Genomic DNA, 72,089 nt, shown 5'->3' with positions numbered 1-72,089 from the left:
TACCCAGTCCAAAGATCAGGGCTTGATCCATCACCGTTTTTTAGCTCACTGCACCATTCCAGCTCAGAACCTGGCTATATGCAAATTAGTCTGTTCCTGTCCCAGTGCATGATGGGAACAGGGCAAACCAAACTACCAAGCCAATTCTTATACTGGGAAGGAAACAAGCTACCGGGGACCGGTTTCTGGCATTTCAGCCGTCGTCGGCCCGGCTTGCTTGAATCCTGATGGTGCAATGAGCAAGGGACTCACATCTGAGTATACCCTTCCACGCTTATGGTGGACAAAATGATTCAGAAAAGGGGGTGGTGATGAACAGAGTGTCTGAATTAAGCAGACCACTCTTACCCAGTCCAAAGATCAGGGCTTGATCCATCACCGTTTTTTAGCTCACTGCACCATTCCAGCTCAGAACCTGGCTATATGCAAATTAGTCTGTTCCTGTCCCAGTGCATGATGGGAACAGGGCAAACCAAACTACCAAGCCAATTCTTATACTGGGAAGGAAACAAGCTACCGGGGACCGGTTTCTGGCATTTCAGCCGTCGTCGGCCCGGCTTGCTTGAATCCTGATGGTGCAATGAGCAAGGGACTCACATCTGAGTATACCCTTCCACGCTTATGGTGGACAAAATGATTCCGAAAAGGGGGTGGTGATGAACAGAGTGTCTGAATTAAGCAGACCACTCTTACCCAGTCCAAAGATCAGGGCTTGATCCATCACCGTTTTTTAGCTCACTGCACCGTCCCAGCTCAGAACCTGGCTATATGCAAATTAGTCTGTTCCTGTCCCAGTGCATGATGGGAACAGGGCAAACCAAACTACCAAGCCAATTCTTATACTGGGAAGGAAACAAGCTACCGGGGACCGGTTTCTGGCATTTCAGCCGTCGGCCCGGCTTGCTTGAATCCTGATGGTGCAATGAGCAAGGGACTCACATCTGAGTATACCCTTCCACGCTTATGGTGGACATATTGATTCAGAAAAGGGGGTGGTGATGAACAGAGTGTCTGAATTAAGCAGACCACTCTTACCCAGTCCAAAGATCAGGGCTTGATCCATCACCGTTTTTTAGCTCACTGCACCATCCCAGCTCAGAACCTGGCTATATGCAAATTAGTCTGTTCCTGTCTCAGTGCATGATGGGAACAGGGCAAACCAAACTACCAAGCCAATTCTTATACTGGGAAGGAAACAAGCTACCAGGGACCGGTTTCTGGCATTTCAGCCGTCGTCGGCCCGGCTTGCTTGAATCCTGATGGTGCAATGAGCAAGGGACTCACATCTGAGTATACCCTTCCACGCTTATGGTGGACAAAATGATTCAGAAAAGGGGGTGGTGATGAACAGAGTGTCTGAATTAAGCAGACCACTCTTACCCAGTCCAAAGATCAGGGCTTGATCCATCACCGTTTTTTAGCTCACTGCACCATCCCAGCTCAGAACCTGGCTATATGCAAATTAGTCTGTTCCTGTCCCAGTGCATGATGGGAACAGGGCAAACCAAACTACCAAGCCAATTCTTATACTGGGAAGGAAACAAGCTACCGGGGACCGGTTTCTGGCATTTCAGCCGTCGTCGGCCCGGCTTGCTTGAATCCTGATGGTGCAATGAGCAAGGGACTCACATCTGAGTATACCCTTCCACGCTTATGGTGGACAAAATGATTCAGAAAAGGGGGTGGTGATGAACAGAGTGTCTGAATTAAGCAGACCACTCTTACCCAGTCCAAAGATCAGGGCTTGATCCATCACCGTTTTTTAGCTCACTGCACCATCCCAGCTCAGAACCTGGCTATATGCAAATTAGTCTGTTCCTGTCCCAGTGCATGATGGGAACAGGGCAAACCAAACTACCAAGCCAATTCTTATACTGGGAAGGAAACAAGCTATCGGGGACCGGTTTCTGGCATTTCAGCCGTCGTCGGCCCGGCTTGCTTGAATCCTGATGGTGCAATGAGCAAGGGACTCACATCTGAGTATACCCTTCCACGCTTATGGTGGACAAAATGATTCAGAAAAGGGGGTGGTGATGAACAGAGTGTCTGAATTAAGCAGACCACTCTTACCCAGTCCAAAGATAAGGGCTTGATCCATCACCGTTTTTTAGCTCACTGCACCATCCCAGCTCAGAACCTGGCTATATGCAAATTAGTCTGTTCCTGTCCCAGTGCATGATGTGGCAGGGTATACTCAGACATGAGTCCCTTGCTCACTGCTCCATCAGGATTCAAGCAAGCTGGGCCGACGAGGCTGAAATGCCAGAAACCGGTCCCCGGTAGCTTGTCTCCTTTCTGGTGAAGAATTGGCTTGGTAGTTTGGTCTGCCCTGTTCCCATGATGCACTGGGCCAGGGACAGACTAATTTGCATATAGCCAGGTTCTGAGCTGGGATGGGGCAGTGAGCTAAATAACGGTGATGGATCAAGCCCTGATCTTTGGACTGGGTAAGAGTGGTCTGCTTAATTCAGACACTCTGTTCATCACCACCCCCTTTTCTGAATCGTTTTTGGCCACTATAGGTGTGGCAGGGTATACTCAGACATGAGTCCCTTGCTCACTGCTCCATCAGGATTCAAGCAAGCCGGGCCGACGAGGCTGAAATGCCAGAAACCGGTCCCCGGTAGCTTGTCTCCTTTCTGGTGAAGAATTGGCTTGGTAGTTTGGTCTGCCCTGTTCCTATGATGCACTGGGCCAGGGACAGACTAATTTGCATATAGCCAGGTTCTGAGCTGGGATGGGGCAGTGAGCTAAATAACGGTGATGGATCAAGCCCTGATCTTTGGACTGGGTAAGAGTGGTCTGCTTAATTCAGACACTCTGTTCATCACCACCCCCTTTTCTGAATCGTTTTTGGCCACTATAGGTGTGGCAGGGTATACTCAGACATGAGTCCCTTGCTCACTGCTCCATCAGGATTCAAGCAAGCCGGGACGACGAGGCTGAAATGCCAGAAACCGGTCCCCGGTAGCTTGTCTCCTTTCTGGTGAAGAATTGGCTTGGTAGTTTGGTCTGCCCTGTTCCCATGATGCACTGGGCCAGGGACAGACTAATTTGCATATAGCCAGGTTCTGAGCTGGGATGGGGCAGTGAGCTAAATAACGGTGATGGATCAAGCCCTGATCTTTGGACTGGGTAAGAGTGGTCTGCTTAATTCAGACACTCTGTTCATCACCACCCCCTTTTCTGAATCGTTTTTGGCCACTATAGGTGTGGCAGGGTATACTCAGACATGAGTCCCTTGCTCACTGCTCCATCAGGATTCAAGCAAGCCGGGCCGACGAGGCTGAAATGCCAGAAACCGGTCCCTGGTAGCTTGTCTCCTTTCTGGTGAAGAATTGGCTTGGTAGTTTGGTCTGCCCTGTTCCCATGATGCACTGGGCCAGGGACAGACTAATTTGCATATAGCCAGGTTCTGAGCTGGGATGGGGCAGTGAGCTAAATAACGGTGATGGATCAAGTCCTGATCTTTGGACTGGGTAAGAGTGGTCTGCTTAATTCAGACACTCTGTTCATCACCACCCCCTTTTCTGAATCGTTTTTGGCCACTATAGGTGTGGCAGGGTATACTCAGACATGAGTCCCTTGCTCACTGCTCCATCAGGATTCAAGCAAGCCGGGCCGACGAGGCTGAAATGCAAGAAACCGGTCCCCGGTAGCTTGTCTCCTTTCTGGTGAAGAATTGGCTTGGTAGTTTGGTCTGCCCTGTTCCCATGATGCACTGGGCCAGGGACAGACTAATTTGCATATAGCCAGGTTCTGAGCTGGGATGGGGCAGTGAGCTAAATAACGGTGATGGATCAAGCCCTGATCTTTGGACTGGGTAAGAGTGGTCTGCTTAATTCAGACACTCTGTTCATCACCACCCCCTTTTCTGAATCGTTTTTGGCCACTATAGGTGTGGCAGGGTATACTCAGACTTGAGTCCCTTGCTCACTGCTCCATCAGGATTCAAGCAAGCCGGGCCGACAAGGCTGAAATGCCAGAAACCGGTCCCCGGTAGCTTGTCTCCTTTCTGGTGAAGAATTGGCTTGGTAGTTTGGTCTGCCCTGTTCACATGATGCACTGGGCCAGGGACAGACTAATTTGCATATAGCCAGGTTCTGAGCTGGGATGGGGCAGTGAGCTAAATAACGGTGATGGATCAAGCCCTGATCTTTGGACTGGGTAAGAGTGGTCTGCTTAATTCAGACACTCTGTTCATCACCACCCCCTTTTCTGAATCGTTTTTGGTCACTATAGGTGTGGCAGGTATACTCAGACATGAGTCCCTTGCTCACTGCTCCATCAGGATTCAAGCAAGCCGGGCCGACGAGGCTGAAATGCCAGAAACCGGTCCCCGGTAGCTTGTCTCCTTTCTGGTGAAGAATTGGCTTGGTAGTTTGGTCTGCCCTGTTCCCATGATGCACTGGGCCAGGGACAGACTAATTTGCATGTAGCCAGGTTCTGAGCTGGGATGGGGCAGTGAGCTAAATAACGGTGATGGATCAAGCCCTGATCTTTGGACTGGGTAAGAGTGGTCTGCTTAATTCAGACACTCTGTTCATCACCACCCCCTTTTCTGAATCGTTTTTGGCCACTATAGGTGTGGCAGGGTATACTCAGACATGAGTCCCTTGCTCACTGCTCCATCAGGATTCAAGCAAGCTGGGCCGACGAGGCTGAAATGCCAGAAACCGGTCCCCGGTAGCTTGTCTCCTTTCTGGTGAAGAATTGGCTTGGTAGTTTGGTCTGCCCTGTTCCCATGATGCACTGGGCCAGGGACAGACTAATTTGCATATAGCCAGGTTCTGAGCTGGGATGGGGCAGTGAGCTAAATAACGGTGATGGATCAAGCCCTGATCTTTGGACTGGGTAAGAGTGGTCTGCTTAATTCAGACACTCTGTTCATCACCACCCCCTTTTCTGAATCGTTTTTGGCCACTATAGGTGTGGCAGGGTATACTCAGACATGAGTCCCTTGCTCACTGCTCCATCAGGATTCAAGCAAGCCGGGCCGACGAGGCTGAAATGCCAGAAACCGGTCCCCGGTAGCTTGTCTCCTTTCTGGTGAAGAATTGGCTTGGTAGTTTGGTCTGCCCTGTTCCCATGATGCACTGGGCCAGGGACAGACTAATTTGCATATAGCCAGGTTCTGAGCTGGGATGGGGCAGTGAGCTAAATAACGGTGATGGATCAAGTCCTGATCTTTGGACTGGGTAAGAGTGGTCTGCTTAATTCAGACACTCTGTTCATCACCACCCCCTTTTCTGAATCATTTTTGGCCACTATAGGTGTGGCAGGGTATACTCAGACATGAGGCCCTTGCTCACTGCTCCATCAGGATTCAAGCAAGCCGGGCCGACGAGGCTGAAATGCAAGAAACCGGTCCCCGGTAGCTTGTCTCCTTTCTGGTGAAGAATTGGCTTGGTAGTTTGGTCTGCCCTGTTTCCATGATGCACTGGGCCAGGGACAGACTAATTTGCATATAGCCAGGTTCTGAGCTGGGATGGGGCAGTGAGCTAAATAACGGTGATGGATCAAGCCCTGATCTTTGGACTGGGTAAGAGTGGTCTGCTTAATTCAGACACTCTGTTCATCACCACCCCCTTTTCTGAATCGTTTTTGGCCACTATAGGTGTGGCAGGGTATACTCAGACATGAGTCCCTTGTTCACTGCTCCATCAGGATTCAAGCAAGCTGGGCCGACGAGGCTGAAATGCCAGAAACCGGTCCCCGGTAGCTTGTCTCCTTTCTGGTGAAGAATTGGCTTGGTAGTTTGGTCTGCCCTGTGCCCATGAGGCACTGGGCCAGGGACAGACTAATTTGCATATAGACAGTTTCTGAGCTGGGATGGGGCAGTGAGCTAAATAACGGTGATGGATCAAGCCCTGACCTTTGGACTGGGTAAGAGTGGTCTGCTTAATTCAGACACTCTGTTCATCACCACCCCCTTTTCTGAATCGTTTTGGCCACTATAGGTGTGGCAGGGTATACTCAGACATGAGTCCCTTGCTCACTGCTCCATCAGGATTCAAGCAAGCCAGGCCGACGAGGCTGAAATGCCAGAAACCGGTCCCCGGTAGCTTGTCTCCTTTCTGGTGAAGAATTGGCTTGGTAGTTGTGTCTGCCCTGTTCCCATGATGCACTGGGCCAGGGACAGACTAATTTGCATATAGCCAGGTTCTGAGCTGGGATGGGGCAGTGAGCTAAATAACGGTGATGGATCAAGCCCTGATCTTTGGACTGGGTAAGAGTGGTCTGCTTAATTCAGACACTCTGTTCATCACCACCCCCTTTTCTGAATCGTTTTTGGCCACTATAGGTGTGGCAGGGTATACTCAGACATGAGTCCCTTGCTCACTGCTCCATCAGGATTCAAGCAAGCCGGGCCAACGAGGCTGAAATGCCAGAAACCGGTCCCCGGTAGCTTGTCTCCTTTCTGGTGAAGAATTGGCTTGGTAGTTTGGTCTGCCCTGTTCCCATGATGCACTGGGCCAGGGACAGACTAATTTGCATATAGCCAGGTTCTGAGCTGGGATGGGGCAGTGAGCTAAATAACGGTGATGGATCAAGCCCTGATCTTTGGACTGGGTAAGAGTGGTCTGCTTAATTCAGACACTCTGTTCATCACCACCCCCTTTTCTGAATCGTTTTTGGTCACTATAGGTGTGGCAGGTATACTCAGACATGAGTCCCTTGCTCACTGCTCCATCAGGATTCAAGCAATCCGGGCCGACGAGGCTGAAATGCCAGAAACCGGTCCCCGGTAGCTTGTCTCCTTTCTGGTGAAGAATTGGCTTTGTAGTTTGGTCTGCCCTGTGCCCATGAGGCACTGGGCCAGGGACAGACTAATTTGCATATAGACAGGTTCTGAGCTGGGATGGGGCAGTGAGCTAAATAACGGTGATGGATCAAGCCCTGACCTTTGGACTGGGTAAGAGTGGTATGCTTAATTCAGACACTCTGTTCATCACCACCCCCTTTTCTGAATCGTTTTGGCCACTATAGGTGTGGCAGGGTATACTCAGACATGAGTCCCTTGCTCACTGCTCCATCAGGATTCAAGCAAGCCAGGCCGACGAGGCTGAAATGCCAGAAACCGGTCCCCGGTAGCTTGTCTCCTTTCTGGTGAAGAATTGGCTTGGTAGTTTGGTCTGCCCTGTTCCCATGATGCACTGGGCCAGGGACAGACTAATTTGCATATAGCCAGGTTCTGAGCTGGGATGGGGCAGTGAGCTAAATAACGGTGATGGATCAAGCCCTGACCTTTGGACTGGGTAAGAGTGGTATGCTTAATTCAGACACTCTGTTCATCACCACCCCCTTTTCTGAATCGTTTTGGCCACTATAGGTGTGGCAGGGTATACTCAGACATGAGTCCCTTGCTCACTGCTCCATCAGGATTCAAGCAAGCCAGGCCGACGAGGCTGAAATGCCAGAAACCGGTCCCCGGTAGCTTGTCTCCTTTCTGGTGAAGAATTGGCTTGGTAGTTTGGTCTGCCCTGTTCCCATGATGCACTGGGCCAGGGACAGACTAATTTGCATATAGCCAGGTTCTGAGCTGGGATGGGGCAGTGAGCTAAATAACGGTGATGGATCAAGCCCTGATCTTTGGACTGGGTAAGAGTGGTCTGCTTAATTCAGACACTCTGTTCATCACCACCCCCTTTTCTGAATCGTTTTTGGCCACTATAGGTGTGGCAGGGTATACTCAGACATGAGTCCCTTGCTCACTGCTCCATCAGGATTCAAGCAAGCCGGGCCGACGAGGCTGAAATGCCAGAAACCGGTCCCCGGTAGCTTGTCTCCTTTCTGGTGAAGAATTGGCTTGGTAGTTTGGTCTGCCCTGTTCCCATGATGCACTGGGCCAGGGACAGACTAATTTGCATATAGCCAGGTTCTGAGCTGGGATGGGGCAGTGAGCTAAATAACGGTGATGGATCAAGTCCTGATCTTTGGACTGGATAAGAGTGGTCTGCTTAATTCAGACACTCTGTTCATCACCACCCCCTTTTCTGAATCATTTTTGGCCACTATAGGTGTGGCAGGGTATACTCAGACATGAGTCCCTTGCTCACTGCTCCATCAGGATTCAAGCAAGCCGGGCCGACGAGGCTGAAATGCAAGAAACCGGTCCCCGGTAGCTTGTCTCCTTTCTGGTGAAGAATTGGCTTGGTAGTTTGGTCTGCCCTGTTCCCATGATGCACTGGGCCAGGGACAGACTAATTTGCATATAGCCAGGTTCTGAGCTGGGATGGGGCAGTGAGCTAAATAACGGTGATGGATCAAGCCCTGATCTTTGGACTGGGTAAGAGTGGTCTGCTTAATTCAGACACTCTGTTCATCACCACCCCCTTTTCTGAATCGTTTTTGGCCACTATAGGTGTGGCAGGGTATACTCAGACATGAGTCCCTTGTTCACTGCTCCATCAGGATTCAAGCAAGCTGGGCCGACGAGGCTGAAATGCCAGAAACCGGTCCCCGGTAGCTTGTCTCCTTTCTGGTGAAGAATTGGCTTGGTAGTTTGGTCTGCCCTGTTCCCATGATGCACTGGGCCAGGGACAGACTAATTTGCATATAGCCAGGTTCTGAGCTGGGATGGGGCAGTGAGCTAAATAACGGTGATGGATCAAAACCTGATCTTTGGACTGGGTAAGAGTGGTCTGCTTAATTCAGACACTCTGTTCATCACCACCCCCTTTTCTGAATCGTTTTTGGCCACTATAGGTGTGGCAGGGTATACTCAGACATGAGTCCCTTGCTCACTGCTCCATCAGGATTCAAGCAAGCTGGGCCGACGAGGCTGAAATGCCAGAAACCGGTCCCTGGTAGCTTGTCTCCTTTCTGGTGAAGAATTGGCTTGGTAGTTTGGTCTGCCCTGTGCCCATGAGGCACTGGGCCAGGGACAGACTAATTTGCATATAGACAGGTTCTGAGCTGGGATGGGGCAGTGAGCTAAATAACGGTGATGGATCAAGCCCTGACCTTTGGACTGGGTAAGAGTGGTCTGCTTAATTCAGACACTCTGTTCATCACCACCCCCTTTTCTGAATCGTTTTGGCCACTATAGGTGTGGCAGGGTATACTCAGACATGAGTCCCTTGCTCACTGCTCCATCAGGATTCAAGCAAGCCGGGCCGACGAGGCTGAAATGCCAGAAACCGGTCCCCGGTAGCTTGTCTCCTTTCTGGTGAAGAATTGGCTTGGTAGTTTGGTCTGCCCTGTTCCCATGATGCACTGGGCCAGGGACAGACTAATTTGCATATAGCCAGGTTCTGAGCTGGGATGGGGCAGTGAGCTAAATAACGGTGATGGATCAAGCCCTGATCTTTGGACTGGGTAAGAGTGGTCTGCTTAATTCAGACACTGTTCATCACCACCCCCTTTTCTGAATCGTTTTTGGCCACTATAGGTGTGGCAGGGTATACTCAGACATGAGTCCCTTGCTCACTGCTCCATCAGGATTCAAGCAAGCCGGGCCAACGAGGCTGAAATGCCAGAAACCGGTCCCCGGTAGCTTGTCTCCTTTCTGGTGAAGAATTGGCTTGGTAGTTTGGTCTGCCCTGTTCCCATGATGCACTGGGCCAGGGACATACTAATTTGCATATAGCCAGGTTCTGAGCTGGGATGGGGCAGTGAGCTAAATAACGGTGATGGATCAAGCCCTGATCTTTGGACTGGGTAAGAGTGGTCTGCTTAATTCAGACACTCTGTTCATCACCACCCCCTTTTCTGAATCGTTTTTGGTCACTATAGGTGTGGCAGGTATACTCAGACATGAGTCCCTTGCTCACTGCTCCATCAGGATTCAAGCAAGCCGGGCCGACGAGGCTGAAATGCCAGAAACCGGTCCCCGGTAGCTTGTCTCCTTTCTGGTGAAGAATTGGCTTGGTAGTTTGGTCTGCCCTGTGCCCATGAGGCACTGGGCCAGGGACAGACTAATTTGCATATAGACAGGTTCTGAGCAGGGATGGGGCAGTGAGCTAAATAACGGTGATGGATCAAGCCCTGACCTTTGCCCTGGGTAAGAGTGGTCTGCTTAATTCAGACACTCTGTTCATCACCACCCCCTTTTCTGAATCGTTTTGGCCACTATAGGTGTGGCAGGGTATACTCAGACATGAGTCCCTTGCTCACTGCTCCATCAGGATTCAAGCAAGCCGGGCCGACGAGGCTGAAATGCCAGAAACCGGTCCCCGGTAGCTTGTCTCCTTTCTGGTGAAGAATTGGCTTGGTAGTTTGGTCTGCCCTGTTCCCATGATGCACTGGGCCAGGGACAGACTAATTTGCATATAGCCAGGTTCTGAGCTGGGATGGGGCAGTGAGCTAAATAACGGTGATGGATCAAGCCCTGATCTTTGGACTGGGTAAGAGTGGTCTGCTTAATTCAGACACTCTGTTCATCACCACCCCCTTTTCTGAATCGTTTTTGGCCACTATAGGTGTGGCAGGGTATACTCAGACATGAGTCCCTTGCTCACTGCTCCATCAGGATTCAAGCAAGCCGGGCCAACGAGGCTGAAATGCCAGAAACCGGTCCCCGGTAGCTTGTCTCCTTTCTGGTGAAGAATTGGCTTGGTAGTTTGGTCTGCCCTGTTCCCATGATGCACTGGGCCAGGGACAGACTAATTTGCATATAGCCAGGTTCTGAGCTGGGATGGGGCAGTAAGCTAAATAACGGTGATGGATCAAGCCCTGATCTTTGGACTGGGTAAGAGTGGTCTGCTTAATTCAGACACTCTGTTCATCACCACCCCCTTTTCTGAATCGTTTTTGGTCACTATAGGTGTGGCAGGTATACTCAGACATGAGTCCCTTGCTCACTGCTCCATCAGGATTCAAGCAAGCCGGGCCGACGAGGCTGAAATGCCAGAAACCGGTCCCCGGTAGCTTGTCTCCTTTCTGGTGAAGAATTGGCTTGGTAGTTTGGTCTGCCCTGTTCCCATGATGCACTGGGCCAGGGACAGACTAATTTGCATATAGCAGGTTCTGAGCTGGGATGGGGCAGTGAGCTAAATAACGGTGATGGATCAAGCCCTGATCTTTGGACTGGGTAAGAGTGGTCTGCTTAATTCAGACACTCTGTTCATCACCACCCCCTTTTCTGAATCATTTTTGGCCACTATAGGTGTGGCAGGGTATACTCAGACATGAGTCCCTTGCTCACTGCTCCATCAGGATTCAAGCAAGCCGGGCCGACGAGGCTGAAATGCCAGAAACCGGTCCCCGGTAGCTTGTCTCCTTTCTGGTGAAGAATTGGCTTGGTAGTTTGGTCTGCCCTGTTCCCATGATGCACTGGGCCAGGGACAGACTAATTTGCATATAGCCAGGTTCTGAGCTGGGATGGGGCAGTGAGCTAAATAACGGTGATGGATCAAGCCCTGATCTTTGGACTGGGTAAGAGTGGTCTGCTTAATTCAGACACTCTGTTCATCACCACCCCCTTTTCTGAATCGTTTTTGGCCACTATAGGTGTGGCAGGGTATACTCAGACATGAGTCCCTTGCTCACTGCTCCATCAGGATTCAAGCAAGCTGGGCCGACGAGGCTGAAATGCTAGAAACTGGTCCCCGGTAGCTTGTCTCCTTTCTGGTGAAGAATTGGCTTGGTAGTTTGGTCTGCCCTGTTCCCATGAGGCACTGGGCCAGGGACAGACTAATTTGCATATAGACAGGTTCTGAGCTGGGATGGGGCAGTGAGCTAAATAACGGTGATGGATCAAGCCCTGACCTTTGGACTGGGTAAGAGTGGTCTGCTTAATTCAGACACTCTGTTCATCACCACCCCCTTTTCTGAATCGTTTTGGCCACTATAGGTGTGGCAGGGTATACTCAGACATGAGTCCCTTGCTCACTGCTCCATCAGGATTCAAGCAAGCCGGGCCGACGAGGCTGAAATGCCAGAAACCGGTCCCCGGTAGCTTGTCTCCTTTCTGGTGAAGAATTGGCTTGGTAGTTTGGTCTGCCCTGTTCCCATGATGCACTGGGCCAGGGACAGACTAATTTGCATATAGCCAGGTTCTGAGCTGGGATGGGGCAGTGAGCTAAATAACGGTGATGGATCAAGCCCTGATCTTTGGACTGGGTAAGAGTGGTCTGCTTAATTCAGACACTCTGTTCATCACCACCCCCTTTTCTGAATCGTTTTTGGCCACTATAGGTGTGGCAGGGTATACTCAGACATGAGTCCCTTGCTCACTGCTCCATCAGGATTCAAGCAAGCCGGGCCGACGAGGCTGAAATGCCAGAAACCGGTCCCCGGTAGCTTGTCTCCTTTCTGGTGAAGAATTGGCTTGGTAGTTTGGTCTGCCCTGTTCCCATGATGCACTGGGCCAGGGACAGACTAATTTGCATATAGCCAGGTTCTGAGCTGGGATGGGGCAGTGAGCTAAATAACGGTGATGGATCAAGCCCTGATCTTTGGACTGGGTAAGAGTGGTCTGCTTAATTCAGACACTCTGTTCATCACCACCCCCTTTTCTGAATCGTTTTTGGCCACTATAGGTGTGGCAGGGTATACTCAGACATGAGTCCCTTGTTCACTGCTCCATCAGGATTCAAGCAAGCCGGGCCGACAAGGCTGAAATGCCAGAAACCGGTCCCCGGTAGCTTGTCTCCTTTCTGGTGAAGAATTGGCTTGGTAGTTTGGTCTGCCCTGTTCCCATGATGTACTGGGCCAGGGACAGACTAATTTGCATATAGACAGGTTCTGAGCTGGGATGGGGCAGTGAGCTAAATAACGGTGATGGATCAAGCCCTGATCTTTGGACTGGGTAAGAGTGGTCTGCTTAATTCAGACACTCTGTTCATCACCACCCCCTTTTCTGAATCGTTTTTGGCACTATAGGTGTGGCAGGGTATACTCAGACATGAGTCCCTTGCTCACTGCTCCATCAGGATTCAAGCAAGCCGGGCCGACGAGGCGGAAATGCCAGAAACCGGTCCCCGGTAGCTTGTCGCCTTTCTGGTGAAGAATTGGCTTGGTAGTTTGGTCTGCCCTGTTCCCATGATGCACTGGGCCAGGGACAGACTAATTTGCATATAGCCAGGTTCTGAGCTGGGATGGGGCAGTGAGCTAAATAACGGTGATGGATCAAGCCCTGATCTTTGGACTGGGTAAGAGTGGTCTGCTTAATTCAGACACTCTGTTCATCACCACCCCCTTTTCTGAATCGTCCTGAATTTCTGTGACTGTAACTTCAGTTGCTAGAAGTTGACTCCATCTTGAAGCTATACTCAGACTTTCATCTTGGATGTATGAGAGTAGCTTCTGATGGAAATAACTTATAGTTAATACACCCGTTGACGAGTATAAACAGATGAGGATTTCAGGTGGTTCTTGATCTATAACTGGCTTACAGCCATATAGTAGATAATCTGTGACCTGTAAGTACTTGAAGAAAAAGTGCTGTGGGAGCCTGTACTCTCCCTGCTGTGAGGTGAAGGTTCGAAAACCCTTGAGAGTCATACAAGTGTCCTAGATTAAATACCCCATTTTTCGCCATGCCTTTCCCACCTTATCATGAAAAATATCTGGGAATATTGGATTGTCCCATAAGAGGGTGCATGTATGTAAAGCAGAAAACTAGTATCTGAAACGGATCTCCTGCCAAATCCGAGCTATGCCTCTAACTACCTTGAATCAGCCTCTCTTAATATAACTAGGATCTTTCAGTTTGTGTAGTATGTATCCGGTATCGAGACCTAACGCTAAATGATATCCTAGCATCGTTGTGCCAGCCTTAATCCCTGTCGGAAGTGTCAGTATTCAGCTAGCAAATACAGCCCAGTAATATAACTTAAGATCTGGTAAGTTAAACCCCCCTGTCTGTAGAGCTTGAGAAACTTAAAAGTACACCTTGCTCTCCTGTATCCCCAGATAAAGCTGCCTATGACACCCTCCAGACGTCTAAAGAAGGAGTCAGGGACACCAAGAGGTATGGCACGAAATAGGTAGAGGAACTTGGGCAAGATCCATTGATCTCAATAAATCCCCTTGCCAGGCCAAGTTTTACCTCCACCTCGAAATTCAAACAAAGTAGTTAAAAACCTATACAAGGACTATAAATGTGTGACTATAAGTAAGTGCTAAGGTGGTGCCCCTCTGTAAAGACTGTTTGCTTTCTTGTTGGAAAAAACCTTCAGTAATACCAGTTTTCTTATAAATAAAAACAAACCAATGCAAGTTTAACAATAATCAAAATTAGCAGTAGGGCAAAATGAACGCCTCACTTCCAATACGGACTGTTTATCTTGAGTCAGCTCTACGGACCACATAATAATGACTATTAAATGTGTGTCATCCATTATTTCTGCCTTCTTGCTGCCCTTAGTCTCTTCCCATGTGGCAAATCGACCTTTGGTCCCCTCGCTCCCTCTCTGGGTATTAGTTCTAGATTGCTATGTCCCCCTTTTCCATTTTGCTGAGGTTAGTCAGCTTAGCAACCTGTGTTCCTTTAAGAAAGTGGACGGACGCCCCTGCCTGATCTTGGTATTCGACTGCTCCTCAGGGTTTGGACCCGATCATGAGGTTATCAGTTCTTGTTACCTCAGTGCTGAGATCTGTACCGCACCCACCTTCATACAACACCGCATCACTGCCACAAACATGTCTAACATGGCTACAAACAACCGACAGCCCAGTCCAACTACAAACAGAAAAGCCCTTCACCAACCAAATGCACATCATAGAGTAGAAAAATGTGGAGCAGGAGTCAACTCATTTCACCTTTACATTAAAGACACTAAAATGACTAGCCTAGTCATTTCACAAAGCATACACATCAAAACAGTCCTATGCAGTCAAGTCATGGAAATCCCAGAAGCATATGAAAATGTTAGCTGGGCGAAAAAGCGCTTCAGTACCATGACCACATTGTAGAAGGCGCTATACAAATGCTTATAACATAGCATAGGTCACAGGCTAACCATGCACTGTAGTATCATGGAAAATGACAGGGACACTGCGACACAGTACGACTACATGGACACAGCCCAAGTGACCCAAGCACTTGAGTAGATGTCTGTTGAGTCACAGCCCCTGGAAAAGAGGCACTTAAACAAGAACAGCAGCAGCAATGTGTCACGGATTTACTAACATTCGTATGACAGTCATGCTCCACTAATAATATGTTCCCCTTTGAATTTCCCACCTTAGTTTCCACCTATGTACATTACATTCGCCTTCTGCAGGCCCGCCGCTACTCCCTCTTACAATCTTCCCCTTTCTCAGTTGAACTGTCCCCCTCAGAGAACCACCATCACTGACAACATTGTGAGGAAAACTGGTGCACCTGCTGATGGTCAAAGCTGTGAGGTCGCAAACGGAATGGGCATGAAACCGAAGCTTCTTAATCAGCCTCTTGACCCTACCAGAGAGCCTCAGTGGACAGCATGGAAAGCTCAACTTCCACTGAGGAGTCACTGACCCCACATCTCTCGCTCTGACACCAAAGACCAAACCCACACCCTGAATTCTCCTAAGTTCCTATAAGCCATTCACTTTGGGTATAAATGTTGCCATTCCCTTGCTACAGATATAATATTGGGAACGTTTGGATAATAACGTTATATGTGTGTGCAGTCAGCTTACATTACACCACTCTACTCTGCATCACTGAACTCTATGTCACTGCACTCCGCGCCTCTGTAATCTACTCCGCACCACTGCACTTCATGCCACTGCACTCAACACTACTCCCACTCTACGTCACTATACTCTATACATCTACACTCTACCCTGCACCACTTCACTCTACCGTGCATCACTGCACTCCACTACAATCTACGCCACTTTACTCCACCTTGGGTCACTCCACTCTACGCCATTGCATTCTAAGCCACTGCAATTTACAATGTGCCACTCAGGATCCAGCCATGACAATTCCCCAAAGCGCATCTACTCTGTATTAAAAGGTGCCCAGAGCGTGACCCCTCTGCATAAACCATAGCAAGCCCCCAGTGGACCATACCTAACCCGACCAGAGCGACAGCTACTCAGGATTGGGCCTGGTTAGCAAACGCAATAAATGGACAAAGTAGCAACCGCTGACACAGTAGTAATCATTTACAAACAAGCAAGGACATTCTATGCCTCTGCTCTTTGAATGTAAATGTTTTGGGACCCAAAACAGCAGGCCCATAGCTGCTACTCTACTTCAATCGTTTGACCGTATTTTCTTACAGGAGACTTGGATGGACCAGCCACTTTATCTACTGGACTTCATGGCTTACTATCTCGCTGCCTGCAAAGGAGCCAGATTCGGACACCTCAAAGGAGGTCCCGCAATATATTCAACAATAGCAAACATTAACAACATCAAAAGCTGGACATTAAGTCTTCTATGACAAATGCGATACACGCCTTACAGCGACAGTCAAATGATATCTGCATCCACGAGACAAGGCAAGGGAGTCGACTTACTGGTAGGTGAGGTAATAAAAAGTGAAGCAAACATCTAAATTCATAATCACAGGGGATTTTAATTTGCACCTGCTGGGAGCAATAGAGGATGACGACGTTTTGGCAAATCAATTGCTTCAATGGCATAGGTCGCCTCAGGCAGACAACAAATGGAGAAGGCAGAATAAATCAGCTAAGAAACTACTGGGGGATCTTAAACATCTGAGCTTCCGGGTCTTGAATGGCCGGTTCCCCAATGATTGCCTCCCAGCAGCAACATTTTACACAGCAACAGCCAGCACAAGTATAGGCTTCACCTTTGTAAGACTCCCTTTATTCTGCAAAATCTCTGCTTATCATCTAGGAGAGAGGGATAATAGTGATCACCTTCCACAAGAAAATATGCTTACAGCACAGGCCTTAATCCCTGCTCGTCCAGTAGAAGCTTCTCACTCAAATTATGCAGTGAATAGTGAAAGATGCAAATATCCGCCCTTAGAAAATCTGCAGGCATCAGCATAGACCTCACTACAAGAACTACAAATGCTCAGTTTAAATCCTAAAGTTGGTTGGGAAAACTTCACACAGGCATTAGGAAAAGCTCATGCATCCTCAGTGAAGCCTAGGCCTAAGATACAGGAAGGATCTCGACAGGGAAGATGTACTGATGCACAGTATGTGCAAATCAGGTTCTTAAAAAAAAAGCTCTGTTTTCATGCATTGGAAGTCAACTTGCAGAGGGAGCTGAGACAACTTAAACCGGGCTGAAAAAACTAAACTGGTCTTTAAAAAAACAATGAGAAAAAGACGTTCAGGGCCAATCTTATCTACAATGTGAAGAGCAACAGCCAGTGCAGGGGTTGCAGAAGAGGAACCAACTCATGAATCACACAGCAAATACGTAAGATCTCTGGGGCAGATTTATGATGACTGGCGCATCCCCAGGGATGCGGCAGTCATCCTGCGCCGCTGCTCCGCCACCCATGGTGCGCCGCATTTACAATGCGGCGCACCACGGGGCAAAAACGGCACAGATGCGTGACGCATCTGTGCCGTAAAGGTGGCGCATTGCTGGAGCTGCGTCGCAAGCGCGACGCAGCTCCAGCAAGGCTCGGGGGTGCCCCATCTCCACAATGCTGCGTCAAGACCTACGCCTGCTTCAAGCAGGCGCAGGGTTTTGGCGCAGCATTGGCCTGAAAGTGACTGAGTGAAATCTTATAGATTTCACTCAGCCACTTTTAGGAGGCGTTCCTGCGCAGGAACGCCCCCCCCCCCCCTGCGCAGTAACGCCTCCTATGGCGCAGGGCTTTACAACGTGACGTATCTCCTAGATGCGTCACGTTGTAAATGGGGCGCATTGTTTGCGCCGCCGTTGCGTCAAATAAAGTGACGCACCGGCGGCGCAAGGCCGTCATAAATCTGCCCATATGTTTGCAATCTCGGCACAGCGAATCACGAGGCAGATTTTCAAAGTAAGATGGGAAGGGGCACCAAGCCCTAATCGCATACTCCCTGCCTTATTCAAACTAGATCCGTCTAATTGGGCAGAAAGCCTGGTGCCGATCTTCTTGGAAATTATAAGGGAGAAGGCAATACCGGCCTCAGAGAAGGAGTTTGATCATATCATCGATTCATAAACACGGCAATAAGAACAACAACAAAAACTACAGATTGGTAGCCCTTATTGATAATGATGCCAAATATTTTGCCAGGCTCATCTCAGAGGAGTTAACCTCTTTGGCCAGCAAAAATACCAGACATGTTTCTGCAAGCATACCGGCACTATTATCAATATTCTAAACCTTTCCATACTAATTAATGCTAAGAAGGGGGATAAGCTACCCCTGTATCTCTGTTTTATTGATTATAGATCTGCTTTTGATTGTATAGACGTGGGTAAATTGTGGTGCAAAATGATTAACTTGAAGATTCAATTAACCCTCTGGAAACAGCTGATTTTGCGACATATAGATACTTGGGTACAAGTAAAGCTGGGGTCAGGAACCCATCTTTCTAGGCGCACCCCAACTACTAAAAGGCTAAAACAGGAGTGCATCTTACCCCCAGATTCATCAAAGTCCTGTTTTGCGAGTCCTTAATAGCGATTTTTAAGGAATCGCTATTAAAGACTCGCAAAACGGGATACATGTAGAAATCGCAATATTTTTTGCGATTTCTACTGCTTCCTTATTTGCGATTCGCTAATTGCTAATCGCAAATAAGGAATGGCTCTCCCATTCATTACTATGGGCCAAAAGGATTAGCAATTAGCGAATCGCAAATAAGGAAGCGATTTCAAGGGTGCCAGGGTGTCCAAAGGACACCCTGTAGCACCCCTGAAATGGTAATGTACACTGGTGTCGCGCACACTCATGTCCAAAGGACATGTGTGTGTGTAACATACAACTTAGAAAAATGCACTAAAGTGTATTTTTCTAAGTTTTTGCTATTTACCACGTAGTTAGACTTCGCGGTAAATAGCGGCCCCAGATTGCGAATTCGCAATTTTAAAATGGTTCATGAATTGCATTTAAGGAATCTCAAATTGAAATTCTTTAAATGCAATTATTCGCAATTTAGAGATTTCTAGAATTGCGATTTTTGCATTTGGGATTATGAATCCCAAATGCAAAAATAGCGCTCGCAAAGGGCCAGATTCTCAGAATCTGGCTCTTTGCGAGCCGATTTTGGCTTGATGAATCTGGCTGTTAGTTCCTACCCTGTTTAACCTCTTCATGGCGGACCTAACATCAAGGTTAGACAGGTGTAATTCTCATGCCCCGAAACTGGGAGGCCTGTCCCTTTCGAACTTACTATATGCCAATGATTTGGTTCTCATAAGTCGTACCTCTGCTGGCCTTCAGCATCTACTAAATGAACTCAATCCTATTCAGATGAAAACTGCTCGAGCTTCAACTTAGACAAGACTAAGACCATGGTCCTGAGCCAAAAAAAGGCAAAAGGGACACCTCGTTGGGATTTGGGCAAGCAACTGTTGAGACAGTGAAAGAGTCTAAGTATTTAGGTGTGACAAAAGATAGCAAAGGCTCATTTTCAACTCAGAAAGAAGTCCTGAGGCGGAGAGGTAGGGACATTTACACTTGCAGGCAGATGGTCAAGGCATGCTTTGCCAAAGAGCTAAACTCCTGCCTTGTGAGATATTTGAACATAGTGAGAAAAAACCCACAAATTGACAAAAACACATCCTGAGAGCATGTGGGACGACCAAGAAGAGTCGGGGAAACAGCATCTTGTTTATGCTTTGCCATAGAGTATCTATAGTTAAACTGACACCTTGTGGGATATTTTAATATAGTCAAAAGGGGACTAAACAATAGAAACACATCCATCCTGAGGACAAGCCGGAAGACCAGGAGGGGAAAAGAGCTCAGGGGCATATTATCAAGGACCGGTGATAAAATTATCGCTGTTTTATCGTCAGGAAACTGCTGATAAAACGGCGATAATGGGCTTGATAATACGCCCTTGTTAATTCCCATAGAAGCCTATGTTAACACAAGAACATGGGCTTCTATGGGAATTAACAAGGGCGTATTATCAAGCCCTTTATCACTGTTTTATCGGCAGTTTCCTGCCGATAAAACAGCGATAATTTTAACACCGGTCCTTGATAATATGCCCCTCAGTGTTCAACTGAACAGCGTGGCAGCTGGGACCATGGCCTAATGGTGCTTCTAACCCGAAGGTGGGGAGGGAGTGGGGGGGGGATGAAGACCTTTACATGAACTCACTGAGAACTGAGATCAGGCACGACTTTCTATTTGCAAGCATAATGTGTTTGAATCCTGCCTTCTTGTCAACATAGGGTTGGGATAGGTCCGGGTCTTGCTGAATTTTAATTATTATTTTACCCACCAGCTGCTTTTATACTGATCTTATTGATCCCTGAACTGCATTCTTGGTCTGAAAGCACACACTTTTGCTCTCTTGCACAAATGAAACAGTTTTTTAGGACTTACTGTTTTTTTAAAATAATTTGATCTTCTGTTGCAATGGTTTTTAATTAATCACGCAAATAAATAAATGTACTTACTTACTTTGCCAATTTCAGCTAATGATGCTGTGTTGCACTTTATATACTGCACACTCTACCCAAAATAGGGTTCAGTCTACCGTACAATCAGATTAGAATCAGAGTAGTAATAACTCACAGTACGTGGGCTGGGCAGGATATAAAACATTACGTAAAAGACCAAATAATAATTGGCTTCCATTTTTCCAATACCAGATTTCTAAATTTACCTCCAACAGAGTGCTCCAACTACTGATTGATCGGGGTGTGGACCTCCAATGGATCCAAAATGGAATTGATGACAACATTTTGAAAACAAATATTGAACACTAAGTACATCTAGATTTTCCATTCCTAACTCCAAATATGTGGACCTACGTGGTACATATATCTTCAACGTCCAGAGATGTGGAGCTAGGAATTGTACACCTATACTTTCCTATGTACACTTACCTTTCGATATTTTGTCCCTCGATATTCTGTCCTTGACTTTCCTATACCACAATATTCTGGGACAATATTCAGTAGACCAATCGTCCAGATTATCACGCAATGTGGGTCCAGTAGTGCAGTGACATTCGATGGCTGCTATTCATCCAAACACTTCAAAAGAGAAAGGTAGCGACAGAGAAGCTGGTTAAGAATAAATTAAAATGCATTAGGTTTGGCCCCACATGCACTTCTACCATTTCCATGCTTTTAAGCTTCCCATTGGTTTTCTGCATTTCTCCGTAGTGACATTAAGGTGACATCTTAGCACCTTATTAAACACTTACATAAATTATTTTCATGTTTTAAAACCCAGCAATCACTGGGCACCCTTTTCATCCTCTATTCGGTGTGGGACGTGTTCTGAGTCATGAGAGGCACTGGACGTTCATTTCCACATTCACTTAGTTTGTGAGGACAACGAGAGTCTTATTTATGACAGCCCTGCATCACTTTTGCACTATGTAAATTGGTACATGTGTGATGAAGGGCTCTCACTTTGTTTTATGAAGCCACACAAAGCCACAGAGCATGGCTTTGAGTGGCCTCATAAATCATAAGTAAGGCGGCGCAGCGATTTGCGCTGCATCGCCTTCCTCTGAGCCTGGGAGGCATTCCATGGGCATTACGGTGGGTTTTCCCACATAACACCCATGGAATTTGATGCTGGTGCTGATTTACAAAGTGATGCAAACCTGGGGAAGCACCAAATCTGTACACTTCTGAGGTGATGCGTAATGTAGAAAAATATGTTTATTTCTCTTCGTAGTTTCCTCTTTCCATGAGTGTTGCATTCTGCAGCACACACAAAGGAAGACGCCGATTAGGATTGTTTTAGTGCCGGAAGGTGCCCTCTCCTGCACAAAAAAGTCCTGCATGCAAGGGATGCGCTTTGCACCTTCGTGCCAGTGCAGGGAGAAAGGACATGAATGCTCCGTATTGCTTAACTACGGTGCATTCCCGTCCTGTCCCTTTGGCGTAGGGCAGCGCAGCTAGGTGCCTTGCTGCTCTGCCCTTCGTCAAAATCCCATTAATAAGCCTCAGAGTATATAAAGCTGACGAGGGACCCTAACAGGACGGGCTCCGCTGGCTCAGCACAACACTGAGCGTCTGTTTTCATGTGTTATATATGTCTGAATTAGTGCCTGATGTTTAGATAGTATAGCTCGGAAACTGTGAGCAAAGTTTGTCTCTTTCTGTTTCTGAGCTGTGTTATTTCAATAAATATGAAACTAAACGAATGCACTTTACACAGTGCAAGAACACACAAACAGACGTTCGGCTCTGCACCAGCGCAGCCCTTCATGATATTTATTTATACAGAGTTTTATATAGGGTGAACTTGTCCCGAATCAGGTATCAGAGCACGTTACATAGCACCAGTTGCATTACGTGAGAACACATTCATTTTTGTTAGGCACAGGGAGATTAGGTTTTTTGCCCAGAATCACAGGATGTTCAGCATCATTGCCGAGACTCGAACCCGGTTCCTTATATTCGAAGTCGCCCACCCTAGCCGTTAGGCCACTTCCTCTCCCCAATACGGCCCCAGATGTGAGTACAGGGACCATCAATAGTATGTGCGGACATGAAATCCATAAGGATGGTATGTTTTTTGCAAAGAATAGTTATTTACAGTGTAATCTGTATTCTCACTAATGGAACTGTGTATCTGCTCAATTGTTAGTTTTCTGCTAGGACTTTGTTAGACTTTAGAACCTTCATCAACCTGTGAAAATCCTAAAGTCAAGGAGGGCACACAATTTGTGTGGACCTCTAACAACCATTGAATTCGCTTTTTAGTAAAAGGTCATGAGCATAAACATATTTGTCCTTGCAGGAGAGTTTCTATGTATTTGTGTGCCTGTCTGTGTTTATTCTAACGTTGATATCACCAATTTGAACCTTTGGTCACGTTGAGCCACAGACTCATGCTATTCTGGCTGAGATTGTGAGACAGACTAATCTATTGTGTTCCGCATGTATACTTCTGGGATGTGTGCCAGTTTTCATTTTACTGTTTGTATTAAGAGTTTTTTCTGAAAACCAGATCAGAATTTGGACAAGATTAGGCATATAGCCCATGTTCCGCAGAAAGTTCTATGTTATCTCTGACGCAGGAGACCTGATATAAAACTGTATAAAAAGGTCCTTCCAGTTTTAACAGTTGTAGGCAGACACAGCATAAGACCAATCCTCCAAGATGAAGTTCTTTCTGCTGGTGGTTCTGGCACTGGGGCATCAGGCAGGTAAGCCAATGAAAATAGCGTCAATGTGTGAAACACATCCGTGTGGAATTTAGGCCTTTAGATCTTTATACAGAACCTTATTCTCTGAGTTTGAAGTGTATTTTATAAGAGGACTCACTTTCTTCTTGAACATGAGGCTCTAGGTATCCTATACGTTCGATAAATATATGCCGGCCATAGAGCGAGAGTAAGCCGGTAAAGGACAGACCTGTAGCTTCACTTAGAAAGGGAAACTATTGGAGTAACAAGTAACAGAAGCATCTTCATGTGGTAGACACTAGATCCGACTATAATAATCACTAGTTCATGTTATCAAATACAATCAGTAGGTGCGTAAATTCTCGTGGTTCAGGAATCACAGACCAAAGGAGATAGTTCAGGTACTCATGAGACAACATAAACTAAGCAGGAGCTGCATACGGTGTAGCTAGACAAGTTCAGCTCTGGAGCTCTCTCATACCATTGATCCATCTCCTGGTGCTGCCTATTTTCATCCATTTCTTTTAGGAAATTTAATGATAGAGTGCAAGTTGTCGTTCAAAGAATGATATCATGCCAGGGGGCATTTGGTGATGGTCAAACTATCCATTCTCCAGAGCACTTCGGCTCACATGTCATTTTTTATCTACTGCAGAGTTTGTTTAGATAAGGCGTTAGCCAAGACCTTTTGATATTGCTAAAAGTATGCGTTGAATATACTTATGGAGCTTTCAGCTAGCGCTCTTTATCAATTGGTATAGTATTATGCCATCCCTGTTTTTGTTCGCCCACTACGCCCTCCAGCATGGAGCAATGGGTCTGCCCACCTTAGCCGTTGGCTAACTTCACTGTGAGTGATGGCATTATTCCATTTCACAAGGAGCACATCTGCACACAAAGTAGTTCCATTAAATGCCCTTTTTGTGACCTAAATATATTTTTGCCTTTAGCCATTTTTTTCAAGATTTGAGAAGGGCCCAGCAGTTTCCCCAACAGTAAACCTGTGCAAAACCTGCCACAAAACAAAACAAGCACTCACAAAGTCAAAAAGCTGACGGCCAAGAACAGACCAATTGACTTTACTAATGCTTGTTTACATTGGAGGAGGGAACTCCTAATGATACCCGAGAATTCTAGAGTTGCCCCTTGTTTAATAACTGTTTCGGTTTCAGTTGATAGGTGGTTGAAAGCCCTGGGGGGACAAGTTGGCTGTGCACAAAAAGAATCAAAGTATTGTATTTTCCCTGGTGATGAGGTTGAAGAAGCAGCTCCCATTTGCCAAGCCCAAACTTCATGATGCAGGGGATTCGTGTTCCATAGTTCTCCCCAAAAGCCTTCTTTCGTCGCAAACACACCGCAACACCGCAACTATATGGTCATGCCTGCAGTGAACTCCAAAAGAAGGAACAAATTAAGGGAAGCATGCATTTTCCCAACACATAAAACAACCATTTATAAATCCAGTATTTCTTTTCTTTGCAATCGGGTGCAATGGTTAAATTTCTGGGTGTTTTTTTTTTCATTTCAAGCACAAAAAAATAAAAAGACAAAAAGGAAATGTACCATCACCCGAACGAGGCTGCATTATAATTGTAACAAAAATGTTGATTTAAAAAAAAAAATACATCCATGAATGGAGCGGTTTTACAAGAGATGTTTTCTAAACAAGAAGCTTTTCAATTGTGCCACACATTTTTTGTTTTTCTATGTGAAGGAGAGAAAAATAAATTGCCACCCAACGGTTTACTCAAAAGCAATTAGCTACAATTTTGCCTTGATTCTTAAACAGTTTACAACCTAAACTGCAGAAAGGACTGCAAGCAGAACATACAGCAGCCATTTGAAGTTAATATAAAAATGTGAAATAAAAAGGCACATTTTGAACCAGCTTTGCAGCCGAAGAGAAAGCAACTATATGTTTTTAGCAATGTGTAACAGATTTGCTAACACTTTGTGAATTCCCTCAAAGTGAAGGGAGCGAATGGGATTATTAGGCATCAATCTAGGGGGTCAGCTGAATTTTTATGGAGAGAAAGGTTTATTCTTTTTGAGAATAAATGTAAGGGTATAATCAGCAGAGCTCTGAAAAACGTACTTTTAACGGGCACTATAAACAAATTTGGACAATGACAGTCTACCTATTACTTAAATATATACTATGAAAGCACTTGTTTTATCTTAAACAATAAATCAATTTGTGGCACCCTATTTTATACCGTATATAATACAATGTTAAAATAATGGCTTACATATTCACAGTGCTTTTTGTTACAGGATGGGACCTCGCAGCACTATAAATGCACTAGTCGCTATTCCCCACTGCACCAATCAGAATACGGATCTTTAGCTCTTTGATCCCACATAAAGACATCTGCAACGTTCACATTAGCCAACTGCAGTTTCATAATATAAAATAATACATTTACCACTGTTTAGTTTAACTTGCCTTTAAGGTTTGTGTTTTTATATGCAGTTAACTGAAAGTGAAAAAACAATAAGACACAGAATATTTGGGTATTTTTAGGTAAGCCTTTGACCCCACCACCACAGTATGGATTACAGGGGCATATTACCTAGCAATAGCGATATTTATCGCTAAGCAGTGTTAGCGGGAATAATTTTATCGCCGCGCTGCGACGATTTTTATCGCTGAGATACCTTGCTATCATCAAGGTTTATCTCAGACACGATAAAAATCATTCGAAATGTGTGAATATCACTGGAAATACAGCGATATTCACACATTATCGTGACAATGCTCTTAGCCATGTTATCCACCTCCCATTGGATAACATGGCTAAGAACTGCTCTTGGCAGGTGTTAGCTTTTGGAGATATTCACGCTTAGCGCAAATATTTCCAAAACTACGCCTTTGTAGGTAATAGGAGATAGCGATGTTAGCGACTGTTTACAGTCGCTAACATCTTGGCACGCCCACTTTGCATGTCATTAGCGATAATTATCGCTGACATGCAAAGTGGGCCCCTAAATGCCCGCTATCGCCTACAAGCTGTCGCTAACTGGTGTTAGCGACAGCTTGGTAATAGGGCGATAAAATTATCGCCGCATTAGCGGGAAAAAGTCACGCTAAAGCGGCGATAATGGCCCTTGGTAATATGCCCCACAGTTCTCTACTTTTTAAGCACTTCAACCCTGCATGTAAATTAATAATTTACAATTCTGTTTTTCAAAATCAACCACTCTCATTAAGGAAATGCATCATCAAAGAAAGTGAATTTTTTCAGTGTTTTTACAAACGTAAGCCCAGCAACATTTTTAACCTCAGTAACAATGCCCTGTAATTTGATGTTGTAATACCACATTCTGGAAATACTAGTACCATAGGAGCAGTTTGACCGGACAGCTTCAGGTTTATGCTTCTGATTGGGAGGGCAATGCAACAATATGTATTTTTCTACTTAGCTCTTTGATGAGAAAACTAAAAATATTGCCTCTCTTTGTCTGAACTTTGCTGTCTGCTGCTCATGTACTAACTCAAACAAATCCCCAGGCTGAATGTATTTCAATTGGACACTACAAATACATAGGTAGCTGTGCTGAGCCAGCACAGCTGTTCATGATACAACCTCTTATGCGATAATGCCACATCGAGCATCATCAGTACTGTTTGGTCTTTAGTGAGCTTGGCATTACTGCACAATTCAGGATCTGTTTCTAATCCTGAGCGGAAACGTTAATAGGTAACAGTGATAGTTACTGACTCTATGTGTAATTTGATTCCATAGCTATGGAACCAGTTGTCTTACCCGTCATTTCTGCTTGCAGCCGCCTACCCGACAAAGGTTGAAGATATCAATGATGTGGTCAACGGCTACAACTGCGCGAAGGGCAGCGTGCCCTGGCAGGTCTACTTCATGTGCAATGGAGGTCGCTGGTGTGGAGGTTCTTTGATCAATCAGTACTGGATCGTATCAGCCGCCCATTGCTATCAGCCGTGAGTGTTTCTCTTCTCCTGTACAATATATCAGTTGTCGAAATATGCCGACTTGAACCATTGAATGATGGCCATTGCCCAATGATCTCACCCATGTTTGATGTCCTTGGGTTCAGAGGTGAAAGGTGGGAGGTGGGAGGTGGGTCCTCTGCGTTCTTACGGTGAGGAAGGAAGTGATCCATCCGAGCACATGCCCTTGGATGCCAATGTGGGAGAGTCTTTTTATCAGTGTGTGGTGGGATATAGTTCAGAAGGCTGCTGAGAGGTCAAGGAGGATCAACGCTTCTGTTTGTCGATCTGCGATGCAAAAGAGATATTTTGTTGTGCCCTGGGGAGGATCATACTTCCATTTGCCTTTTGAGCAGCACACTGCTTGCTTGGATTTTAGTGCTTGTTTCATGCAAGTAAAGAGAGCTAGGATGGAAGAGCAAAAAGGTGGATAAATAAAAGGGTAAGAGGATGGATGCAAGAGCAAAAGGGTCAAGGGTATAGGGTGAATGAATGGACAGATGAGAAATGGAAAGATGGGGAATATGAAAGGACGGGTGTGTGAATGCCTGGATAGATAGATTAGTGGACATATGGATGGATGGATGGATGGATGGATTATTCAAGTGTGATGGTAGCTTTCTTAAGGAGAGTAGGGTTTGCTTGCCTGATGCTCAGCGTTTGAGAAGAGGTATTGTTCAAGTGAGGTGTATTTACATTTTCTGGCTACCTCCTTGTTGCTATCCATTTCTTAATCTGTGGAATCGCCCCAGTGTAAGTAAGTTTGTATTTCCAAAAGCATGCAGAGGAAATTCAGTCGGTAATGGGATATGATCTGAGTAAGATGTCTCATGTAAGTTTTAAATACTGCCATGGCCTTCGGACTGTCGTGGTGAACCCTGTGTTTGATGTGTTTTAGAGCCGATGATGATTCCATTTAATTTGTTGAATGTAGTCTGAATGGAACAGATACAATTATTGTCCCATTACCAAGCCAACTTTTCTAGAAACTCGGATGATTACAGAGGATCGTGTGGTCTATTGCCCTGTGGACCACAGAAAGGTGAAATAAAATCAAAATAGCCATTTTGCAAACATTGAAGGAGAAGAGCAGCTCTTTGCTGAAGTCAGCAGTCGGGGTTTCTGATTGCAAGTCGTGTAATGGTCTATTAATTTTACCAATACTCGTGCATGGCAGGTGACCTGGCTCTATGGTATTTTGCTGTGAAAGCTCAGATCCTAGATGGGTATTTGGTGCGCCTTTGCAAAGGGTGAGCAGTCGATTTGTTCAGCATAGTGCTCATTAGAACTTTCTTTGGTTCATTGGGACTATTCCTGGTGGAATGGGACATGGATGACCCTTATAATACATACTTCAAGATGTAAACGTATGGTCGTCTATGACCTGTCGTTAGAAAGAGCGCAACAGTGTTAATGTTTAAGTGTGGTCGGCAGTCTTGCAAATTGTTTATGTTGAACATTTTCTAGTGTTCTCTCTGTCACTCCTTCTGGCCCTCATTTAAAATTGGTCAATAATTTTTCAGTAACACCACGGGGTGGTAATACCATTTTTCTGAATTTAAAGCTACAAAGCTAGCACCGATTTTGCCCTTGTGTATGGGCGTGACTTTCCTATGCTGTGATGGGGCATCAACACATTTGAAATGCGGTAATATAAGTTCACTTGATGTTGCAGAAGTTTATTAAATGTGCAGTCTGCAGTTTCTGCACAATTGCATGACTGCACATCACCAATACGTTTAAACGAGCTGTCCATCAATCAATCCATCCTTTGTCTTCCACTCTGTCTCTATCTCTTTTTTAGTTAACTCATTCTCCATTCATGTTTTTCCCTGCAAGGGCCAACACCTTGGTAGCCTACCTTGGTGAGTATGACACGACTTACACCGAAAGCACGGAGCAGGCCATCCAAGTCTCTAAAGTCATCAAGCATCCGAACTACAACTCCCAGAATCAAGATAACGACATCATGCTGGTCAAGCTGTCCAAACCGGCACAGTACAACCACTACGTCTCTCCAATTGCTCTGCCAACCAGTTGTGCAGCAGCTGGTACCTGGTGCCTCACATCTGGATGGGGCAATACAGTGCCTGATTCAGGTAAAATGGCGCGAATCCACTATTTCTACTTGTACAATCAGGTGCATAGTATACACGTTTGTCTGTGTCACTGTCCAGTTTGCAATCAACAAATTCCAAAATGATGCTTGAATTAAACGGCAATGCCCTTCAGTGCAGTTGACTGTATGTCTAAAAGCTAACTGTAGAACTAGAAGTTCAGAAGATGCGAGGAAGTTGCTGTAAGTTGCCTTTTGCTTTGCATTCTCGATTTTTGGTCGTTTTGTTTTGCAGTTATAAATGTAAAATTGTGCGTGACACCTGACATAGGACAATTCGAGGTACCTGAGGTGATGTAAACAGTCTAGCTGTGGAAGAACAGAAATGCAACCAGTTCAAGCAGTGGTCTTTTTATTGCTGCGCCCCCTCATGTAAACAAAAATCGCTGTGGTGCCCCAAAATGACAAAAATATTTTTGATGCAACTAATCTATCTAATTTGTATTTCTAAATATATTTAGGAAGTCAAACATTGCAGTTCTCTTCAGTCATCTCTTTTAAAAACAAGCATTGGCATAGCCAATAGGTCTCGCCTTTGGGTCCTTATAAGTGTTTAGCCATGCAACACTTGATGTTGTTGCACCAAGGATATTGTGCTGCATAACTAAATACTTATGAGGTCCCAAAAGCGAGACCTGTCGGCTGTGCCAATGCTTATTAAATGTGCTATGCACCTTAATACATGTATCTATCAAATGTGCAGTTTACACGTTTCATTCAGCTGCAGGTGCTTCACGTGGAATTTGTGTGTTAAATGTGAAAACAATCTTTGTTTTATGTCTTCAAAAAGAATGCTGAAAATGAAACTATGTTCTCTGCAGGGGCTGTCTCCAAATGGTACTGATTACATAGGAAAATATGACAATTCTGAAATGTGGCTTTTAGGGATAGTGTCACAGTTTCTGAGCAGGATACTTTTATAGCAGATGAGGAGATGTATTCTCAGGGAAAATACAGAGAGAAGACAGACACAGTGAGCTCTGCTCCAATAGTGAGCCTGCAGGGCTCTGGCCTCTGGAAGACTTTTGTCTTGTCAGTTTAAGGATAGTCAGTCGAGGGAGATCACCATTAGACAACTAGTCAACTTTGTAATAACAAACGATGGTTGTTGCATAGGGTCGCCCCGGGCTCAAAATGCATAAGGTGAGGTGAAGTTTAGGCGCTGATGACATAGGCGCTCGGCAGCAGGCGAAGCATGGTAAGTCAGTGCCATCTGTGGTGCAATCCAGCAGACCCCCAAAGTCAAAGAAAACAATGAACTTCTGGAAAGGAAAGTTGTGTCTCATTCCAGGCAGCATAGATTGATGATGCCACCAAGATGCAATGCATCTTCATAATCAGTTTGAAGACATAGGGGCAATCAATGCCTTATGTTATATTTGTTAAAAAGGGGGCGAAGGTAGAGCCTCCTTGCCTTGAAGGAGTTAGTGCAGAGGAGCATGAAATGTAAAACAGCTTCATCAGAGCCTTGTTTGCAGTTACACGCAGCCGAGGCTGAAGATGGTTGGACCTGCTGTTGGCGTAACTCACTGTTGGCAGTGTGCCTATTCTGAACCTTATGTACAATGATCTTTGTATCTCTGGAAATAAGTGGTCCAAGTACAGCTCAAACCAGGCAGAGGTTTTAGTTTCCGGGAAGTGTCTCCTGAACTTGTCTCTTTGCTGTGTCTTCTCAAAGCCCAATATTTTCTGACTACAGATCGTCCAGATTCCTGCACAACCTGCAGCAGCTGGAATACTTGCAATAACATTCGGCCAGGGTGGTCTGCATGAGCCACTGCCTTGCCAAGGGCTTTTAAATGAATAGCAAGCTTGGGTTTAGTCCATGTTCGGATTCAATGCAAGGTCAGTTTAAGTGCTAGATGGCCTTCGACATTGTGCATGCCCAACTTCAGCCTTAACACAGCCATAGCACTGCACGTAGAGGGCGGGTTCAATTGATCTTCATCTGCATTGGTTACAGAACCGTAAAACAGCACTTGCACATTGACTAGTGATTGTTTCACTTTTTACTAGCTGTTTGGCCAGAACAACTTCTTGTCTAGTCTAATCACCAGCTAATCACAATATTCAACATGATCTAGGGTCCTGCTGTAGATTTTCAATTTTTTTTTTAATTTCACCTTGAATTTAATATAATTAATTAATTTTGGGGAGTGTTAATCACCAGATTTTTGAACATGCGATAATTTTCGAAGTCTCTCAGTAGCTTCTGTATAGATGTTCGGTGCAAGCCAATAATACAGCATCATTGCCAAAAAAAATATTAAACAAAATCTCACCAAAACAGCAACAATAAGGGGAACTGGAGATACGAATTTTTCCAGTTTTCAAATTAAATAGTACAAAAAAGCATTGAGAGACAACCGTGGTCATCTGGCTGCGCTTGACCAGGATCATGGCACAATTTAGAGTTGACAGCTATGGAAACTAGGTTTTACCCGGTCAGAGGTTTTGTCTTCTATCTTAACCACTGAAATGGAACTAAAAAATCCTCAGCTGGGCAATGCAGTAGGCTGTGGCTGAGAGGGGCTCCACAAAGCTGAATAGCCATCAAATGAGGTCCTAGTGAAGCCATTGGCTTTCGGAGGGAAAGCTCAGAGTGTGAAAAATAATAAATTCATGCCTAAGGTGGTCCATATACTTATTGGACCTTTGCCCAGTGAAGATTTCTACGTTCGGACGTAGTACATTTTTGGGAGCTTGGATTCTTACATCAGGACTGGATACCCTGTCTACAAAGTCCAGCCAAACCAGATATGCAGATGAGGAAAAGCTCAGAGCAGGAGAAACCTAAATCTTATATCAAGCAGCAACTCACCTTTATCGGATTGACTTGGTAGGTTTGTCCCTGACCTCTGGAGGTCTTTGGAGCCAAGATGTTTCTAAGTCCCAGGAGTTTTAGGAGGAGTACAGCTAGACACAGTCAAAGATGCCAGGACATCAGGAACAACACTTGGGGGTCAAGTCTCACTCCAGCACAAGCCCCCAGCAGGTTCCAGAGCAGTTCCAGTTGGAATTGGCCAGCTGGGCCCCTCAGTAAATGGGACTTCTTGCAGCTTTTTGTAGTCATGAAGGTTAACCGGTAGTCAGCCAACTGACCCCTAGAGTCCACTTTTTGGCCTCAGAACAAAAACGAGATCAGGTCCAGTTCTTCAGGGTTCTTCTCAGGTCTCCAACATTAGTTTGAGTCCTCTCCTGATCTTCCATAGATCCAATAATGTTCTCAGGAGGGCACTTCGGATACCAGATTTATGCCTGTTGAAACGGGTGATTTCCTGTTCCACCCTATCCAATGGGGTTAAAGATCCCTGGGACTGGTGCCCGCCTGACTGGGGAGCACAGAAGAAGCCTGCCCATGTGTCAGCTAACATTGCCCTGTGACATGGTAGGTCTCTGAAATTAAATAGGTTCCTGAAGACAGCCTAGATGGTCATCCTGCCAGTGAAACAGAAACACCTTGCCACACCCAAGACCTTTTTCTGCCCAGGTTTTGCACCACTTCAAGGGGGCTATCTAACACCAGTTGAAGCTCATGCAAATGGTCCTCTGGAGGATTTAGGCAGAGAAAAGGTTACTGTCTAAAAGTACCTTTTCCTTAATAGTTATCACAAATTTGATTTTACCTTTATATTGAATTTTGAACGATTATTAATTATATATTAATAATATTATTATTGAATTATTATTGAATTATATTTTTAGCTGTTTCCTAATGACAATTAGTATTATTAACTGTACTCTTCTAGCTCAGGATTTTGCTTGGAACAGCCAGCTTTGCTACAGCGAAAACAGATTTTATAGCCTTTTCACTGTAAGGACATGTGTGACAGTAATTTTCTACATGTCCCACTTTTAAATACCATGCACCGCTCCTTAGGGCTTATAAGGCCTATATAGGTGTGACATATTCATACTAAAAGGGAAAGTTTAGATAATCCAAAAAGGTTCATGTGGGCAGGTCAAAGATGCAATTTAAAACTGCATAGCTAGGCAACAATGGTAGGTTTGCAGTCATGCTTGCACTGACACAGTAGTGGGTGGCAAGGTATGTGCTGAAGCCACTAGTGACATTTTGCGCACAGGCCCTGGGAACACTTGGTACCATATATTAGGGACTTAAATATGTCTGTTAGGAGAATTGCAACATGCTTTAGGAGACAGAACACTTAAAATGAGGCCTGGGTTAGTTGAGTTCAAGAGCACAGACTAAACAAAAACAGCACAATCCTTTCACAAAAAATGGGGGCAATCATGCAAAAAAAGAGGCATTTTCCTACAATCATCCACAGAGGTGAATGTTGATGTTTTAAGTTTAGAGGGGAGTGTGTAATTAATTACACACTATTTATAGCACTCAGTGTCCTTTGTTTCCTTAAAATAGGAAACAAAGGAGCTTTGATAAATGTCCAGTCAATGCGTCAACATGCTAGCCTTTTCTCTCTCAACACTGCTAATTTAGATGAGCTTTAGTATCATAGTAGACAACTCATAAGTTCTTGCCAGATTGGTTTCATTCAGGTGTCTTTCTCTAAAGTACAGGTAAAAAGATACAGAGAACTTATCCAAGAAGGTTTTTATCATGTCATTTAAAACACCATGTATCAATAATATTGCAAGTACGGCTAGCATTGGCAAAGTCATTACTAGCGTCTCTGGAGGGGGGACAAATGGGGCCCCATTTATGGACAGACTGATGAATAGGTCAAATACAGGGCTTTCACTTTGAAGAATGTGTGACTTCAAGGGGTCCCCACATGGTGTACCTCCATGGTGCCTTTCAATCAATAGGGTCCTACATTAGGAAAATTAATTGCAAGTATTTCTGAATTCCTCTTGTAATCACAAGATGTGTATATGAGTGAAAGATATCTGGAATTAATGGGGCATAGAGATGCACTAAAAAGGAATTGCTGGTCCTGACAAATTCCACAGACCCCACAGGGACCAATAGACAGAACCATGTCAACCAGACTATGCAGAATTAATTGTTCTCCAGGAATCGACCTTTCATTTTCAATCGCCTTCTGGGTATTCACCTTAGTAGAGAAATTCTTGAGACACCAAGGGAATTTTTATTTTATATGCCATCTGCGAGGTAGGAAGCCCATTTGTCATTATAATGATCCTTGATGAGTGAGGAGGTCCGAGGATGGATCATTGTTCCTCTCCTTACGACATTTTGATTTTCCTCTTGCTGCTGGACAGAGAAACTAGACACTACATGATGCATCGAAAATAGGAAAAGTTTCTGTGTTTACCATATCCTAGCCTCATCTATATCAGATCCAACCTGGAAAGTTTTGGGGTGATCCGTCAAGTAGGGAGTGAATAAGAAAGGGAGTCCCAAAACTCATTTTCCCCATTCATTTTTCAATAGGATAATTGAAAAGTAATAGCGCAACAACTGCTGAACGGAATTTCACAAAATTTGGCAGAAGGGTAGATCTTGATCCAGAAAGCATGCTTTCGGTGTAAATTCATTCAGTAGTTAAGGCTTAAGATGTATAAATATTTCAGATCCTAACATAACATCTGATTTGATGACACCATATCAACAAAGATGTTGGGACAGCCATTTTAGGACTCAAGAATTGAGTAGCCTGTCCTAGAATTAAGTTTAAAAAAGATAGGTCAGGGTGGTGGACCCTCTGGCCCCAAAAATATTTTTTTTAAATGTTGCCACATATTTGTGGAGGATCTAAGGAGTGGGTGAGGGAGGTGGCACATTGCTTTATTTTGGGGAGGGATTATTTGCCCCCCTCCCTAAGCCACTGTTAGGCTCTGGGAACCCTTTCCTTTGGGGTTGGCTTTATTATTAGGGGAGAGGTCATGCAGCTCAACTTCTCAAGACTCTCATCTAGCCCAGTGGACCTCATCCCCTGGGGTAGTTTTCAATTTGAGCGGAAGGAGGCATACCTTGCCTGCACTCTTCCGGAACACATAACACAACTTTACTCCCACCCGGGCGGGAGCATTGCAAAAAACTGCTTCATTCTGGGTGGGAGCAAAGTGAGTGAGCCAGCTCCTTCTAGCACCACTATGGCTGCTAGCTGGGGAGCCAACGAGGTTTTTGGGGGCTTGGGGCTCCCCTGTGGGCCCAACAAATGTAGGTGCCCTGGGTGGGTATTGGGTCACATGCTTTTGAAAAAAACAATTCCACCTCCCACTTCAGTGGTGGCCGGGGAGCTTGCAGGGGCCGCGGGGGCTTTGGGGCTTCACAAACAGCACTCAATGATTTTGGTAATGTGGGAACTCCAGGTCGCCTTGGATCATCCACTTTTGAAAGACATTGCCCCGTGCTGCAGGCACTTGATATGGGTGCCTGCTAGGGAGTCAGCCAGGGCCACAGGGCACTAGGGCTCCTCTCGTAGCTCCAATAATTTTGGTTGTATGTGTGCCCCAGGTGGGTACCAGGGCACTCAGGTTACAAAAAGAATTGCAAAGGAATATCAAATAAGCCACAGGAGCTGGTAATTTATTATTCATTGTTTCTTTGAAGGAGGTACCTATATTGCCCAAGGGCTCCTTTAATAATGTTTTTTTTATTTCTGGTGGTGCCCCTAAAAGGGGCAGGGGCACCACCACACCTCTTGATAATGCTGTGGGGGCTGCAGGGAGTCGTCATCACGAAGAGTAGAGAAGGAATGTCTTGTGGACAATTAGTGTTGGTCCAACGATCTCTCGCTTTGCCAAACAGAAGAATTTCATTTTTGTCTACATGGTGAGGGAGCGAGTAATAGTTACTTTAGGGCACAATTTGTAGTTACTGACTGAGCAAGATATCCCAAGGGTAAAAAAGCCCCCTGGTGCCAATCAAAGTCCTGTTTTTTAAAATTGGATTCAAGGGACTCTTGCGAGAGTGGTATACAGGCAACTAAGTGTACCCTAACACTGTCCCCTGTCACTCCTTAGCCGATGGGTGCATGCGGGGGGCACATGTCATGCTCCCTTGGAATTGCACCCACGTTTTAACACGGTGTGCCATGTAGGACATTGTGCATGCCACACCATACAGGAATGTGCTGCAGGCGCTGCCACAATGGCGATCCGCTGTACAGACTCTCCGATGAGCCTAAGAGGCCAACACCCTGAGATCACCAGAGCACCGCCGCCTCCATGGTTTAAACTCGTAATCCAATGGGCAGGTGCACTACGGGCTTGGCGGTCCTGTCGGTGCAGCCGTTGCGACAGGAGGATCGCCAAACTCGTAATCAGGCCCCTAGCTTCCTGCTCAATTCGGTGTAATTACATTCAGGTAGTGCCTCTTTAAAAAAAAGTCTATGGTAAATGCATGGGCATTTTACATTTTGTGACCCCTTTTTTCTTGACCCTTGCTTAACACATCACCCAGTAACTTTCCATGTACAAACTAGACAGAAATTAACATAACTGCCACTTACAGGCTGATCAAATGATGCATTCAGCTCCTCTCCCTGTCCATTCCTTTCAGCCAATGGAATTTAACTTCTATAGGCAACTGAAAAAGAGGAAGGTCTAGGCAGAACAGAGGCATGCATGACCTTGGTCAGTGGAAATTAGAAGAGGGAGCTTAATGGCAATAGACATGGAAATGCACATTATTTGCCACATGACTGAGTTCCTCTGACTCTACTATTTAGGCCAGATAGGCCGTGTTGGATTTAGCTCTCTCTGCAGGATCTTCCAGTGTAAAACATGTGATTTTACAATCCCTAGCACAATCGCCCACATGCGTTGGTCTATGGAGAGTGGCCCCGATGCTCCCATCACTGATCCTTGTTGGATTGGTCAATGCAGTGCATGAAGAGTAAAATATTCTGCATCATATTCAAAACCATTCTTCAATCTGGTCTCCTCTGCATTACGCTTACAGAGAGATATTGTCACAGTCACTTTCTGGAACAACCCAAGTTAAAATACTGTAAAAACAAAAATGCAGAACTCCATGGTTGTCACTGTATCTGATCTTCGTGCACAGAACCACAAGCTTATTTGTCCACTCTTTGCAGAGCTTCTAACTCTCTGCACGACAAGTCGCAGCAGCCCTGATCCTACAGATCTTTGAAGTCCCGTCTTTGCGTCACCCTTTTCTCTAGACCAGCTAATCTTACCCTTTAGACATCTATAACCCCTACTGAATCTCTTTTGGAAGCTGGGACTCCGACCTTAAAAACCTCTACGATTTTAACCACAAAAGAATACACACAAATACAGAAACAACTATGGGCCTGATTCAGATGTTGGCAAGAAGGGCTCCGACTGAGCCATTCTGGTCGGAAAGGAATCCGACCACGATTTTTCTGGATGGTTTAGGGCGATCTCAGAGAGCCCATCCGCCATCCAGAAACCCTTCAGTACTCCCCCGGCCGCCTCTTTCCGGTCAAGGGAGTACGATATCAGTTTCCCACAGCCTTTTTGTGCCAGTCTTTCCGGCACGAAAAAGCAGAGGGAAACTGTCTTTGGGGGTCCCCAGTAGGGCCCCAATGGGTGCAAGGCTGCCAAATAGCGGCCTAAGGGGTACCTATGGTGCTCCCCCTGTTGATCCCTGCACCCTGTGGCAGACACTTTGAGGTGCCTGCCACAGGGTGCAGGGATGAACTGCCCCACTGCAGTTAGCAGTGCGCGCATGCATTCCGTTCGGAATGTATGCTCCCAGGATTGCGACTGAACAGGGTTCAGTTGCATCTTACTTGCAGGTTTGTAACCGACGACAGGAGGTCGGTCGGTTACAGTTCCTGACCCATCGGAATCGGGCCCTATATCTGAAAGAAATGCCCACAGTCTAACATATTTGATTCAATTCAAACAAAAAATACGAAAGCTGAACTTTTAATTTTAATGTCAGGGTTGTAGCACACAAAATCGGTTTTTATTTCTAGAAGATGAAGCAATATGTTGGACTCAAACAGATTTCTTTGTAATTTTTGCTCATAATGGATGTTCTCTTTTTGTCTGTGCATAGCATTACTTTATTTTATGCCACAGTGATCCATACTTACTACTGTTTGCTGGACTCGTGCTGTTCCCAAAAATCAACCTAAGGCTACCAAATTTGGAGCTTTTTCACAAACGGCACTTTGTCTTATGTGAAGTAGTACTACGAATTAATACTATTCACTATTGTACATTCGGAGACCTCCAACTCCACCACTCCTATCTTTTGTGTGCAAAGGACTCTGACATGTGTGGAGACGTCCACACATATGGGTCTGCATCTTAATATTAGTTGTGGGAAGGAGAGGGAAGATTGACAAGAAAATGGGAATACCTTCACCTAAATCGGATAGGTTTATGAGGGCTAAGAATTGGATTAGGGAAGGACATTGAAATACAAACGCCCGATCCACAAAAGAGTAATTTTATTGCTATTCACAAACTACACTGCTAAAGTTACTATAGACAAAATGCCCCCCAAAAAGTTGTACATGTACTTCAGCTCAGCCTTGGATTATTAATTAGTATAAAATGTAATATCAAACATATAAAGTTAAACGTTTGTTAAAAAAAAATATTCACAATATTTATATACATAAATCTTAATACGTTTAATATATCTTAACTTCAAATAAAATTATTATTGTAAGTGGGATTTTTTAAATTATTGCTTAAAATAATATATAAAAATAAAATGTATTTTGATTAAATATTAAACATTTAAGTTAATGTGTGACAATATTTTATTTTATTAATTTGAGCATGAAAATAAATGTAAGCAATCATTTTGCATCCGTATTTTATATTAAAACCTTTTTATAGTTTTGTTTAAATAATAAAAAATTTTAAACATTTTCTGTATGCTTTCAAAAAGGAAGATCTCTGCCACGATAAGGGAACTCTTCACCTATGTGTTAAACATTATGAGTAGTAATTTGCACTCGGAAATTCTGGTGTAGAAGGTTCCACCCAGGGTGTAGATACGTCAGTCTGCACCTAGGTTACTTTATACTAGGAAATGGTAAATAGCAAATAATTGCAAATTTGCTATTAGCTACATTAGTAAATTTACACATGAGTACACAAGTACATTTTCCTTTGTAAATAGGGCTCTATTTAAAAAAAAAAATCCTTTATTTATCAAGTTTCAACATATCAATGACATCCATCAATGCAGCTCTTTCTACAATATTCACAGTACATAGCGAGCAACTGGAGGGGTATTCCATTGCATTAACAATAATAGATTTGCAGGAGGCAATCGACCAGTGACATTACAGTTAAACATCCAAGGTACACATCCAATTACAGCCTAATGCAAAGGGCCAAAGGACCTCTAAATTTCCCATGCGGGTGCTCTCCCTATTTAATGGAGTATCTGCAGGGGCTGCACATCTTTCCACCAGGGCCACCCAGGCATGCAGGTCGTTCAAGCTGTGTATCCCTCCTACTGCGTTTATATGGAGTTCCTCCACCAAAGACCTCATAAAGCTCTTTTTTTGCCTCAAATTTCCAAGAGTCCTTCATATTTACTGTACACTTTATAATTTTCCAACTTACATATACATTTTTTTGTGTTTAAATAGTTTATTAATCTGCTGATGTCATTTTATTTTCTAAGTAGTCATGAACCCCTGAGTAGAGTAGGTGCCATGAGCCCCAGGGGTCAGTGGAACCAGTTTAAGAATCAATGCTCTAGATACTTCTTTCCCCACAATGAATATATTTAAATTTGTTTGCAGTATTCAAGATTAAATAAATTCGATCCTCTCTCAACTTCTCCCGTAACTCATGCGTCTGTTACTCCGGGCTACTCTACTGGCAGGAAGTAACTTCTCCATTGACGTGCATTGAAGTGATAGATTTTTTTCAGCAGGAGAAAGCTGAAATAAAGCCATTTTCACTTTAAAAAAAATCAGAAGCTCCCTAAATTGGCCTCTGATAGCCAGATCATGACAATCCTTCCCTAAAGTTTTGACCTTGAAGTAGCCTAAAAGGTGTGTAGGATTCTAGAAATAACATATTGCCATATAGCATGTGCTGCTTCACTACTCTTTCTTCCGCTCAATAACAGTTACTGGATGAACATTACAGCGAAACAGAAGGTATAAAACACACGAAACGAGACATTTCTTCAACGTTGCTTCACAAATATTTTGATCAATAAGCGTGTAACTTTTTTCATCCGTAAATGTAAGTTACGACGAGTGTACTGCTAGAAAAAAGATCCCATACAGTAGATTTTGCAAAATAAACACCTCAGCAAAAAACTATTTAAAGAAAGATTTCTCTCAGCAAATTAATTTGCATAAACCATTTAGATCAAGTGTTATAATGTTTGCACTTCACGCTGGTTGCAGAGTTTGCAAACCTCACAAATGTATATTTGGTCTGCTCCTACTGTATCTTTCGTTGAATCTAAACTATTTTCTTCCAACGTTGTGTTTTTCTTCCAGTGGTTTATCCCCGCGTTCTCCAGTGTCTGGATCTGCCTATTATCTCCAGTACACAATGCCAGCAGGCCCATCCCTACTACTACACAGCCAACATGATGTGTGCTGGATTCATGCAGGGAGGACGGAGCTCCTGTGGGGTAAGAAAGTCATTCGGTCCAGCTCATGCCTACAGTACAGAACTTCATGTCGATTGTTAATTTGAATGAGACATAAGGTTGCAAAAGCACCATTTTGCTGGAAACTGAAACATGTTCTAGCTTTGTGACCCAGCATGCTTATAAAACATTGTTAACCCGGTGTTGTTATTTGCCAAGGAGAGCAAAGTCCTGCCCCCATTCTACTTGTGACAGTTACGAGTGCAACTCAACCACTGTTTATTACAGCCTATGGCACTTGTAATACAGCAGACAAGATATCTGTCCCATTTTGACAGATCTTCCTGTCTGCAAGGAATATGCTAAGAAGGTTTTACTGTAGATGAGGGTCTTTTTACTTGCTTACACTTCTATTTCCATTGCCTTTTCTCAATAGAATTTAACCTACCAATATTGTGATCATTTTGTATTTTAGATACAGCTTATTGACCACAACACCCAACATTCTACATATGCAACTCTACACACCCCCTTCCTTCACAATCAAAACATATAAGAATGTAATTAGCAGAAATATTAAAAGTTAAACAGGAAACTTAAAAAAAAGGCACCATATGGAATAAGACTGCCTATAGTGGGATAGAGAACATGAAAGGGACATGCATGCAAAATAAACTTAAGTTGATCAACATAACCAACTACTCAATGGTAAAATGAGCATTAACAAAAGGCAAATGTAAATACAAACATGTTGCGAACATAACCTCATAAGGCGAAGAGAGAACCAACAGGTACCATACGCATGTACGTAAAAAACGATACACAACTGTTTCATAACAAAATCCTTAGACTTCCGAAGACTAGTTATACGTCTCTGAGGAATCTAGGTTGGTCCTGGTCACATTCAACTTCAACACATTCATCTGTTCCAACACCCATTTTCTAACGCACATTGGTGGACTTGGAGTCGGGCACCAATTTAACGAAGCTCTTGTTCCACACCCATCCATCCTTGATAATTATTGCACGTTCCTTCACTTCCTTTTTTGAACAGATGCAGAAAAAATGGAAAATCTTTTCTGAACATGAGCAGGTGCCTTAACAATCAATCGGTTGCAACATTTGCCTATTCTGCTATATTTCTTTTGCACTTCACGTCTCACATCCACAACATCCACAACACTGCCAACCTTCACAACATCAACACTTTTTTTATATATCTATTTCTTGCTCAATTTCGTTCCGAAATCCCTGACCCTTAATATAGTGAAAGGTGACATACCTGGGCCTATATACCTCATCACAGACTCTTTTCAAACCATTCACCAACGCCAAATGCAAGCTGATTCTTAATAATACGATCATTTCTTTCCACCAACCCATTTCAATGGGGATTATATAAAGACGTTCTGATGTGTTTTATGTCAGACAGTTTTCAAAATTCTTCCATTTACCGCGACACCAACTGGGTGCCATTGTTGGTCACCAATTCCTAAGGATACCCTTCTCTCAGAAACACTTCTTTAAATATATCAATGACTACACCAGTATTCATGCCGCTTAGCAAAATAGTCAATTAATATGCAAGCATATTTTAGTGTGCAACTGCATGCTTCCGATATGTCAGTGCAGTTTATGCCATGTCAAATTAGCTGTGGTTATGGGGGTAACAGGACTTGTACCAGTCACCTGGGTCTCAACACTCACAGACAAAACATTCCACAGCATGTCAACCCCTAGCCACAAAAAATCATCAGGTATTCTAGGCTTCACTGCACAAATACCAACATTTAAGTTAGAACCTTGCTGCGCAACTCCGACAGAACTACCAACAATCCACACCTACGCAAAACACCATTAACAACCGCCAATTCATCTGAAGCCCTTAAATATGGAATTAAGTTCCCCTGAACTTCTTTAGCAGGAGGCTAATGACTGGCAACAAATTCCAGCACATTTTGTATGTCAACTGCTAAGGCTTCCAGCCACTCTTCTTTAGTAAGAGCACCATTCATAGTAACATCGATGGAACTCACCACTCATACCCTTTCCAAGTCATCATACATCATTTTCGGCTCAGACTCACATAATAGTAGTCTTGACAAACAATCAGTAAATGCATTCCTGGCACCAACCACATAGTCTAAGCTGTTGTGAAACACTTGCAGTATATTGTCATTTGGCAATGCTTGGGGTAGCTCTTCCACCCTCACTAGTGCTAAATTGGTCTACCAATGGTTTATGGTCCATTCTTAGAAACAACATGCTGCCCCACACAAAACTTTGAAGTACTGCACACCCCACCACAAACCAAGAGCCTCCTTCACTATCATGGAATAAATAGTCTCTGTACCTCTCAAAGCCCTTGAAGCAAATGCAATGATTCCACAGCAACATTGCTCCACTTCTGCATAAGTATGGCCCCAAGGCCCAAATTGCTGGCATCAGTGGAAATGATACATGTGTCGGATATATGACGTTACAACGCATGCATTCACAACGCATGCCATCACAACGCAACTTTTACCCCGCAGGTGCCATTACAACGCATTCCATTACAACGCATGGCATTACAACGTAGGTGCTATTACAACGCATGCCATTACAACGTAAGTATAGGTAAGGTAGGTATTTAATTTTAGAATGTATTTTTTGTAGTTTTATAAATTAATTTATTTAAAATAATCATAACATTTTAAATACATTTAATATTTTTTTTAATCATAATTTAATTATTAAAAGTAATTTTAATTTTTTTAATTACATTTATTTTAAAATATTAATTTTTACCCCAACACTATCCAACACTTACCCTACTATTACACCCCGCTGAAGTTAGATAGTAATTTTTACCCCTACACTATCCAGCACTTACCCTACTATTACACCCCCCTGGAGTTAAAATAGTAATTTCTACCCCTACACTATCCAGCACTTACCCTACTATTACACCCCCCAGGAGTTAGAATAGTAGTTTTTACCCCTACACTATCCAACACTTACCCTACTATTACACCCCCCTGGAGTTAGAATAGTAATTCTTACCCCAACACCATCCAACACTTACCCTACTGTTACACCCCCCTGGAGTTAGAATAGTAATTTTTACCCCTACACTATCCAACACTTACCCTACTTTTACACCCCCCCCCCGGAGTTAGAATAGTAATTTTAACCCCTACACTATCCAACACTTACCCTACTATTTCACCCCCTGGAGTTAGAATAGTAATTTTTACCCCTACACTATCCAACACTTACCCTACTATTACACCACCCTGGAGTTAGAATAGTAATTTCTACCCCTACACTATCCAACACGTACCCTACTATTACACCCCCGAGTTAGAATAGTAATTTTTAGCCCTACACTATCCACCAATTACCCTACTATTACACACCCAAGGAGTTAAAAATATTATTTTACATTTATTTGAAAAAATAAAATATTAATTACAATTATTTTAATTAAATTATAAAAATTATTTAATAAATAATTGTAATTAATATTTTATTTTTTCAAATAAATGTAAAATAATATTTTTAACTCCTTGGGTGTGTAATAGTAGGGTAATTGGTGGATAGTGTAGGGCTAAAAATTACTATTCTAACTCGGGGGTGTAATAGTAGGGTAAGTGTTGGATAGTGTAGGGGTAGAAATTACTATTCTAACTCCATGGGGGTGTAATAGTAGGGTAAGTGTTGGATAGTGTAGGGGTAAAAATTACTATTCTAACTCCAGGGGGTGAAATAGTAGGGTAAGTGTTGGATAGTGTAGGGGTAAAAATTACTATTCTAACTCCAGGGGGGTGAAATAGTAGGGTAAGTGTTGGATAGTGTAGGGGTTAAAATTACTATTCTAACTCCGGGGGGGTGTAATAGTAGGGTAAGTGTTGGATAGTGTAGGGGTATAAATTAATATTCTAACTCCAGGGGGGTGTAATAGTAGGGTAAGTGTTTGATAGTGTAGGGGTAAAAATTACTATTCTAACTCCAGGGGGGTGTAACAGTAGGGTAAGTGTTGGATGGTGTTGGGGTAAGAATTACTATTCTAACTCCAGGGGGGTGTAATAGTAGGGTAAGTGTTGGATAGTGTAGGGGTAAAAACTACTATTCTAACTCCTGGGGGGTGTAATAGTAGGGTAAGTGCTGGATAAAAAAAATCCTATTTTGAACGTCGGATAGACGAATCGGATAATTCCTGTAAGGAGATTTTTAAAATTGTTAGAGACTTCACTTCTCCATCCTTAGCCACCTCTGTTCAGTGCCATTCAGAATCTTGGCTGAATGAACTTGCACATTATTTTGTCGAGAAAATAACCACCATTCAAGCCGACCTTGCGACTCATTCCAAACAGCCTCGGGTTGTTGATCCTGATGCTATCTCTTCTGTAAACCCCACTCTCTGGGAATTCCCGCAGTTAAGCCTTGCTGCTTCATTAGATCACTTGACAGGCTTGAAATCGGGCTCCCCTCTTGATCCCTGCCCGGTCTCTTGTCTCAACGAAATAGCCTCTGTGCTAAATAGTCCCATTAATTCCATTCTGAATTCCTCATTGTCTTCTGGCATTGTCCCTCAGGCTTGGAAGAGCGCTCTTATTCTTCCTCTAATCAAAAAACCAACTCTGGATCCCATCATACATGCCAACTATAGGCCTATTTCTCTCCTCCCTGCTCTGGCGAAGGTGGCGGAAAGACATGTGCACCGATCCATCTCTGACTTCATCGAGAATAACAACTTGTTGCACAGTACTCAATCTGGGTTTCGTCCGAATTATAGCACAGAGACCGCACTACTGGAAGTCACCACCGCCATTAGAGAGGTTTTAGACTCGGGAGGCAAGGCCGTGTTGGTCATGTTAGACTTGTCGGCGGCGTTCGACACCGTTCCCCATGACACCCTCCTAATTCGACTCTGGGATTGTGGTCTTAGGGGGACGGTGTGGAAATGGCTTAAATCATTTCTAGCCAACCGTCGACAAACGATCTGGGCGCCACCTCACTCCGCAGCTATGTCAGCCCTGGAAGTGGGGGTCCCTCAGGGGTCTATTCTTAGTCCCCTGCTTTTTAACATCTTTATGGCCCCCCTTGCAGAGGTTGCGGAGTTGTTTGGCGCTCAGATCGTGTCTTACGCTGATGACACCCAGCTCTTATTCACTCAGAATAAGAACGAGGTGTTTGATGGGACCCGTATCAGAGGCTGCTTAGAAGCAGTCTTTGATTGGTTCAAGAGACACGGCCTGAAATGCAACTCCGACAAATCGGAGTTGCTCTTTTTCGGGTGTATCTCTGAACCAAACTGGAAAAGTTGGTGGCCTCAGGATCTTTTCCCTCCTGCCAATGCTAGTACCAAGGCTAAAAATCTTGGCATCATTGTTGACAATGAGTTGACTTTTGGACCTCAAATAGCCTGTCTTGCAGGGAAGTGTTTCGGTATCCTGCGGATGCTCAGGAAATTCCTCCCTTTGATTTCTGTGAACCATCGAAGGGTTATTGTCCAGGCACTGGTAGGGTCGCGCATGGACTATGCTAATGCCCTTTATTTAGGCCTTCCTAAATATCTTGTAAGGAGACTTCAGGTTGTGCAAAATTCAGCTGCTAGGGCTATTTATGGTCTTCCTAGACGAGCTAGCGCTTCAAACTTGCTGAAGGAATTGCACTGGCTCCCTATAGCCAAAAGGGTGCTGTTTAAAAGTTTGACGCTAACCTATAAGGCCCTCCATGACTCGGGCCCCAGGTATATTAGAAAGCGCCTTGCTTTTTATCAACCGAGCAGAGCTCTTCGTTCTGCCTCCTTGTCCAAAATGTTCGTTCCATCCATCAAACGAACCAGACAAGGGGGGCGCTCGTTCCATTACCTGGCCCCACGCGCTTGGAATGAACTTCCTATTGCTCTTAGACAGGCCCCTAGTCTGTTGTCTTTTAGAAAGGCATTAAAAACATGGCTTTTTACTTATGAATTGTGATGTCTTTTATTCTCAGTTATGTTTCCTTCCCAATAAAGGTCCTCTTCGCCAAAGCGCCGGGACACTCCATTGTGAGTAGCCGTTGCGCTATAGAAGAGCCCAATTAACAAATTAACATAACATAGTGTAGGGGTAGAAATTACTATTTTAACTCCAGGGGGGTGTAATAGTAGGGTAAGTGCTGGATAGTGTAGGGGTAAAAATTACTATCTAACTCCAGCGGGGTGTAATAGTAGGGTAAGTGTTGGATAGTGTAGGGGTAAAAATTAATATTTTAAAATAAATGTAATTAAAAAATTACAAATTAATTTTAATAATTAAATTATAATTAAAAAAATATTACATGTATTTAAATGTTATAATTATTTTAAATAAATTAATTTATAAAACTACAAAAAATACATTCTAAAATTAAATACTTACCTTACCTATACTCACGTTGTAATGGCATGCGTTGTAATAGCACCTACGTTGTAATGCCATGCGTTGTAATGGAATGCGTTGTAATGGCACCTGCGGGGTAAAAGTTGCGTTGTAATGGTACTTCGTCGTAAAAGATGCGTTGTAAAGGTTGTTCCCCCATGTGTCATTAGTATCGAATGGCTTCAGAGGGCATGCTATAACAATGTCTTATTTAATTGACTCAAACACCTTGTCACACTCATTATTGTAAATATACTTTACATTCTTCTGAAGCAGGTGCCTTAAGCATGCTGTCTTACTTGCAAAATGTCCCACAAATTTGACATAATATTTTATTAAGTCCAAAAGAGACCTAAGTTGATCCCAGTTGAGATGTTTAGGAGCCTTCTCAATTGCTTCCAGTATTTTGACTTTGGGTTTTACCCCATCCAGAGAAAGTGTGTAGTTATCCTTCTTTAATGTCAACCCACTAGATCTCAGTATGTCACAGTATGCATTTAGTCCTATTCAGATTTATCTTGACCACACACCAAGATATCATCGTGAACATAAGTTAATCTGGGAACATCTTTGAACAATTTACTCATCAATCCCTGAAAAACAGCTCAAGCAGATGTTAATCCCAATGGCATCCGGAAAAAGGGATACGCACCTTCAGGCAGGACAAAAGATGTAAGATGTTTGGATTCTTGACACAACTCTACCTGGTGGTAAGCAGTTGACACATCCAATGATGTAAAAAACACCGCCCCTTTAAGGGCTGGCAACAGTTCATTAATATGGGGCAATGGTTGGTGATCAACCTAAATATTAGCGTTCAGTTGCCTTTAATCAACACTCAACCTCAACTACTTATCAGATTTTGCAGACTTCAATAGGTTCAAAGATCCCCTGATCACACAATTTCCTACGTTCAGATTTCAGCTCATTATGTAGCCTCAAAGGTACTTAGCACACCACGTGCACAACTGCCCGGGCAAATAATGTGGTGTTGGGTACTCTTCAATTTATCTAAATGTCCATAACCACTCACACTCACCAATTCGACCGATATATGCACTGCTTGAATCATACATTCTTTTCATTTAAATAACCATATTAGGATGATTTGGATCCAATACTATGTCCAAATCACCCTGTTCATTCCATCCTAACAATTCAGAGCCTCGCTCGGTGGAACTGCCCTCAAACTCCAACATGGCATCAAATTGACCCTTAACTTATACTTTATTTCCCCCATGCAAATATTTCAATGTGTGAAGCTTGTAATTGTATCCTGAGAAACCCTTCAAAATCCTTTACATTCATTAGTGTGAAAGGAGAACCAGAATCCACCATTAATTTACCGATCATCCCATTTACAGCAATTCTACACTCTGGAGGTAGACTTCTGTGACACCCATTCATAGTAGATAAGCCTACAGTTTCATCATGCCCTGGAGAAGTTAGCGTTAATATTCAATTGCCATCATCCTCAGACAAGTCATTCTCCAATGACTTTATCATCGTTGAACTATTCTGTTTCTGCCCTGACATTGATTTAAATACTACTGCGAAATTACCTTTCTTGCCGCACTTAAAACAAGTTTGGTCTTGTGCCAGGTGGACTTGGTGCTTGGATTGACCACTTTCTGTGGAGCCTTTCCGCTTTCTATCTTAGATGATTGTCTATCAGATTGTTTAGAGATGAGTTGAACCTCAGTTTAAGGTTTAGAACTTTTTTTAATTTCCTTCATGCCTTGCTCCGAGTGTTAGATAGCATCAATGCTGTTTACAAGTTGGGATCTGCACTGGCCAGAAGTCTTTCCTGGATTTTCGTATTATTAGTCCATACAATTAGCTGTTTATTCATAAATTCAACCTTTAATCCCATAATTACATGTGGATGTAAGCATACTCAAGGCAGCTACAAAGTCCTCAATAAACTCTCCAGGAAGATGTGAATGCTGTAAAAATATACGCAGATCCATAACAGTTCTTTTTTGGATTGAATATCAATAGTGCTTTTTTTCTTTTTAGAGGGGAATGTGTCACTGTTGAATGTCTCCAAATATGCCTCAAATGCTTAACTCCACTGTGGCCAATTAAGTGGAGGAGTACCAAAACGGGTAAATATGGTGTGGGGCTGGTATATTAACTATGAGTGTGACCTAGCATGGGTGAGTTGCTGCCGCTAATAGCATAGTTGCTAAATTGTATGAGAAACTAATCACAGTTATTAGGTGTGCCTGTCACTGTGAACACACTCAATGCACAGAAAACCTGAACAGCTTCTCAAATAAAGATGGTCACCAAAACTCAAGTACTAAGTTTCTGAGGCAGATTGGGCACAGATTCAGTACCCAACAGCACAAACTGGTTGCCAGTAGGAACGTGGAGAATGCATGCCAAGCAAAGCTATCATATGGAATGGAAAGCTTCGCAATCTATCAAAATGGCTGCTGGCATCATACACGCAACTTGTGTTTATGGAGGCAGTAGGGCATGGAGGTGTGGTTCAGGGTTTTTCATTCCAGTGAGAGGGAAACACGCGAGTCACCATAAATTGCCACAGTAAGGCACCAAATATGCTGTGGGCTCTGCATGGACAACAGCCCGCCGCCAATGTGCTGGTCCTCAACTGTGCTAACAGCTACTGCTTCAGTCCGGCACTTCAGTGCACCACACAAAGAGATTCCTTCTGTGATGGAAAGGAGTAGACTCACTGGAGAAGACTGGTGAGACTGACAGTCAACCCATTGCCACTGAAAAGATGTGCACTGCGGTAAGGAGAGAAAAGCTCTATTTCACAGTAAGCCAAACCAGTTGGCAGCAACTGTCATCCCTACAACCGCACACCCCAATGTTCCACACAGGACACCAACACCACCAAACATTCCACATATGGAACTTAACATTCGCTCAGAAATGTAATTTCCCATTCCTATCCACTCTTAGATAGCTAATGACTGTTACGTAGTCAACAGTTAACACGCATTGGCTTTTCCTAGACCCAGAGGTAAGTCATTATCCTCTGAGTCAGAGTTCTGAACTCTAGCTGTCAAAGATGTGTTTTCAAGCTGGTGGTGTGATGAATGGTAGAACTGGTTTTAAACTAGTACTAGCACAGGCAGCCCTAGGTACATTTTTATAAAGTTTCTTTTCTGCTCAAGTAAATCTGATTGCACCATTAAGTCATATTTTACAAACTAAGCACTTTGACATTTAACTTTTCATGTCATAAGTGCACTTAAGGAACCATATACAAGGGACTTACAGAAAGGGTAAATAGGCCCAATAGGGAGTTCCAATGTATAGTACATGATTTAGATGGGGAAGCACATACACTTTAGTTCTGTTTAGCAGTGGTAAAGTGCACAGAGTATTAAAGTCAGCAAATATAGTGTGCAGAAAAAGGCAAATAAAATTGGAGTGACCATGCAGAAAAGGCGTTTTTGCTACACTAACTAAACTAGCTTGTACGTTGGTCGAGAGACACTGGCACCACAATTATCTTTCAAAGGCTAAAATGGCTTGTAAGACTAGCCACAGAAATGCAAATCTCCAGTCAGACAAGCGCTGTCGAAGCATTATACTTCCTGACATCTGACAAGCAGCAGCGCTTCCCTTGAAATGTTTAGGATCATTAGGGATTCCTCCCGCACATTGCATGTGCAACAGCAGATCACCCCTTCACCGGCTTTTTGCATTTTTCTATCTAACTTCTTCTGATACGATTTTGATTATTTATCAACTCTTTCAGTTGAGTCATCTTCAGTCTCCGTGCCTAGTGATTTGACCTCAGATCCTGCACAGGCGCTCACCAAATTCAGTCATGTCTCTCTTGAGGAGACAACAAAAACTATGATCATCAGTAATTCAAACTTCGGTCTGAGCCCTGTCTAGCCTAATGTGTTTATTCTAAAAGTCTGGTCATCAATACCTCAGCCTGCAGATTGGTTAATTACTCTCTTCTGCCTAGTCTTCTCCCTGCAAACAAGAAAAGAGCTTATACTCTTTCTCATTTGAAAAGCCCTTCTTGGACCGCTTGGTTGTCTCGTCTCACTTTCACTCTTTTGTGCAAAGTTCACAAAGAAGGTTATTAACTCTCAGCTGATGAAGCTTATCTCCACAAACTTGCTTCTCAACCCCATAAAAGTAGTTTCCTTGCCTCTCCTGGTACCAAAGCAGATTGTGTCTCTGTTCAAAATGAACCGCAGATTATTTTAAACAGTGGTTAATTTGTAAAAGAATGAGTGCTGGTGCCTAAAGCTCTTCTCAGAAGCCCTTGGCCGGCTGACCGTTTATCTCACTCTTGCCCGTTCTTGCATTCTTATTTTGAGAAGTTTTTTTCCATCATTCTCTTCAGCCATTCTGTCCCTTGCTCACTGTAAATTTCTGATGCATGAAAATAAGTGCTAGTCCCCAAAAATGAGTGCTGGTGGCTCCCACTGGCAATCACCAGCTCAAATTAGGCATTGATCTTGAATGAATGAATATAATCTTATAAAGCGCGCACATACATGGCGTAACGCTAAAGGAGAGAGCAAGAAAAGAGAAGAAGAGGCAGAAAAATAGAACACTGTTAAGTCGGTAGGAGCGAACCTGGAACATACGGCAACCTATTCTACTACATTCGTGAACAGCCAAGTTTTCAACTGCTTCCTGAATTGCATCAGGGAGGCTTGCCCTCGAAGCGAGAGGTCTGATCCTGGATCAAGGCAGAGTTGTCGCGCTCATCCTTTTATCCCTCTACCCAACCATCAGCACTGTGTCTTGCCACACTACTTGACAGACTTGGAGGGATGGAAGTGCGTGGGAGGATTTGAACTGGATTGGTAATTTTTAGTAGACCAAAGGAAAGACTGTTTTACATTTCCTCTTCAGCCAGGGAGACTTTATGCAAAGTTCTGCAGGGCTCATCACTGAACCCCATGCTATTCAATATGTATGTAATGCCTCTTGCAGGGCTGGTTATGGAGCATCCTCCCTCCTGGATGTGTTATGGAGATAATAGTGATATCATTCTCAGGCTACATGGCAACAGCAATGCGGCCACCTCAATTGTTAGTGTGTGGCTGAGTGAAACTGTCTGAAACTGAATTCAGATAAAACCGAGGTGATAGTTCTAGCAGTCCACCCAAGTTCTATTCCTCGAGCGTGGCCGGACTCTCTGGGGCCTTTGACCTTTGCCTGTGAAGAATGTTACAAATCTGGGGGCTGTGTTCAATGATGAACTCTCCTTCGAAACATACTTGGCAAAGGTCACATCATTTCCTCCAACTGAAGATTCTCTATAAGATTGTGTCCTTTCTACCGGATGACTCTCATTATCCTCTTTTGCTACTGGTGGTGGAATCTGTGCAAGATTATGTGGATACTTTGTATTTAGGATTTTCTGCCGACACCACTGAGCATCTACAGCTGGGATAGAATGCCGCAGCACAGCTTTTGCTTAAACGCCAGGTACGCAACCTCTCTCAGGACGCTGCAAATGCTTCATCGGCTTCCAAAACACAATCAAATTACTTTGAAAGGCTAGTGTCTGTGCTTTAAGACTCTGTGTGAATCATCATTTCCTTTGTTTATTTGACCAGTGATCCCAAAAGGTCTCTTTAATCCAGGTCTGCCTTTCTTTTTAAAATCCCTAAAATCAGGAAAGTATTTAAAGTGGGCATATCACTTGCCTTACAGACAGTCATTCAAAATACACACTTTCAGAAGGTGTATAATTTATGACATACTTCTGTATATGTCCAGCACCATTATTATTGTTATAACTAATACTAATATTTATGATAATAAGGTCAAATATTATTATTATAACCATAATAATTATAATGGGAACAGTCCAGTCCGAACTACCAAGCCATGTCTTTCCCAGACTGGAATCAAGCATCCAAGGACCGGTTTCTGGCTATCAACCTTCATCAGCCTAGATAGCTTGACTCCAGTGGTGTGGACAGCATGGGACTCACGTCTGAGCATACCCATCCCACTCGGGGTGACAAATGCAAAAACAACAATTGATGGACAGAATGCAGAACAATGTCATACATTCACCCCAGTACAGAGATCTGGGCCTAAATCCATTGTTTCTCTCTCTTCGCCTGGCGCTCGCTCAGGACAAAAGAGGCCACGCACTAAAATAATAGAAACATAGAACAGTCTATGTAACTTTGGTTATAATGATGTCATTATTTATAGTATGGTGGTTCAGACGACATCAAAATGTTCGAAATTTGGAAAGATAGAGACTCAGGCAGACATGCAGGGACTCTCGCTGAATGACTGGCAGACTCGATTTCAACTGACAGATTACTCCATGTTTTTAAATGTGAAGAATATTATTTTACAAAAAACGGATGCAGCTCAAAAAATCGGGACAGAAAGTTGTGGCTGGAAGCACATGTGTAATGGATGTGCTGCATCTCATTTCTGGAAGAGGCTCGATGATGTGCAATGCCGTGATGTGGCTCTTCCATAAATATAGTAAAGAGAGTGAGCCAACTGGAGCATAGGCTCCCCATAGCGAAACCACCGAGAGACTGGGCATAGTGGCTTTCCAAAGAACTGAAATGAAACCTGAACTACAGCCGGACACAGCCCCCTCTTACTTCTCCGTCGTTGCCTTGGTCTGGCATCTGAGCCGAGGGGGAGGTAGCGAGGCTGTTCCGCGCTGGGGAATAAAAGGCTTCAAAGCGGACTAGAGAGAAAGCTATCCATCCAGAATAGCAAGTTACTGATTGGTTAAGCGTTTGCTTTATTTTATTTCATTTCGAAGACGTTTTTCGTCACGTAGACAAACGGCGTCCTGATTGGCTCAGCCCCTTGATGGGCGGCCAATGAGAACTTGTCTCGGTATTGCGCTGATGCGCACACTATTGGTGGATGCTTTCACCGGAAAACGCCATGAGTGTTTCCTTTCCGCGTCGTCCAGGGGTGCAAATGCGGACCAGCGTGGAGGAGTGGAGGTATATCCCGTGAAGGGATGCCCATTGGTCAAACTTTATGCCGGAAAGACACGTGAAATGAGTGTTTCCTTTCCGCGTCGTCCAAGGGTGCAGATGCGGACCAGCGTGGAGAAGTGGAGGTGTCTCCCGTGAAGGGATGCCCATTGGTCAGACTTTATGCCAAAAAGACACGTGAAATCAGGAAGTGACTCAGCCTATGGCAGATGTGCCTTGAGTTGTAAACAGGAAAGAACACAGAATTACTATTGTGTTTCCCTAGTGTGACGCTATGAAAAATATGCGTGTCATGGAAATCTAGGGCGCTTAATATGTACACCTTTCACTGTTTTTGACATTCATCGTCTTGCGACAATTCATTCTGATTTATCATGCTCGGAGCCTCGAAAAATGCAGATCCGTGTGCAGATTGCTTAGAAAGTAAGCAAAATGACGCGGCATTGTGATTTTCGTTTAAGCACTTATCGTATGAGTGTGTAATCTACAAATTCTAAGAATTCTCTCTTTATCAAGCGGATATGGCCAAGTGCTTTGCAGAGGGTATTACAGATCGCCCACGTCTAAAAAAAACAGTGCCACTACTCTGACACAGAAGTACTTAGAACAGTCGTGGTGTTGTAAGACTGATTGTTTTGGTCTAATGTAACACATACAGCTTGGTGGAAAGAAGGGGGTCCACCTAAGGTGAGATATGTTCGGAACAGTAGTGTGACTCATGTAGAACACATGCATACCCACAGCTCACTGTGTGTAGACTAAGATGGAAACATCTCTGTGGGAAAAAGGAAGGAGACGTCATGTGACTGAGTTTCATAGTTCTTCGACAGTTCTTTGGCGATAGGCTGAGATAAGGCCTTATATCTGTAGCCACGGTATATCGTCGTTCAGTCCCTCACTGTCACATTTAAGTCTGAAAATCCATTTTTGTTCTTTTTTAAACAAAAATTGGGCGATATCACTCACATGTGGAGGTATAAAGGGCTGTTCTAAAACTAGCCATTCCAGTTCGTCTGCAGAGTGTTTTTTGTTGACGAAGTGAGACGTCAGACGAGTCGCTTGTTTGTTGGGCCTGATGGTGCTTTTGTGCTCCTGTATTCTCAACTTGATCTTCCTCGTTGTCATGCCTATGTAGCGAAGAGCACATGGACAGGTGATCTGATAAATTACTTGTTCGCTGTTGCAATTAGTGTGTCTTTTTAGCAGCCAGGGGCGTGTTGTGCCAATGTCAACCGATAGTATTTTCTTGGTCTGTGGACACACTGAGCAATTGCCACATGGGTGATGTCCTTGGACCGGAGGAAGATGCCACAGTGTGGCTGTAGTTTCTTCAATGGTGTGCCTTGGTCTCGTGTGGACCAGTTCGTCTCTCAGATTAGCGCTCCTTTTGAATGAGAAAAGTGGCAAAGGAATGTTGTCACCTGTACTATTCAGGATGCGCCATTTTTGTCTGATGATCTTTTGAATACTTGACGATGCTGTACTGAAAGTGGTCACACACGCTAGTTTGTTGAGAGAGGGTTTCTCAACGGGTGGTGACAGGAGTGCCTCTCGGTTATTGTTTGAAGCCCTTTTGCAAGATTTTCTGATCAGTGAGCTCGGATAGAGGCGTTGTTTGAGTTTACTTGAGAGGTCTTTGGCTTGAGACTGGAAATCAGGTTTCTCTGAGCAATTCCTCCGGACCCTGAGAAACTGCCCAAAGGGTACATTTTCTCTAAGGGAGCGGGGATGATGGCTATCGAACCTAAGCAGTGAGTTACGAGACATAGGTTTACGATACAGACTGCTCGTGAAAAAATTAAAAAAAATAAAATTAAAAAAATGATGAAGGCTGATAGCCAGAAACGGTCCTTGGATGCTTGATTCCGGTCTGGGAAAGACATGGTTTGGTAGTACGGACTGGACTGTTCCCATGAGGCACAGGGTCAGAGCTGATTTGCATATTGCCAGTGTCTAACCCAGGGTGGTGTGGAGTGCAAAAAAACGATGGATTTAGGCCCAGATCCTTGTACTGGGGTGAATGTATGACATTGTTCTACATTCTGTCCATCAACTGTGTTTTTTGCAATTTTCACCCCGAGTGGGCTGGGTATGCTCAGATGTGAGTCCCAGGCTCTCCACACCACTGGAGTCAAGCTATCCAGGCAGATGAAGGCTGATAGCCAGAAACCGGTCCTTGGATGCTTGATTCCGGTCTGGGAAAGACATGGCTTGGTAGTTCGGACTGGACTGTTCCCATGAGGCACAGGGTCAGAGCTGATTTGCATATTGCCAGTGTCTAACCCAGGGTGGTGTGGAGGGCAAAAAAACGATGGATTTAGGCCCAGATCCTTGTACTGGGGTGAATGTATGACATTGTTCTACATTCTGTCCATCAACTGTGTTTTTTGCAATTTTCACCCCGAGTGGGCTGGGTATGCTCAGACGTGAGTCCCAGGCTCTCCACACCACTGGAGTCAAGCTATCCAGGCTGATGAAGGCTGATAGCCAGAAATCGGTCCTTGGATGCTCGATTCCGGTCTGGGAAAGACATGGCTTGGTAGTTCGGACTGGACTGTTCCCATGAGGCACAGGTTCAGAGCTGATTTGCATATTGCCAGTGTCTAACCCAGGGTGGTGTGGAGTGCAAAAAAAGATGGATTTAGGCCCAGATCCTTGTACTGGGGTGAATGTATGACATTGTTCTACATTCTGTCCATCAACTGTGTTTTTTGCAATTTTCACCCCGAGTGGGCTGGGTATGCTCAGATGTGAGTCCCAGGCTCTCCACACCACTGGAGTCAAGCTATCCAGGCTGATGAAGGCTGATAGCCAGAAACCGGTCCTTGGATGCTTGATTCCGGTCTGGGAAAGACATGGCTTGGTAGTTCGGACTGGACTGTTCCCATGAGGCACAGGGTCAGAGCTGATTTGCATATCGCCAGTGTCTAACCCAGGGTGGTGTGGAGTGCCAAAAAACGATGGATTTAGGCCCAGATCCTTGTACTGGGGTGAATGTATGACATTGTTCTACATTCTGTCCATCAACTGTGTTTTTTGCTGATGTCAGAGCGGTCATGTGCTCTAAACAGTTACACGGCGCATGCTTCTGTGCCTCGTGAACTGAGTGGAATATTTGACCTGCTCAAATTTGGTTGCTGCAAAATTATCTGTGTAAATCCAGGAGTGAGTGGCAATCCAGGAAAGAATACTCCAGGCAGGCCTTCCTCATGTAAGTTTGCCAAAGTTCAGTGTGGTGCATGCAGTGGTGAAAGTGGAAGCGCGCGGCCAGTTAAGTATGCAACTGAAATTGTACACAGTATTTGTGATGTTTGTGAATCTGTAGAAATTATCGGAAAGTGTTCAACCCTTACTAATGCCATACCGAGAAGTTTCAGGTTTACTACTAACATGGATGCCCAAAACTTAAAGACAAGGGTATTACAAATCATTCTGGAAGGAGCTGTATACTATTTTAACTCCGAAAGATCCATTGCCTTTCCCAGCAGCAACACTGTCAGTATGTAACGGCACAGGGTTGCATGTGACGACGTGAATACAGTTCCTTCAAATTAGAACTGGGACTTTTGTGCGCTATCTCCCCTTTTTACACAAAATACGCACTCGCTGTGCTTATGTTTCTGTATGTCAGCCTTTTGGTGTTCTTTTGTTAAGGCGTCTTGAGAGCAGGTGCCAGGTAAGTTAAAATGAATCGACGTCCAGGTGTAGTTCAATTGTTAGCATATTAGGTAACGAGGATTTCTATACAGAGATTGCATAAAAAATTATTGAGGTCTGGGCTGATATATTAGTGACATTATACTGTAATACTCCTAAATTGGTAGTCTACCCACAAAATGTAGTAAAATGTTCATAGATTTTATCACCTTGAAACGCTCTCGGCTAGGTTTACAAAGTTGGAACAATGAACCACTTGAAGGCACGCTTACATTGCATATTCAGACGAAATCAATAAAGGTCATTTGAGCTATTCCGAATAAACATTGCTGCCCTGTGTGTCTGTGTGTGGGAGCACACGCGCCCAGACGTGTTTTCGTACCACAGTTTAGAGCCTTGTCCTATTTTATGCGCCTGTAGTGCATAAAGTTGATTAATTGAACCCCACTTTTAACACCATTTTATTTGTCATGTTTCCTGCTCTCCAGCGGAGGGGCGACGTTCCTCCATTCTCATGGGAGCACCGCCCCTGCCTTGCATAATTGAGGCAGGTGCCTGCAGTCAAGTACACTGGACTCAAAAAAAGAAAGAATCCTGGAACAATAGTAAATAAGCATTGATATAAATTAGCATTGGTATGGATTCACTCTCATTGATAGTACAGTGATAGGATTTAATCTCATTGATGACAACTGCGTGATTGGGTGATCCCTGTTTGAGGATTGAGTATTATTGGTGCCATAATGTGACTTTAATTTTCATTTGTGGTCCAGTGTGAGTATGTACTCCAATGGCAGAGAAGTATGAGGATACCTCAATATGTTTACTGCAGTGAGAAAATTGCTGCATATTGTTTCAAAAGTGAAGACTGCTGGATAATTTCAGAACAATACGAGGATTTCTGCATACATTTAATACATTATTAGGCCCCTGCATACAGTGAGCTCAGAGTGAGAGAAAAAAGCAGGCGCTTAGGCTAGCATGAGGATTCCTGAATAGCATTACTGCTGTGTGCAGACCAATGCATTATTATGGGGATGTAAGCCTATTCGATTTGGTGAAATGCAATAAACATCAATAATGGGAGGTTAGTGTGACCACACAGCTTGCGGCTCCAGCGATATTGCACATGAAGTACCCTTGATAGCTCTGCTACTGGCTACTTCTACATAATGGGGCAGATTTATGAGGCCCTTGCGCCACGTTTACGCCGCTGTTGCGTCACGCAAGGCGGCGTAAACGTGGCGCATCCCTACGAACGATTTACAATGTGACGCATCTAGGCAGATGCGTCACGTTGTAAAGCCCTGCGCCGCTTGTGGGCGTTCCGGCGCAGGGTGGGCGTTTCGGGGCAGGTGCGCCTCGCAAAAGTGGCTGAGTGAAATCTATAAGATTTCACTCAGTCACTTTCAGGCCAATGCTGCGTCAAAAGCCTGCGCCTGCTTGAAGCAGGCGTAGGTCTTGACGCGGCATTGTTAAGATGAGGCACCCCCCAGCCTTGCTGGAGCTGCGTCGCGCTTGCGACGCAACTTCAGCAATGCTCCACCTTAACGGCACAGATGCGTCACGCATCTGTGCCGTTTTTGCCCCATGGTGCGCCGCATTGTAAATGCGGCGCACCATGGGTGGCGGAGCTGTGGCGCACTGTGGCGCACATTAACTGGCGCATCCCTGGGGATGCGCCAGTTAACATAAATCTGCCCCAATGTCTCTGCATGGGGTCTCCTGCAGGGTCAGATTGGGACAGAAAATAGGCCCGGCTCCAAATTAAAAGTGGTCCCTTTAATTGAGTCAGATAGCTAAAAAGTGTTCCACATTCCTAAATCGGGGCAGTATTGAACTAGTAAACCAAGCTGTATAGGTGTTTTGCAAAGTATGGGAGACTACATGCATTGGTGATAGCTGCAGGCAATGTTTGTGGTAATAGAGAAATTAATATTAAGAACAGGCTCACCAGACCATAAATCAAGCTCACAAACAGCATAAAAGTCTGCAAAAATACACTACACTTTCGGACCAGCCCTTCGGGCACTGCCAGATTGCTCAACAGGCCAGTCCGACTCTGGCCTCCTGCATTACTTTTGTGCTGAGTGAGAACTTGTGCACCACTTTAGAACTGGGTGCCTCATTTATGAGGTTTTGCCTTAGGGCAGCGTCGCAGGCCTTCCTGCTGCGCTTCCCTACGGCACATGAAAAAGGCCAGGAAAGATACAGCGCATTCCTGTCCTTTTTCCTGGTGCACAATGAGCTGCCAAGGCAGGCACCTTTGCACCATGACAGCAACAGCCATCTATTTTAATAGCGTCTAATTGTGAAATTATAGACTAACTCAGTTACTAAAATGGCACCCTCCTTTTCAGTTTGTATAAAACATTATACAATTACGTTACGAATACCTTTAAAACGTGTGCTTTGAATTATATGAATTTAAAGGGGCATTTTTGTAATGTAATTATAATTTTAGTTTTTCCCTATTAGCACATATTCATACCAAATAATTAGGGTATGCAAAGTACGTGTGCATTTCTATACCTTAGGGATTGTCAAGTACAACAGAGATGGATTCATTTTGAAAATTGTAGAGAAAACTTTGTTATGTGAAAAATATAACTACGTTTTCAGAGCATAGTTTATTGACGAGTTCAACATTTGACACTAAAAACTGTGGAAATAAACCTTATCTATAGCTATTTGGCCAATCTCAAATAAAGTGATCATACAGTATTACCAATGCAGTTCATTTTGACACTTGAAAAAATTGTCTGAGGTCTGAGAAAAAATTGTGAAGAAAGTGTAGATAAATACAATTGTATAGTAAAGGGAAAGTACAGCATGAGAGAGTAATTGTCTGAGTTTCCAAAGCAATGTTTTGTAACTAGCGTTTTATATCATTCTTTGAGGATTGTGACATCACTTTTTGAGATGCTTGAAGCAGTGTCAGTGACATTTTAGACGTTCACCAGTCCTTCTCATTGGCTTCCTAATGATTCTGGAAGGTGCAGTGTCAGAGCAATAGAAGTTCAATGAAAAGAGAACACGGCACTAGGAGCCAATGGAGTTCCAGATCTTTTGGGAACAACCATTTGTAATCCCTTAGTCCATTAACCCCTCCCACGCTCATGACGAGCTCAGCTCGTCATGAGCCACGGTTCTCGTGTGCTCATGACGAGCTGAGCGTAAGAACGCTCAGGTGTGGGGCTAATTCCCCTGCTGTGCTGGGGGTTTTAAGGAACGGGCGTGGTCATGACGAGCTCAGCTCGTCATGAGCACAAGAGAAACGTGGCTCATGACGAGCTGAGCGCCCCTCCTCCCCCCAGCACAGCAGGTGTCATGTATTCCTATAGGTTCTGAATCGATCCCCCTATTCCTGACCCTATTCTGGTTAAACTAACTATCAAGTTAACTAACAGTCAGCCCATGAGGCAAGAACAGCCCCCATGATGCAGATACCGTTATCTGACGCAGTCACACTACGGCACAGGAACGTGTTATCTGATTAGGTCATAACGCTTGAGATCTAATTAGACAAGCGACATTCCTCCAGCCCCTGATAAGGCATACGACGTTCTCATAACAAATCAAACCTATGACAACCTGGAAAATCCGTGCGGCCATTGTTTTGATTTCACAGAGAACTTTAGTAAAGAATGTGCTATTGAGCAAGTCGTATGACATCTTTATTGACGTATCTATGTCCATCCTTACGTCAATCTCGGCACCTTTAAGGTATAAATATTGCCGATCTTGCCCTATGCAAACACACGCGTGGTGACAAGACGGAGCAGCCATACTTGCCGAAGCCGAGAGCAGAAGCAGACCCCGCTGGCAGCAGCCCCGCCTTCCTGACGCGCTGAGAGACGCGCTGCTATCTCAAGCCGAGAGACCCAGCACTGGCGTTTCTGGGCAGCCCTCGCAGGCAGCCTGGAATATCGAGAGCAGAGAAAGAGATACCATTCCTCATTCATCCTAACTTCCAGGTACAGAACTGAATAACCCCTCACAGAGAATTCTTTAGTTATTCACTTGGCAAAAACAAACTTAACTTAAACTGTAACTTTCTATTCCCGCCCACGCATTAGACTTAGGTCAGGTACACGGGGTAGGCGTATTTAGAAACACCAGTTGAGTACGTTTAGTCAAATGTATATGTGTATGTAAATATATTTTAATCATTTTAAACATCATATGGCTCAGAAACCATATCAATGTTTTTACAGTATTATTTTATACTATTGCTTTTAATGTATGCACTTTACTTAACTATAAGTATTGCAATAATATCGATCCATTTCTCTTGTACGAGAAAAGAGACTGATCAATAAATAACACCTTTTTATTGAACACGCCCGTCTCTTCCTTTTCTCTACAATCTGATGAGACTAAGAATGCACGTACTGACTGAGTAAAATAATTGCCTTGTGCTCACACGACTCTCGAGATTGACTCTTGATTAGGGGAGAACAAAGTTGTCATGTTCTATGGTTGTCAGAAACTAAATCCCTTCTTGTCTAATCAGGGAAGTTAATTCCTCCTTGAACATTCGAGAAAGTTTCTAGCGAACTCTGAGCTACGCTGGCAAACCCAAAAATTAAGTCTAGTATCGACAGTAGTAGACCTAGTTAACGTCTGGTCTAGGGCTTTACTGCTGTAGGTATTATTCCAATGCGCAGAGCCTATTGGGAAAATAGGAGCTACACTACACAGGGGGAAACAGCCACGCAGCCAAGGGGTTAATGGATTGTGTTGCTGTATTAAGGGTGTTTTTAAAGGCGCCAGATTGTTGTCTGGAATACTGAAGAGCAGGACGTAGCCTCCATGCAGGCGTGACCAGACCAGTGCATGAAAAGCCATTCTTAATTCGGGCTTGGGGTCAGTGGCGTAACATTAGCCCCGGAGCTCTAGGGGGGGTCCTCTCCGGCACTGTGCAAGGGGGCAACGACCTGACTGCGTCCGGAGTGTGGGGGCTCCATCCCTGACCTTTGCAGGGGGGCCCCTCAAGTTTCATTACGCCACTATCTTCATGCCTGCATAAAACAGATTATGGAACAATGGGAAGCCTGGATTCTTATTTCACATGTGATGTTTAAAAAAAAACCGGACAGGTAATGTTGATCGTGGTGTGACATCACTTTCCCAGGCTTCTGGAGACATATTCAAACCCCTCATGCTTTAAGTATTGTTATTTTAACATGTTGCCAGAATTTTCTGGCAGCTGCAGACCTTACTGAGTTGTCCTTCTGTTGGTTATTGAATGATAATGCAATATTTATTCATAAATCTTTGCATAACAAAAATGGTAGTTATAAAAACGTATTAACTTGTCAAAAATTCTAATTCTAATGTAAAAGTCCACTCTTAGACCATTCCTCGGTAAGAGGCTGCAATAAATGTTTTTACACCAGGGGATGTCTGTTTTGTCAAGAAACACAAATTACAGTATCTAATGGCAAATGTTGGGGTTTCTTTTGCAGGGAGACTCAGGAGGACCCCTGGAGTGCAACGGACAGCTTCAGGGTGTTGTATCTTGGGGACCTAGCAAGTGCGCCTCGAAGAACGCCCCAACTGTATACACCAAAGTCTGCAACTATAATGCGTGGATCAATCAAGTCATATCTAATAATTAATGCTTTGACATTATATAAGCACCACTAAAAACAAAAAGATGTTCTTTCACCCAACACAATGTCATAACAAATAATGCATGTTCATAATATGGCCATCTATAGTCAGGCCCACTGGAATTATGCAGCAGGGAGCACCAATTTATGTGCCAGGGTATACTATATGAGGCAAGAAAAGGCAAACTGTGCAGCATAATGCAACACATCTTTAGATACTGTTACTTCATTATTTTCTAGTTTTTACACACGGTAATACTGTCCGGGCAAAGATTTCTCCTCATTAGTACCAGTTTAACAACAAAATACAGAAAATAGCAACCCAAAGATGACCAACTAACCTTTAAAAAGGGCCTGACACTGAGCGAACCACTTCACCAAGTTTTTACTAACTTTGTCTCCGGTTGATCTAGAAACACCTTTTTTGGGTTAAAATCAGCAGATTATGCAGCACATGATGGATTATGTGGCAATTGTGGCAAATCCATATTTATGCGGAACAAGCTGCGCCCGCGTAATCGCATACTTCCAGTGGTCCTGTCTATAACATATATGAATCAGTCAACATATGTTACATCGGTCACCCCATGAGTTGAACCAGAATGCTTTGCACCCCAAGAAGCCAGAAACTGGCTATTACATATATGCGACAGGGGACTGTGGTGAATTTGTAATCCAGCTGAAAGTGAAAGAAAGTGCTGTAACAAGTAAAGTGTATAAATATCTAGTGTCATATGCAGTCTGGAGATTTCTGCTGTCGTTCACGCTTATAGTGATAGTGTAACTTCAAGTAAATTGTACACTGTATCTAATAGTCCCTTCCATAACAGCGAAACTTCTATATGTTCAGGAAACTACATGCTTCTCTGTACTTCCTTAATAAACATTCAAATTGCAACTAAAAATTCTGTAGACTATTCATTCGCCGAAAACCCATTACCTTGTGTTGTAATTTTCTTGCACCAGCACCACAGCACCATGATAGTGTAAATTCTTGATGTCTCTTGCACTTAAGTCTTGACTTTAATCTCATACACCAAAGGTTGGTTGCATTTTGCAGTTCACTGTTGCAATGGTTGTTTATTTTTCTATGAAAGTCACATTATTGCTTTTTTTCTATGTAAATCATGCTCTATCCTTAGCTTTCTGGATAGCCTCATCAACACATGTACGCTGATTCATCAAACTGCCAGTAGTAGGAGTGACATCACACACCATATAACCTTAATGAAATGTCAGGAAGTTGCATAACCTATGACCCCAAATCCACCCTTGAAGTGGTGTCACATGACCTTCACCATGATGACATCACACTAATTGACATTGCTGAAGTGCCATAATGACTGCATGATTAACATACCAACACAGAACAGACTGATGCCTACTTTAGACACCCCTTATTAGGGTGCTGACATGATCTTTGAAAGTGGTGGGGCGTATTACTTTCCTGAAATTGTAGCAAATGAATGAAGTGAGTGAACTAGTTCTCTTCTAAGAGGGTTCAGGGTGGGCAAGTTCTGACTCCAGAACATTTCCAAAAAATTGGGAGCATAGCTCATTTTCAAGCACAATTTTTACACAAACCTGCTTAAAAGTCACAGGCTCTGAAAAGGGCACTTATTAAATATTAAAGCCCATTCATGATGTGCCAAGTCAATGTAACCTGAATCTCCCCTATTGTTGACCTCATTTAAAAAAAATATGCTATGAGTGGCCCCATATTTCGAAAATGAACATAATTGTGCCAGGGTCAGCATTTTTTCCTGGGTGGCCCTCATATGTCATGGCTGCCCCTTATGCAAAGATTGAATGGAGCATGTCAGTGCCAGGATTTTGTCTTTATTGCCGTCAATATACCATGGCTGAACCTTATGCCAAAAATTGGGCCAGCATTTTGTTAAGATTCCCCCCTAACCCCCCCCCCCCATATGCCGCAGTTATCCTCTCTTATGGCAAGAATTACCCCCATTGTGCAACCATTATTTGCCATAGGTGCCTACTATCCCAAGAGTTTCTTCAAGCATGCCAAAATCAGATTTTGTCCATGAGTGCCCATTTGGAAAGAAGTACCTCTTGTATACTAGTACCAGCATTTTAGCAGGGGTGCCTGTTATGACAAAAAGTTACTCCATTATGTTTGTGCCAGTTTGTTGTCACAACCAGCAATCATGCTGAGAATTGCCTCCAGTATGAAACACCAGTATTTTGCCATGGGTGCTTATAAAGTTATGACTACTTACATTATGCCAGGGATACTGGCAGACCCAAAAGCGTAACACCACATTCACACTCAATTACATTTGCTCATTCACACTTATTCATTCACATTCACTTCTAGTCATTCATATATTTTTTCTCAAATACTTGCACTCACGCTTAAGAATGGCTCATTTTGACTCGCTTTCACATATTTTCACTTACTCTGACTCACTCATTTTCCGTCATGCATTCACATTCACTCTCACATTCACTCTTACCCTCACTCTCTCATGCTTAGTCACACTCACTTGCTCACATTCTCATTTATTCTCACTTCTGACTCGCTCATTCACAGTTACACTCACTTATTGTCACTCTCACCCATTGTCACTCCCCCTCTAACACTCCCTCAAATTAATCATCACTCATTCATTTTCATTCACCCACTCTCACTTGCAGTCACTCTTACTCTCACTCACTCTAACTCATACTCATACACATATGCTTGTTGTCTCTCACACAAACACTCACACACAAGCATGCACAATATACATTTAAAAACAGTTTTACTTACCTCAGCTACCAGCAAAGGTCCTGCTACAGCTCCTGCTGCTCCACGTTCTATTACACTAATAGTGAATAATACACAATTACATTCTATTATTATAATTTTTTTAATGAGCAGAAATCAAGAAGAGCGGAGCATGTCAACAATGCGAGACCACTGTGTTGTTGGCACTGATTTTGCCAGCTCTGAGGCCAGTGGTTGCAAAAACAGTACCAGGGGTCACAAGCTGCAAGTCAGGGGTCACAGCTGCGGCCCAAAAATTATGTCCATGCATCAACATGGTAGTTTCACAGATGGTATGCATCTCTATGTTTAACTGCTGACATTTTTCTTATCACAAATTGTCTTATCATTCTGTGGCAGAATATAGAGCAGTGCAAGGCTATGCACATATGTATATCATCAGAAGGGGATGCCATATTACACCCACAGAGACTGTGAGCTTGGAAAAATGTTTCTTTCACTTGGAGTCACATTAACCCTTAGCCTGTTTCTGCCTAACATCATTAGCTTTGGAGTCTAGAAGCTCCGCTAATTTTCCAGGTTGCCCTGCCTAACAAACATAGTGCTCTTGGGAAAACACGTTGGGCACGAATACGATGTCGGGCGGAAAGCCTCTGCCCGACATCAACTCGGAATCGGGCCCGATCGGTTTGCGGTTGGTGGTTCTGACTGACTGGTTAAAATGCTACTGAACACTGTTCGGTTGGAGTCCCATTGTTTCCTATGGGAGCTCGTGTTCCGCCCGACAATTGGTCGTAACACAGGCTCCTATGGGGAAATGGGGTGTTTTCCAAAAACCCTGCACCCTGTCACATGCACCCCATGGTGTCTGCAACAACTAAATGCAGGGTTTACAGGGGGGCCCCTTAGGTACCCCCACGGACATCAACCGTAGGCCACGGAGCATAGAAAGCCCTGCCAGGGCCCCCCAAAGTCACTTTCCAACAGCCTTTTCGTTTTTGACAGGCTGATGTGGAAAGGCTGTTGGAAAATCGACATCGTAATCCCGAGGGTGGAAACGCTGTCCTTAGGGGTGTATGGTGCGGTTCCGACCAACACAAATACTCCGCGAGTCGCTCTGTACCAATTCAGAATGACCGCGTGGTTTGCATTCTGACCACGAACTTGTAATCGGGTGTTCAGAATGTAAACCAACCGAGTCGGTCGGAAGGGCTGCGACATGGTCGAGGAGATTCCGACTGTCAGGAGGAGGCTTCCGCCCAACATCGTAATCAGCCCCTTTATGTTCAAACAGCAATGCCATCAGAACTGCATATAGGTATCATGTTTAAACAAAAATTAATTCCTATATCATGTGCTGAGTGTCAACATACACTTTTTAAAACCCAACTCAGGTTAGTAGGATACAATCATCTCAATTACTAGGTCATGAGCAATCACATTAGGAGCAGTGAATATAAGTGATTTACATTTGTTGCAGGACATTGTGGGATAGTACTTAAAGTCTAGGGAATTTTGGATCGATATATATATATTTTTTTTAACTCTTTTTTTATTAAAAACAAAAAAGACATTACAAAAAGGAAAAATAAAGCTCAGGTGTGCACATTATATTCCAACACATGAGGCATTGTGGCAAAGTACAGAATCAAATACACCAACATTTATTACAGGGAGCTTGGAGAGTCCCGTGCCTCTGGCACCAGCATCGGCGTAGGTGGTTTACAAATTTATGACTATTTCAAGTGTTCCAGATCTTACCCCACTTCTTGGGGCAACCCCATGCCACATAAACAGCTCTTTCCCTAATCATGCACCTGTCGAGGTCTTCCGCCCATTTGGTGACTCGGGGTGGTTGACTGGCCGCCTAGTGTTGAGCTATGTTCCGTTTAGCCACCATACATGCCAAAGTCACCCACTGCTTCTGGTAAACATTCAAATCTGTGGGCTCCCACACATTCAGCAAACACCTCCGGCCGCAGCTCCACCCCCAAGACCCCCCATCTCATCATGGACCTTTGTCCAATACAATTGTATTTCGACACAGTGCCAGAGAATATGCATTAGGGTGCCGACCTCTCCGCATTTTCTCCTACATTCTCCACTTACTGCTCTTCCCATCCGTACCAAACGGGGTCCAGTTATATAGGATCTGTGAAGTATTTTCAGTTGCACCAGTCGAAGCCGCATCTGGATGGCAACCACCTTGGGGGAGGAGACCGCCTCCACCCAATCCTCATCATCTAACTCCAACCCATCCGCACTCCATTGCGCTCTGAGCCGTACCAATGGGTTCTCCATGTTATTAATCAGTTTCCTGTATATCAGGGAGATAGCCTTTTGGGGTAGAAGTCCATCCAGTACTCGATCCTCCAGGGGCGATGACTCGGGGAGCACCGCACCTTTAGTAATGTGAGTGGTCAGGGCGTGTCTCACTTGTCGGTATTGATAATATTCGCTATCGTGTAAACTATATTGTTTTTTGAGGGACTCAAAGGTGAGCACTGCATCTTTCCCCCATACATCTTTTATTTGAGCTATCCCGATAAGGTCCCATCTATCGAACCCCTTCGATTTCCACAGACTACCCAGCTTCTCAGAGTTCAGGAGAGGAGTGGCTAGCGTCAACCGACCTTCCCACCGCAGACCTTTATTAGCTGCGTGCCAGACCTGAATCGCATGCGCAGTTGGGCCAGTCAACGGAAACCTCCCAGGCCTGGAATACAGAGCTCTCGCTATCACCCCCCCCCGGGGCTTCACCCCGGTCCATAGCGTAGCCTGGATCTCCAGGGAGTCCATGAACAATATGGTTCACTGCGGCCAGTTGTGAGACCCAATAGTACTTTCGCAAATCTGGAATCCCAATTCCGCCGTCATACCACGTGAGAGTCAATTTACCATATGCTATGTGCGCCCTACCACCCCACAGGAGCTGTCTCTGGAGAGTCTCTATCTCCCGGAAATACGCCGCCGAGACTGGGTCCATCGAATTCTGCAAAGCATATAGAAACTGAGGCAAAGCCAACATCTTGAAGAGCGTAGCTCTCCCAAGCAAGGAGAGCGGAAGGGCTTTCCAGCGCTCCACGTCCTTCTTACACCTATTCAATGGGGAAACTAGGTTATTAGCATATCGCAACTGCGGATTGAGCGAGATAAAGATCCCTAAATATTTGAACTCAACAGTCTCAACCTGGATAGGGCACGTTCACGGGACCATCGGGGGGTCGCCCACCAAAAGATATAACACCGACTTCGCCCAGTTTATTGCCAGTCCAGAGTACCTGCCGAAGACAGCAAGCACGTCCAGAAAATTGCTAAAGGAGGCGCTAGGGTTCGTGAGATACAGCAAGACATCATCTGCATAGATCGCAATCTTGTCCTCCCAGCCAGGCGATCACCGTAAGCCCCGAATCGATATGTCCCATCAAACCCAGGCTGCCAGGGGCTCCATCGCAAGTGCAAAAAGCAGAAGAGACAACGGACATCCCTGTCTTGTGCCTCTACCTAAAGAGAAGTTGGTAGACTTGCAGGTATTGACCCCCACCCTAGCTAGGGGCTTAGCATACAGTAAGCGAACCCAATCGATGAACTCTTTACCAAAGCCCAGCTTTGCCAACACCGCAAACAAGTATTGCCACTCCACTCTATCGAAGGCCATGGTGGCATCCAAGGATACCAACACTGCCGACTCATGGATCCTCGAGGCTCCGCCAAGGACACCATGGAGCCTACGCAGGTTCAACGCGGTGTTGCGACGAGTCATGAAACCGGACTGATCCGGGTGAATAAGGGATGAGATCACCTTAACCAGTCTAATGGACAGGATTTTTTCTGGGATTTTAGGCTCTGCGTTAAGGAGCGATATAGGTCTATAAGATGGGCATTGTGTCTTGGTCTTACCAGTCTTATGGATAACCACAATATTGGCCACTCGTTGGTCATATGGGAATCACCCTTCTCCTTGCTCTCCAAAAACATGGCCTTAACATGAGGGGCCAATCTACCAGCATTCAGTTTGTATAATTCTATTGGTATCCCATTTGGACCCATCGCTTTGCCGGACTTTAACTGTCTGATCGCTTGTGCTACTTCGTCGTCGGAAAACGCGGAGTCAAGATAGCTCCTGTCTTCCTCTGACAGTCTCGGCATTACGTTATCCCTGATCATCTCGCTGTTGTCGGCCTCCGTAAATCCATTACCAGTGATGTAGACTTCCTTATAGTAGTCCGAAAACTCATCCGCTACCGCCTGGGGATCCGTGATCCTACTTGACTCCCGCCCTTCCAATTCGGGTACCATTCTGGACGCCCTCTCTCTCCATGTTCAAGCCATCCAATCAGTTTACCGGCTTTACCACCGTGCTCATAGATTGCGACTCTGGACAGCATTGCTCTGGGCCACTGCTCTATCCCTCATGAGATCTTCATACTCTTCCTGTCTGAGTTTTAGCAAATGGAACCCCTCAGGGGTGGGCGACACCACCACCCACCCCTCCAAAAGTATGACCTCTGTCTCCTTCTGGGCCACATCTGCTTGCCGTTTCTTCTTCTTGTCTGACACTAAGGACAAGACCTCTCCTCTCACCACTGTTTTGTACGCCTTCCAGAGAGACTGCGCCGAGTCGACAGACCCCACATTTTCCCGGAAATAGTGGTCCGACATCTGCAGCACCTCTTTCTTAATGGCTGTGTCTTTCAATTGCCAAGCGCTAATGGGAGCTATCCTCCCCACCTTTGGAAGGTCTAAGGCCAGCCGCACCCATAGTGGAGAGTGGTCAGAAATGCCCCTCCCAAGAAATCTCACCTCTTGGATCATAGTCATCAGCGCCGCAGGTAACAAGATATAATTTATCCTAGATAAACTACCATGAGCCGCAGATACGTGGGTGTCGTATGCCAATGTTGCATTGCATAGTCGCCAACTATCAATCAGTCCCAGCATGTCTAGAAACTCTGGAAGCCACCTCTGTGTTGGTCTCAGCACACGCGGGGGAAAACGGTCTATTTCTCCATCCATAACTGCATTAAAGTCACCACCTAGGATCACCCCCCCCAGGGGCAACGTGAGAAAAAACGCCGCCAAATCCCGAGAGGTCCCAGTCTGGAGGCCCGGTGGCACATAGATAGATAAAAAGGTGAACACCTTACCCCCAATCAGGCCCGAGATTCCAGCATATATGCCCCTTTGATCCACCCAAGTAGCCTGCACCGACAGAGGGAAAGAGTTTTTAATCAGTACCCCGACTCCCCGGGAGCCGGTGGTGAACCCCTCATGTACTACCAATTTGTACCCCCCTCTATGGAGGACCATGCATCTGTTACCAACTAAGTGCGTCTCTCGCAGCAATACCACATCCGGGGAATGACGTCTGATAAGTTGACTGACCATCCCCCTCTTGATATTGTCCCCCAGACCATTCACATTCCAACTCAGAACTCTCATCCGTGAATCCCTACTACTTTGCCCCATTCAACTCACGTGCAAAACGTCTCGCTACATTGATGGCACCTGAGGCGAAAGGGAAGGGCATAAAAGAACAAAAAAAAAATAAAAAAAAAAATTGAAAACCACAATCACACCACAACAAATACAACAACATTCTACTCCCCCCACCCCTCTCCCTGCACCCCTGCTCATGGCATTTGCCAATCCCCAACTCGCAGTGTGCCTGTCGCCCCATACTCTAACTAACCAACTATCTAAATGTAGATCTGAGGAGGAGTTCAGCGCTCCCTGTCCCCACCCCGCCCCCAGGATATTAACACCGGCATTAAGTCTCTATCTAGAAAAGTGTGTGTATGATAATGTCTCGTATTCGCCCCCCCTAGACAAGACCCCACACCACAGACCGTAGCACTGTTCATCATTCCTGTTCATGTGGGCCCCCTCCATCTTCGCCGCTCCGTCACCGAGGCTCCTCCCGGGAAGGAAGACCGTCAACCCAGTCCGAGGTAATTACGGGATTGTCAAAGAACCAGACCTTACCCTGAGACTCGCAGCTTAGCAGGGAACATCATGGCATACTTAAATCCTTTATCTCTGAGCCGCTTCTTGACTCCAAGGAAGC

General features: G+C 44.5%; 1 protein-coding gene across 1 annotated transcript; it reads left to right on the top strand.

Annotated features, from left to right (window-relative positions):
• The first annotated feature begins 23,028 nt into the window (after positions 1-23,028).
• LOC144762899 (trypsin-3-like) lies at positions 23,029-64,196 on the top strand. The gene is made up of 5 exons (XM_078648196.1): positions 23,029-23,154; positions 26,920-27,088; positions 28,937-29,196; positions 40,586-40,722; positions 63,145-64,196. The coding sequence occupies exons 1-5, from the start codon at positions 23,109-23,111 to the stop codon at positions 63,295-63,297; spliced, it is 765 nt and encodes a 254-aa protein (XP_078504322.1). The 5' UTR covers positions 23,029-23,108; the 3' UTR covers positions 63,298-64,196.
• Positions 64,197-72,089: the final 7,893 nt, after the last annotated feature.

Source organism: Lissotriton helveticus, chromosome 6 (genome assembly GCF_964261635.1).
Source record: "Lissotriton helveticus chromosome 6, aLisHel1.1, whole genome shotgun sequence".
NCBI classification, from domain to species: domain Eukaryota; kingdom Metazoa; phylum Chordata; class Amphibia; order Caudata; family Salamandridae; genus Lissotriton; species Lissotriton helveticus.
Note: the sequence above shows the minus strand (reverse complement) of the source record. Positions and strands in the feature narration are given on the sequence as shown.

What these genes read in the sequence shown, in the direction of transcription:
- LOC144762899 (XM_078648196.1), top strand. Translation starts at nt 23,109, where the DNA reads ATGAAGTTCTTTCTGCTGGTGGTTCTGGCACTGGGGCATCAGGCAG. An exon ending in GCCGCCCATTGCTATCAGCC is followed by an intron (nt 27,089 to 28,936) that starts GTGAGTGTTTCT and finishes TTTCCCTGCAAG; the next exon opens with GGCCAACACCTTGGTAGCCT. An exon ending in CAATACAGTGCCTGATTCAG is followed by an intron (nt 29,197 to 40,585) that starts GTAAAATGGCGC and finishes TTTTTCTTCCAG; the next exon opens with TGGTTTATCCCCGCGTTCTC.